The 72,089-nt window shown below is 39.9% G+C and overlaps 1 protein-coding gene across 4 annotated transcripts; it reads right to left on the reverse strand.

Moving 5' to 3' along the window:
• Positions 1 to 14,500: 14,500 nt before the first annotated feature.
• On the reverse strand, positions 14,501 to 45,599 carry LOC131218850 (protein SHORT HYPOCOTYL IN WHITE LIGHT 1-like). 4 transcript variants are annotated; one of them, XM_058213709.1, is made up of 4 exons: positions 45,406 to 45,598; positions 45,052 to 45,258; positions 24,068 to 24,133; positions 14,501 to 14,575 (listed from the first exon to the last, which is right to left on the reverse strand). In XM_058213709.1, the coding sequence occupies exons 1-4, from the start codon at positions 45,562 to 45,564 to the stop codon at positions 14,549 to 14,551; spliced, it is 459 nt and encodes a 152-aa protein (XP_058069692.1). In that variant the 5' UTR covers positions 45,565 to 45,598; the 3' UTR covers positions 14,501 to 14,548. The 4 variants fall into 4 exon arrangements, with proteins under 4 accessions (XP_058069692.1, XP_058069689.1, XP_058069691.1 ...); XM_058213706.1 differs by lacking the exon at positions 14,501 to 14,575 and adding an exon at positions 17,490 to 18,057 and having other exon boundaries at positions 45,406 to 45,597; XM_058213707.1 differs by lacking the exon at positions 14,501 to 14,575 and adding an exon at positions 17,885 to 18,057 and having other exon boundaries at positions 24,003 to 24,133; positions 45,406 to 45,599.
• Positions 45,600 to 72,089: the final 26,490 nt, after the last annotated feature.

A 72,089-nucleotide genomic window follows, 5' to 3' on the forward strand; every position in this document is an offset into this window, starting at 1 on the left:
TATTAAGCTCTTGAGTAAGGCCCATGGTGTTATATATTACGCTCTTGTGCGAGGCCATGGGTCCACTATATGTTAGGCTCTATGTGGGCCATTCCTTGGGGGCAATGTTGGTTAAATGTCCATATTGTCGAGGCCGATTGTTGATACCGGTTATTGATATTAATTATGAGTATATGACAGCATAGGATTATGATACATGCTCATACGCATCATCTTCATGTTTGTTATGAGATGTGGTTGACCATTGCATATGTCATTGGACAGGTTGTTATGAGACTCCCTGATAGGCAGAGGTTATCTCACATGAGCACATGGTATGCGCAAGATTGATGCATGACTGGATTGTATGACTCATGCATTGTGTGTTATATGCCCTAACGACATTAGGGTCGTAGCCTCCATAGGCATATCGTGGATAGCCAGATGGGACACCGAAAATCTGTTACTAACATCGGGCTATCATAGATGGCCTTGGGTGAAAATTCTTAAACCCTCTTGGTACTAGAGGATGCCCCAACGTCGAGACCGAGTGGATATATATGAGCGTATGAGGGCCGTATACCAGTAGGCCGCGTCTCCCACTGTGTCGTGGTCGGTTGGGAGGGGGTGTGGCCTTACCCACCTGAGGGAGTAGGCATAGCTAGGCTGAGTTTGACCAGCTGGTGAATGGGTCTGCTATCGATGTGCCAGGTAGATATTGGCTGACTACTGGCCAGGCGAATAGTGAGGTCTCTTCCACTTACCCAGTTGTACGCTTGATGGGGTGGCAAGCTGGTGTAGAGTGTACTAGACCCCAGTGATGATCTCAGAGAGGAACTGTACTGAATGTGGACTTATTGAGCAGGAGTTGCATACTCATTCATTTATTCATTCACTATCCACTCAGGCTGGTAGTGCGCAACTATTTGTTACGTATACCTTCGCAATGGCCAGGATTTCGGTTGGGGCGCGCAACTAACCTGAGATCAGGAGTTTACCACATTGAGTCTGACTATCCAAATTTAGGTATGGGACTGATTTAGATAGAAGTCTCTTGTGGTGGACCCCATAGCTTACAATACTACGAACCATCATCCCGATTTTACACTGTAGCTTGGTCATTTCATTCGCACTACATATTGCATATTGCATTACATCCTTGGCATATGGCATTTTGGATTGCTATGTTTCTACATTTATATGACCTATAGACTGATGGCATTCGTAGCTCTTTCAAATTGCATAATGTATTGCATCTTCGATATCTGATATCTGGTTCATTATGTTTTCGCATTACATGGCCGATTTACATTACTTTCTCAGTATATGACATTGGCTTATTATGTCTTTTCATCGCATATCTTGGATGAGGTTGATGATATTTTTATGGACTTATCAGTATTTCTGCTTACTCTGATATTGAATGGTTCATGGACTTACCAGTATTTTCGTTTACTCTGATGTTACATTCTGAGCATGCAGATACTGCCCACACACTTATACCACCCGATTGGAGTTTGATGGCTAATATGGTTGATCTTCTTCTACTATCAATCATGGAGTCGGGGAAGAATCTATTGTTGCGGTCGCCATCTTTGAGCTTTTATATATATATATATATATATATATATATATATATATATATATATATATATATATATATCCCTTTCAACACTGTATTCAAATGTTTATATTAGTGGATATGTGATGATGATGTTGTCTTTGTGATTTGGGTATACTTGTGGTTATGTTTCTTACGAGTAAAATGTACATTGAAAAATCCTCCTTATAGGATCTTAGGATCAAAATCTGGCGTATAGACGCCAGGAGCCAAGAATGGGGTACTACGGAGGCTATCAGCACCAGATTCGACGATCGAAAATTTTATGAGCCCGGTTTCCGAGTTTGGGGTGTGACATGAAGCAAGCATAATGTTTTGAAATGCAGGGGCTAAAGAACAAGATTTGTAGGTTGAAGAGGTCGTTGTATGGCCTGAAACAGTCGCGTAAGCAGTAATATAAGAAATTTGATTCTTTCATAATGAGTCAGAGATTTACTAGAAGTGAGTATGATCATTATGTCTATTATAAGATGTTGAGTAATGGGAAGTTCATTACCATGGTATTATATATTGATGATTTGTTAATCGTCAATTATAGCATGTCTAAGATCGACATACTGAAGACTCAGTTATCAGGGACATTTGAGATGAAAGATTTATGAGCTGCAGAGAGGGTTTTCGACATTAACATACATAGAAACAAGAAATGAGAAGGCTATGGTTATTTTAGACAGATTACCTTAAGAAAGTATTGGTAAAGTATGGGATGGACAAAGTAAAGTCGTTCAACGTTACACATGCGGCTCATTTTAAGCTTTCTTCTTAACAGCGTTTTAAAACAGATGAAGAAAAGAATGTTATATCTTATATGCCTTATTCGAGTGTGATTAATAGCTTGATATGCAATAGTCATTACGAGACCAAAAATTTCACATGCGGTGGGTGTTATTAGTAGATATATGTTTAACTCTTATAAGCAACACTAGGAGGCAATGAAATGACTACTTTAATATATTCGATGTACGCAAGACTACGTCTTGACATTTGAAAAAGCAAGGGATAAGTAAGTAGGCTACGTGTATTCAAATTACGATGGCAGTGTGGATAATTGAAAGCTAACTTTCGATTACTCATTTTTGTTAGCGGGTGGAGCGATCAGTCGGATGTCAAAGCTTCAATCTATGATGGCTCTTTTCACAACTGAAGCTGAGTATATGGCAGTGAAAGAAGCCTTCAAAAAATTGGTTTAGTTGAAAGGGATAATATATCAGTTGGGCTTTCAGCAGAAGGTTATGCTAGTTAATTATGATAGCGAAAGCACAATTAATTTGGTGAAGAATTCTATTTATCACTTCCGTACTAAACATATTGATGTGCATCATCACTTTTTCGATAGTTATTTGAGGAAGGAGGTGTGACTCTTGAGAAGATACACACAAGTGTAAATCTGGCTGACATGCTTACGAAGGTGATTCTTATAGAGAAGTTTAAGTTATGTGTAACTTCTCCGGACTTTGCGAAGCCATAATGAGGATGAAGTGTGCACAAGAAGTGACAATAAACCTATGATGGAAGGCATTTAAAGATGGTAATGACAAAGAAGCAATGAAGACTGAAGATTGAAGACATTGTGAAGATTGTTATCGAATGTCTTAAGTCTGTCTATAATAGTCTGTCAATACCATTGACAGACCGCTCGATCCCATCAAGAAAATTCAAAAAAATCTTAATTGTTTGTTAGACAATGTTGAAGGTTGCTACTATATTTCATCGAAGAATCTTTGATGTCATTGACTCATCTTCGGTATCCGCCGATGCCATTGAAGGCGCGCACAGTTTTACGTAAGTGTGCTATTTGTTTCCTATTTTAGTTGAATAGTGTGTGTGTGTGTGTGTGTGTGTGTGTGTGAGGTGTAATCAGAATTAGGGCAATGATTAAGAGGATTAGGGCTTTCTAATGTGTTTTAAAGGGTTCGAGGGTATACCTAAGGATTCAAGGAAATTCAAGGATTGTTCAAATTAGTAAGATTTACTATCTCTTGTAATATTGTTTTCATAGTGTATTACTTGTTATTTTTTGTCGTGATTTTTTCCTATAAGAATTTTTCTACGTAAAATTTGTATTGCCTTTTTATTGGGTTTATTTGTGCGATTGTAATTACTTTGCTTGATTTTACCATATGTGTTTCCGCCCGCCCCAACATTCCTACTCTCAGAAACTAGGTGAGGCCTATCGTGTTCTTTGTGAGGAATCTACCCCGTCCATCCTTATTTCCATATCATTTTAGGAGATGAGCCCAACAGTGAGGCAAATTGAAAACTTAAGTGGGCCACATGATTGGAAATAGCAAGGATTGAACGTTCACAATTGAAACATTCGCGAGGCCATAGAAGTTTTAGATCAGGGTAATATTTTTGTGTTTTTAGTTCATCCCAATAGGAATGACCTTACGAAGGGTTAAGATGGCATGTAAACATCATGGTGGACCTTAGAAAGGTTTCAACCCACTTTTTCCCATGGTGTGGTCCACTTAAAGTTATGGATCTACCTCATTTTGTGTCATGTCCTAACATGATGGGAGAAAAATAGATGTATAGGATGGAATTTTCACAAACATCACAATGGACAGCCTAGGAACTTCCAGCCACGTAGTGGCGCAGGCAATCCGTAAATGAATGTTTGTACAGTTTCATCATTCAAATGTTTATTAGACCATTCACATCCAAGGGAAAATAGTCAAATCATCAAAGGTTGAGATACTCCTATCTATCTATCTCTTTTTGGTCACCCACTTAAGGTGTGGCCTATCATATGAACGGCTTGGATAATCTCTTGATGTATTATAGCAAAGCTTGTAAGGAAATGGTTTCAACACACTGAGGTCATGGGTTCTAATATACATGCACAATAGCCACTCATCAAGCGATCCATGTTGTCTGAATTTCTTGTCTAATAATAAAGATTGATTTGACAATAAAAGCCGGCCTCACACGTTGGTAGAATGTATAGTGTGGACCATTGGACAATTTATTTCAGGATTTGTTGCGTTGGTAAATTCATGGTCCATATGATGGTTATATTTTCCTGATTTTCAAGACATTAAGTCTATAATGTAGGACCTATATAATGAGTGGCTTTAAACTCTTCACGTATATGTATCATTGTCATAATAAGTTAGGTGAAATGGCACTGAGCAATTTCATTTGGATAGTGATTGGATTTTTTTTCATTAATGAAAAATTACTTGTTTTAATTGAATTTTAATCCCATAATTACAAATTTGCTACAATCAAAATAAACAAAGAAAAAGATTGTCAATCAAATGCAAATGCACAAACGAGGCAAGTAAATTATAATCATTATTCTTTTTTATATAATTATAATAATAATAATTTTAAAAAAAAAAAAAAAAACCTCCAAGCAAACCATCATAGATCATCATTGCAATTTTCCCGTGTTAAATGAAACAATGTAAAAATACCATCATTTGACTTGAATGCATTTGATGTAAGATATCGTTTGGGGACTTATAAATAGAGATAAGTGGGAGATGGAATTGGAAGTAAATGGCTCGCTCAGTTGTACTTAAATGAAATGTATTTGAAATCTAAATATTTTATTTGGATGGTAGTAAATAGAAGGTAGGGAATTCAATGGAATTTTTTAATATATTCACGGGAGCATATGTGACTTTTCAAATCAACTTTAATATCTTAAATTAACATACACGCGTGTGTGTGTGTAGTATTTAATAGAATAATTATAATAAGCTCATTAAAATATATACTTTAGTTAAAAATGATGAGCCTCGGGTGGGCCATAAACATAAGAATCATAAATAGGCAACTTGCCAATATTTTTTAACTGTCCATTCAAATAGTCAACCTTTGAATGATTTGGATCATTTTATTAATGCAATGTTAGTGAGTTATTTGATAATTGAATTATTTCGGAGTATCATCATCAGGTCATGTGTATGGTGAACATGTGTGCAACAGCATGTCATGTATTTATTCTCATCCACATACACATCAAATACTATTTACCTTCATTTACTTTCATCCAAAGTAACTCTTAAGGAATTGAGTGAAGTAATTTATAACTATTATTCATTTCTATGTTTTTCTTTTATATTACAGAAAATCAAATAAGCCATTACATGTAGTGTTTGGTTTTCCAATTCATGTTTTATTTTTTGCAAATTCAAATGCATAAAATAAACTGCGTTACAAACAAAATAGTAGATTTCATACACTGATTTCATCCATCCAAACGCCAGACTGTCTGCCATTTTGAGAATCATGATGGCGAAATGCTGAGGCTGGTTTGTCCAAGCTTTGTAAATTCCATCATAGACCTGGTTGGCCTGATACTAAATCAATGCATGGGCCAGCACTCTGCCCTGATTAGGACCCAATCCATCTGGGAGACAGCTAAGGACACGTTGGGAAACCAAACACGTGTGTGAGATCCAGGCTACTCGTTAGGTGGGCCCACAATGCACGAGTACGGTTCTCACATAGACCGCAAGCACACCACATCAATCATTTTTCTCTTGTTGTGTGCCACAATGTGAACAGGTGACCCCATTTTTAGGGCCACAGAAGGTAGAAAGTAGGGGCCCAGCTGATGGACGGCCAGGATTAAAAACCCTACTCCCATAAGGGGTCTTAGTAGGGATCAATTGCTTGGCTGCGCATAGCTGCGTAGGATAGCAGTTGCAAGTTGCAAGTGATTGTGATGATTAAGTGGGGTTTGTCCTAATTCTTTTTAGTGCTTTTCTTAATTGTAGTCAAAGAGGCATTCCTTTTTGGTCAGTCCAATGCCCGGCAACAAATCTAAAAGGTTGGGACTGAGCATTTTCTGTTCATTTTGTGGTCCCCACCCAAATCCGTACCGTCCATCTGACCCATTTATCAAATCACTCCGATCTGACCGTTGGCCAAATGTTTGAAACAAAAATAGCCACTGAAATGAACGGTTTGGATTGTCCATGCAACTTGGTCCACCCATATAGTGGGCCACCCCCAACAAGATTCTGATCAATGTACCTAGCCATGCATCTAATCAAATATATGGAGGACCAGGATTTGGAGTGGTTAGGTGATGCACTGGAACTGTCCTCTTTCTTTCTGGTCATTTGGCAGGGAGACGTGTGTGGACAGGAATCCACTGCTTAGGATTATAATACCCAGCTATTTTATAGTCTGGCAACGTGTGATGCTTGATACACAGGCACTTAAAAAATATGAATGGGCCATTAATTCACTCAAATTAAGCTGCCTAAATTGTGGGGCCCACTTTAGCTACCTAAAAATCGTTATGTTGGATCAGTTGAACAGACATATTTTCTGAATTGAGCATGCTTGTTTGCTGAAATAAGACCGTTGAATATCTTTCCATTTTAATCGTCCAGTAAATGCCCATGAATCATATAGTTATTTAATCAAGTGCAATTTTTGGCCAAATGATACATTTATCTAAATTGAGCCCTATGATTTGGATAGGCCAATAGTTACTTATTATATGACGCGTGCATGATTTCTTAAATGGTCGTGTATCATCCATCCTAATATGCAATATCAAAGTTTCCACCCTCACCAAGCTTACTACGAAAGCACTTTTTCTTTTCTTTTCTTTATTTAGTTTTTTCGGCCTGTGGCATCTATTCTTCAACTTGGGAAAATAAAGTTAAGAAAATGAAAGAAAATATACAGTATAAGACTAAACTTTTTTGTTACATGCAGAGATTAAAAAAAAAGAAATACTATCTTATTACATGCAGAGATAAAAAGAGTAATAATAACACTAAATTAATTTTAATAATAAATAATTCATTTCTATATTTTCTAAACAAACTTTTAAATTTGTTTGAACATTGTTGGCAAGGTAAGACCTAAGTCTAGTTAGGCATGAGCTTATGATGAGCCATATCATATAGGCCTAAGCTTAGCCTACAATGATCATACATAGCTAGAGCTTAAGCCATAAGCCCGGCCACCCGCTTTTGTTCGAGATAGTCGTTGAGTGTACCCCATCATGTATGATAGATACATGGCAAGGATGCACTCGAGATCCTAAACAAGCTAAGCAATGGTGGGGTTAGCTCGTATATGGAGCCTGGGCCCACTCGATTATTAAATGGGCTTAAATGTTGTGTTTTGAGCTATGACCTAGCTTGTGAAAGCCCAATGGGTCAGACCTACAGAAAGATAAGGAAAGTGTGAACAGGCTACTCATATATTTAATTATTAAAGAGAGAGAGAGAGAGAGAGAGAGAGAGAGAGAGAGATTCCCCTTGAATTAAGGAGAATACTAAGACAAAAAAGGTAAAGAATTTGAGGTAGTTGAGCCCTCCATTGCTTACCCCCACATGAATGCCCACAAGCCAACATCATGTTTGGGGCCATCCACCCCTTTTGAAAGTGTCATCCATACCTCATGAGACAAACCCACCATCTCTAACACCATATCTTCTTTTCTTTGTCATGTGGCCCACCTCTCTTGCAACTCCTGTGGTTTAGGATTGTCTCATAGACATTCTCAATCTTTGCATATGTGTCCCACTAATCTTTCTTCACCCTGGATATTTCCCATGTCCCCTAACCCCAATGGTCCCCTTAGACAACATCTACTCCATATATCCATCTTGGACCAGTCTTATGTCTTATACAGAAGATTCTTCAATGGAACCTACTATTCACACCCACTATTTTTTATAGCTACACCTTTTTCTTTTCACTTTCAGTAGTCCACACTCCTTGTATGATGGGCCTTATGTTGTTGGATGGTCCATGCACCAAAGTCCCCTAGCTTGAAATATCCTAGCTGCATGTATCCATGGGAAATGTTCTTATAAGGTCACTAGGTAGAGCATGATGTGCCCCATCGTGATTTATGTGGAACATCCACCCCGTCCATCGGATGTGAACCATCCTATCAGGCCTAAAGCCCAAAATCCAACCTGATCCAAGACTTATGTGGGTCACACCGAAGGAGACTTTTTGAGGATAGGCATCAACCCATTAAACTTTCCTGATTGTTTATGGGTCCATTGAGATTTGGTTTAGACATCCAACCCATCCATTGTGTATGTTCCACTGGATGAGGGATTCAATTAAATATCAGACAATTCCAAACATTAGATGGCCCCCAAGAAGCAATTTTATAAGTTTTAGGCATATTTTACACCATTTAAGATAGTGTGGCATTCGGAATATGGTTGATTTTTGGGACATCCCATGTCTACAAGAGTAGTCACTAGATGAGCAATTTAAATGCCACATACACATCACTATGTATATCAAGTGTGTTTGGGTTTTGTGTAGGTGAGGATTGATATCCAAGCAAAACCAATTTGCACATGGACGCACATGGACTTGAGCAAGGATTGAGTCTCAGTGGGATTGGTTTATTTCTTATTTAGATGGTGAACATCCAAAATGCAGAAATGGAAGAGTCTATGATTAGTTTAAATATCAAGTAGAAATTTCAGATTCATTAGAAAATGATCACCTTATATACTATGCTAGAGAAATATATTTATAAATAAGATAATTAATACTTTAAAAATAAATTAATAATTTCTTTATAATTTCAATAGTAAAAAATACGAATTCACGGAAAACATTTTTTCCCCATAAATTCCTTGTTTGGCAACAGGATTCAAATAAAAACTAAATTATGTAGATTCAAACTAAGCACTTAACCACATGATTTCATTAATTGCTCAAATTACCTTCAAAAATGTAATAAAGTTCCTTATGCATTGGATACATGTCTAGGTTGGGTCATTTTTCTACAAATCTTACGATTTAAAATTTAGGGCCAAGACCGATGAGGTCGGGCCAACTTTGAGAGGCCGTGGACCCATTGGGGCAGTGTTTTAGGCCCAGACCCGACCCGGTGGATCAAATTTTATATACGGATCCATTCATTAATGTGTGGGGTCCATCTAGTCAATGTACCCATCTGCAGCACAATGCCTTGCTTGGTTGAATTTAAACTTTGTTGTACTTTTCATCTTAACCCTTTTTCCTTGGACCACCAAAAAGGGTTAGGAGCATCCATGGAATTCTTCATGTATGGGCCACCCAATGGGCACCTTATAACATCATACAACCATGGGCCCCACTCATTCCTATCTAGGCTACAAACTAAAAAGCTCAAATACTTGCACTTTCCACTATTAGAAATAGAAAAGGAATGGCAGATATTATTCTTCAGTAACAGTTCCCTTGAGATTTGTTTATGTGAAAATGAAGAAAAACAATTTCCCCACGAAGTTTTTCATGGCGACCGTTGAATCCTGTGTGGCCCACGTTAGTCTTGGATCTATTTCATTTGTAGGGTCATACCTTAACATGATATGGCAAAGTGGATATTTGAAGCGGACGTTGCACAATCATCCGGGTGGGCCCCAATCATGGGATGTAGGTCTGAGATTCAATCCATCAATTAAAAAGGCACCACTATATTGATGTCCCAACCTAAGAATTAGTTTTGATCCACTAGTTAGGAGGACCAAAATTTGAAATTATCTTTAAAATTTTTTAATTAATTAAGGAGGTAACTAAACATACTTAAAAGTTTTTAAAAAGTGAATTTTAGAATCAAAATTACAAATAGATATTCTTTTTGTAACTAACAAACCTTCCAACAAGAGAGATCTTTAGACAGCTCTACACTCATGTGTAGGGTTGTACACGAGTAGAGTTGCCCAGTAACTTGCTCAACTTGACTCGAAAAAGCTTGATTTGACTCGGTTCGAAACTAAGTTCGAGTTGAGTTTTTGAGCTCGAAAAAATTTCAAACCGAGTTCGAGTTTGCCCGAGTTCAACTCGACTTGGATTGAACCCAACTCAAATCGAACTCGAATCAATTCAGTTCGGTGACTCGCTTACTTTGATATTGTTGTTGTTCACCAAATGTTTGATGAAATGACTCAATGAATTGTGGCCGATAGCAAGGAAGGTACGTATATGAAACAAATGCCATTTTTTTAAAATTTTTATGTTGTTTTATAAGGTATTTGATGAAATACCTATAAATCCATTGATGTTGTTTTACATACAGCAAGATTTTGAAAGTGCAGTTCATGTGTTTGTGTAAATGCTGCACAGACGAACTCAGCTTGATCTTGGCTCAAACTCAGCTCGATCTTAGCTTGAATTGGCCTGAGCTACTGATGGAACCGATCTAAGGTGGCTAGTCAAGCTCAAGGACCGAGTCAAGCCGAGTCCAAGCTGAGGTCAATAAGTGGCCCAGCCGAGTCAAGCTATGCCAAGATCAACTCGGATTGACTCATGTACACCTCTACTCATGTGCAATTAAAAAAATGAAGAAGAATATATATTTGAAATATATATATATATATATATATATATATATATATATAGAGAGAGAGAGAGAGAGAGAGAGAGAGAGAGAGAGAGAGATTAATTAAGTGGTTAACCAAACATACCTAAAGTCTAAAAAGATGATTCTCATAATTAAAATTATAAAAAGATATTTTATTTTTTTTGGGTGCATCAATCCAATGAGTTGGACCTAAATATCAATTCCCTTTGTAGGACCCAAGGGGACTTGTGATGTGATCATGCCAGACATGGTTAGGAAGTGGTCCAATGGGGTTCTATGGACGAAAAAGGGACACATAGCTGATTTATTACAAAATACAAAACGTTTGGAAGAATGTCCTCATATTTATGGTTGATAGATTTTTTTTGATTTCATGGGACAATCTACCACTTAGATGGGACACTTGTCCTTTGACTCAACACTGACCAATCAGTACCCATTGGAGAATCAGGATAAGGTAGAGCTGTCTCATAAACAACACGTGAAAGACTCATGTATTGATCCTGACTGTCCATACACTGGCCCCTATCTAAGATATAAGTGGTTCAGGTGAGTTGACAGCTAAAGAGTAGCCTTCAATGCAACGGTAGCGAAGAAAAATGGTTAGTGTTTAAATTAGCTGAAATAAAATGATGGTTTGATTACCGGATAAGTGTTAATTTCAAAATAGTGAGCTATCCACATTGTCGCCCGTTAAACGGACCGTCCTGATCGATGCGTTTCAGCCGCCATGTGTTTTCTAGAGAGTCGGCTCTACCATATTCAGGTTCATCGCGGTCTTTCGTATCATCTCCCACCAAATGAAGCATGATGTTGTCTGAGAAATGAGATCAAATGATCCATTCATTTGGATGACGCGTGGGTTAATGCCATTGGCTGCATCTTCTCACCTAAGCTAAGTTGTGACAGGTGGCTCGTGTGATTAGACCCAGTTTGGATTATTGGCAATTGGGGATAATTCGGTGACATGGCACATGATAATAGTAGACACGTGCAAGATTAAAGCAGTCCATTAGGTGGACCGCACTATATTTTCCCTAGCTGATGGGAGGCATATGAGGTGGGATACAGTCATAGAATAAATGATTGGTAAGAAAAGAGAATTGTTTTTAGTTCCTGTTTCATGCTCTATAATCCTTCTAATGAGTTGTGTGGCATGGAATTTGGTCAGAATATCTGCACAATGGGGGCCCACCTAATGGATTGCTCAGATTTTGCACATGCTACCTCTGTCAGCACATGTAATGTCAGTAGATGAGCAGAGCTTTTCTTCATTTGTGACCATATACATCTAAATACATTGACTCCATTTGTAACCATATATCTTAATGCATTGACCTAAAGTATTAGGTAGAGGACTTCATCAACAGCCAGGATTGGAAGAAATCACACAAACAAACAGCTTAAATAAATACACACTATAGTGTGAGTGCCCATGTGGGGTGGGCGTGTGTGTTAAAAATAAAAATAAAAAATAAAAAAAAAAAACATAGCTTTTTGACAGCCGTAACCTTGCTGCTTTTTATCTATTTTGTGGATATAATATATTATTATAAGATTATTAATGAGTTCTACACTCTAGCCATTCACTCAAGAATTATTGACTCTTGAAATTTTCAATCATTTTAAAGGTCAAATTAATGTTTTAGTTAAAAATTATTATTTTTCGTATTTCTTTTCACTATCTTTAGATTTTACTGATTAGACTATGATCTAAAGTCTTTATTCTAAGAGATGTCTATAAGTTACAATAAAATTAGACATATTTATACAATTTTTAGTAATTTTTACTATCTCAAAAAACGTTTCTTACTTTTAGTCAAATTAGGTTCTGGAGTTACTTTTGATTTTAAAAGCCTATTAAATATGTTATAAATAGCACTTCATTCAATAACATCAATTTTATCTTTCCTTTTCTAGATTCTCCTTCTTTATAGATTCAAGTGATATTCTTGAGAAAAAGACTGTGATATCTTCTTCCTTTGCGGCCCTTTTATGTTAAATATTGATACTAGATACGTGGGAAATTAGCTGTTGAATTTGCAGTCATGTTTTGGTGATCCAAACCATCTATACCATGACATACATAGCTGATGATGACTGCCAAGAATATCTCCTAACTTGGAATATTCTTTCTAATGATGGCCCACAAAATAACGGTTAAGTAGATGGTACATAAGAAAAGAGTTAAATAAAAGAAGGGTTGAGATATTCCCAAATGAGATTTCTTTGGATATCACTATCCACCATGAGGCCCATCATTTAGATAGCCTGGAGCATTAGAAAATGATCCCAGGTGGGGACATGTTATAGGCTGTCAATGGACTAGGCCCAGGTCAAGCAAAATAAAAGTTTTGAGTACTGTTGACCCAGCAGTTCAAAATCTGACAGCTTAATCTATCAAGTGCTTATGTTGGGAGTGTTAGGGATGGATGGAGGGCTGTGGAGCACATTGCCAAAATGACATGTGTGCCTTGCCATATAGGCCGTTCATTAAGTTGGTACCGACTGTTAACATATGTTGACCCAAAAATAGTCGGTTCTCTCATGGGGTGGTTTGACATGAATGAGAAATGGACAGCTATAAAAATAATAATAAGTAATAAAACAACGGCCCAGTTTCGACCTAAACACGTGGTCCACCAGATACGGAAGGTAACATGACTGGTTCCTCCAAACCCCTATTTTAGGCCACACTTAAGCTATCCATGTAAACATGGGCCGGTTGTAGAGGGTGAGACCGGAAACAGAACGGGCCATACGTACCTGTGCAGTTGAGTCCATGATAGTGCGAGGGACGCACATCACAGAAATTTAGAACACGTGCAGTGCACAGTTCCATTGTATAGGGTACACGTGTCAGTAATCAGGATCATCAATTTCTTGGGCCACTGGGCCACAGCATGAATGGCCATATGTCAAAATTAAGTATCATTGGACTTCAATAGCCATCCAGCATTGGACAGTTCCCTCAAAACAAAATAATGATCCGGACTCAGTGGGCAAAACTCACGAGTGCGGATCATTGTAAGTTTGTTACAGCACATCCATACGGTGGCCCACCAGATCAACAGTTCATATTGAAAGGTGACATTTGAAGATTAAGATCGAGAGAGACAGGATACAATGTGCACATGCGCCAATGCCGCACACGTAACAGACCAGGGCCGTTCATCATGTGGTGCAGTCATGTAATTGGCCCAACTTGATTAGTAGACACCTCACTTTTGGGTATGCGAGTGTGCCATATGTTCGATATGGACAGTAAATCAACCTTTTCAACAGTGCATTTCTATTTACATCCATGGAATTGTTGCAGGGAGGCCCACAGGATGAACGGCCCAGATCCTACAAGGGGCACATGCCCCTGAAAGGCCATAAGAAATTTGAGCTGATGAAAATAAAAGCTGGCAAAAGGAAGCTCCATAGAGATATAAACACAAACTAATTCAACAACAGAAAAAAGAATCACCACCTACAACTTACCCTACAACCCTTTTATTCTTAGCATTTTGCCTTTGAAAATATACGATATTAAAACAAGAAAAAAAAAAAAAAGAGAGGAAAGAAAGAAAGGTTGCAGCATATAACCAGTTGTAGGTTAACATACCAACCGTTTTCATCCTTGCAGTAACAGCTTTAATATTTTAGGGGCAAAACTGAAAACCAAAATTCTGAAGGCATAAAAAATAAAAAGTAAGGGTTGCATCAGACAACCGGATGTAGGTGATCATGCCCGTGATGAATCAGTAAAAGGCACTTGCATAACTAAATGTTCTCATTAAGTAACCATATCGAATAACTGAATAAACAAGGATCTTCTGCTTATAAACGAGAAGAGAGTCCACATGATTAAGGACTGATAGAAGTGGTAGAGAATGCAAAAATACCATCGCTGGCAAAAACTTACTTGCCATACCCATACAAGCAAAAACGAAAATGAAATGCCAGCAATATGCTGCACCCAAGCAGACATCCACAAACAGCATTTTCTTCAATCAGTCGCCTCATTTGAAGCGCAGTTTGAAAACTCAATGACTCAGTCGGCTGAGTCGACCTGACAAGATTTTGAACTGGGTCTTTAGGAAATTTGGTTCTGGCCATGACTCGGCCTTGACTCAAGAGGCCTCATCAAGTTGACTCGATAACTCGGTGGACTTGACAAGACTCATGGTGACTCATGCAGAGTCACTTGCCCTGACAAGTTGGGATGCAACAAAATCTAAAAAGAACAGTTTCTTTTTTTTTTACACACGCGCACACACCCTCACACACTCACACTGGTGGAATTTCACCACCTATGGGTACTCGAACCCTTGACCGGGAGTTGCAACTCCTAAGAGTCTACCACCCGAGCAAGAGTAAGGACCCTAAAAAGAACAGTTGCTCCCAATGTCTGATCCTCTCACTCAACACTCCCCACCAGCAAACTGGGCATGACTTTGTTATCTAGTATCTTATTTTTTTAATAGTCATGTAATTATTTTAAATATCCACTACTACTAAAAGTTTTAATCTATATTTATTAACCATCACATCGAGTCAACCCAAACTGGATGAATATCAAGATGAGTTGAGTCGAAGACATGTTACTTTTGATGATATCATGTTGACACTTCACCCACGCATACCATTGAGCCTCATGTGGCATTCGGAAGTGTCAGCATGTTTGGCCCCCACCATGAGGGTAAACATATACAAGAATAGGACAGCCCACTCATCAGGGAAGCCACACAGGTACATTGAATGTCGACTGCGAGTTGTTTAAACCGAAGAACTGCTCATTCTTTTTGTATAGGATAAGGTGGGCCAGCCCAAGTATTACATATATTCATATTCATTGTGGGATCCACCTTATGCACATGCCAGATGCCCCCACACACTTGACAGTTTGGCATGTCTACTGCTTGCAGATGTGCACGTAGAGGGTGCCTCTGTGAGGGAGCAAACTCTGTAAGATAATCACAAACACTACTTAAAAACCCAAAGAGAAAAAGGAAAAAAAAAAAAACAAAAAACAACAAAAAAAAATAAAGAGCAAGAGGGATGATCCTAATCACATTTCCTCTAGTTTTTGACAATTATAAACCAGTGTTTCAAATGGTGCCCGTAGCGTAGTGTGGCTGTAGCGCTACGTAGCTTCTTAAATAGCGTAAATCCCCTATAGTGTAGGCTATAGGGGTTGTAGCGCACGCTACAGCTACATAGCGCGTAGCGTACGTAGCGTAAGCTACAATGTATTTTTTTACTATTTTATTTTTTATTATTATTATTTTCATGTTTTCCTTGCATCTAATGTTGGGGAATGTGACACTTGTATTGTACTTGATACTTTTTAACCTATGGGATTTTTATTTCTTTTCATAATTGTGACTTGTGGTTTCAATTAGACATTATTAATTAAAGTGCTTTCCTTAGAAAGTTGTTGATGTGATAATTATTTGATTTAGCTTATATATGTGAATTGGCTTTTGATAAATAATAACTAATAATTTGTTTGAACGTGTTTATAATTGATAAAATGAATCACCTTTTAGGCATTTATATATTTTTTTTTCTTTTTTCCATTATTTATTATATTTGTCCTATTTTTAAATTAAAAAATATAAGTATCGTGTAGCTTACACTACATGCTACGTATTTACGCTACATGCTATAGAGGGTTGAGCACTACACATCACGCTACCACTATTTAAAACACTGTTGTAAACACCTCCAACTGGGGTTTGGATTATTGCGAGTACCTCCCTCTGCTAGAGAGGTTTTAAGAAATCTGCACTGAATGACAAAAAATACCATCAACTTAGGAGTTTGTTTTGCCCGCATGTGGGGCCCACCATTATGTAGAACGGTACCCAACCCGTCCAGCAAGGTCCTCACCATAAAAATATTGAACAACACAAAAGTCAGGCTAATCCAATTATCAAGTTGGCCACACCCACACAAAACCTAGAATTTACATAGCAGTCCACTTGATGGTTGGATCAGCCTGATTTTTGGGGTTTCCCATCTTTACAGTGGACTGACCATGCTGAATGGGTTGGAAACATATACACACTATTGTAGGCCCATGTGTCTCCAACAGTCAATTTCTCACAGGTCACACAGTGCTAATAGACCGGGTGGACAAATTTGTAATGAATCTGTAACCTAGAGGGGAGGCGTTTGCAATTATCAGAAACCAATCAAGAGGTGTTTACAATTATCCAAAAAGAAAAAAGGAAGAAGAAGAAGAAGAGGGGAACTTCCAACCTAAGGGCCTGTTTGATTCAACTCCCAAATGAGAACGACAAGGGATGAGGCCCAACCTGGTCATATCTCGTGGAGGTGCTCTTCGCATCCCACAAAATGTGAATGGGCACCACCTGCAGAATCAGGCTCAAAATTGGACACACCAGCTGCACGCAGCAGGTTGGAATAAATTCCTAGAGCGTTCCAAACAGACCCCAGATCCTAAACTAGTGTTGGAAAGACCCAGTATGGACAAATTAGCATTAGGGGAAAAAATAATTCTGTTTATCGCCAACAAGAAAAATGAAACACATACAATTATCAAAAGAAAAACCAGCAACTACACGGCCCAAGTGGTAAACCAAACCACGAGAAAAGATTAAACTACTCAATTTTTGTATACAACAACAGGAAGACTCGTGTTAAAAGAGGAAACTAAGCAATTATGTATACAACAAATGGAAAAGAAAAGAAAAGAAAATGTTAGGTACCATAACAATATTCCGTACATCTCATCACGAGTGCAAAATCATACCTTTATGACTTGGCTGCTGTCCTTTCTTGTAGTTTAGACCTGATATGATCATCATAGTAGCTCTTTGGAATTTTACCACCATTTATATTCCTACATCATCAAATCCTTGCAGGGGCTGATGCTGTCAATATCTTATTGTCTTTCTCTTCTGCTGCTAAAGGATAGGAGGGAATTCCCCCCCACATCCTACTGAGCTATTACACCTTCATAGATGCAAGGGTGGATGGGACCGAATCAAGTTGCAGGCTGTGCACCAGTCCATGCACTGTTCTCATCATTGATCTTGTTTGCCATAGTATTACGGTTATGTTGGACGTAGGATATGCCGGACCAAATCACACGAATGAGTAGGATACTGACATACACTACAGTCCCGAGTGTGCATACCACCTAGAGGAGATGTGATGAACAAGTGGAAACATGTTAGATAAGTGAATGTTATCAACCCCATGAAACTACTGGACTATAGTTGTACAAATCACAAATGTGAAGCAGCAGCTGATTTGGGTGCAGAAGCAGGGAAGCATCTCTTCTAAAATGTTAACAAGTATAAACAGCTAGGATGCAGAGGTGTGCCAAGTCCGAAGCGTGATTTGGAGAACTGAGATAGACAAGCTAGGATACGGAGTGGGAGCATCAGGTCTGGAGCATGATTTGGAGAGCTGAGATAGACAAGGAGAGGATTAACAGCTAGGACGCGGAGTGGGAGCGCCAAGAACAAAGTGTGATTTGGAGAACAAGAATAGACAATGGCAAGGATTAATAGCCAGGATGGGGGAGCACCAAGTCCAAAGCGCGATTTGAAGCAGGAGCAGCTACTATTTAGAAGAATTGTGCAGCCAAGTTCTAGAAACTATACGAGGACATGTCAATGTAATCAGAGTCTTATGATCTTTTCTTTTATTTTCTTAAGTCAGTTTACAAATTAGAAGTTCGAAACCACAGTTCAAAGTTTACATAGACGTATAAAGATACACCTTGTTTAATGGCCTCACATTCGCTCAGAAGAAACTGTAAACATTGAGAAATTAGAACATCTTGACATCTCCTATTCATCTTAGCAGAATCCAAATTTAATGTACCATTTATATATAGTTTTGGGATATTTTGGTTGTTTTTCCTCCAAATGAAATTTTAGCTTTAATGGATTTAAAACTGGAATAACAACACCACTATGGATCTGAGCATGGAAGGATAGAAAAGAAAGTTTCCTCCAACACTTCTGAGAAGTGGCCACCTTCATGGTTAAAAGACTCGGCGATTCGACTTGACCTCTTCAGCCCTGGGTTGAGCCGCAAATCACCCAAGTCGGTGCTGAATTGGCCTGACTCACCCGAGTCGGGGGTGACTAGGGATATCAAACTGGATCAGGTCCAACTGAGTAAAGTCGACTTGGTCGAGTTGCATTAGACTCATCCAAGTCTCAAAACCATGGCTGCCTTCCATGCTCCAGCAAGACAGGCATGGCCTCTATGTTCACAAATTCTATTACCACTTGTCTTCATAGAAGACAATATATCTATGTTAAAGATCCTTTAGTCCATCGATTGAGAGAATGAGGCAGGCCCACGGCCCACCTAGGCCCGCAACCCATCGTAAGGCCCAAGTACATGTGCTGATTTTTTACTATTTATTTATATATTTGTAGCCTGAATATCAAGATTTGCAATTTACCATTTGTGGAAAATATGGGGCTGAATTAAAGGTGTGATTGAAGATATGGGGAGATATGATTGAAGATATATAAGCTAATTTGAAGATGTGGTTGAACATTTAGAGGATATTGATTTCCTAGATTTGTTTTTTACTATTATTAGGCTTTTACCATCTTAGGTAGATTAGATTGAAATCAATCTCTTAATTGGGGAGATTCTCATTAAAGATTCATTTATGGTCTATAAAAGGAGTAGTGGTGTAGGAGGCAGACATTCCAAAATTTTCGAAGTGCGAGTTTTCTTAAGTTTTGTAAGAAGAAGTCCGATATCCATAAAGTATCCATCCCATTCTACTCAAATATTTTTGTGGGTGTATTTTTGTCCATTTATTTGCAATTCGAGTGTAAACATATGATTGACTTGAGAATTGGGTTGTACCATTTTGGTATCAAAGTGGGTCATCTTTGAGGATTTTTTAGTCTACCTCATGTCATAATGGCATTAAAATGGGTGACATAGGAAGAGTTTGTGCAAATAGTTCAATTGATCTACGCACTTACTGAGCAAGTAGATCAACTTACACATACGGTAGGCAATCTCACTAATCAAGTGAAAGAGCTACGACGTGGAGGGAATCCGAAGACCAAAGTTGGAGAATGTGGACACGTAAGGAAAGGTTTTGATCAAGGTCCTAACCAACAATGAGCAGCCTCAACTTGTGAAAACACCAATGACTGAATCATTCAGTAGTTAGAACGTGAAAGAGAACCCAGAATAAAGGTAGACATTCCGAAATTCCATGGTCGGTTGCACGTTAACGACATCATCAATTGCTTGATAAAGGTGGAAAAGGTGTTTTAAGTACAAGGAAATTGCGGATAATCGAAAGGTGAAATTGGTAGCTATAAAGTTTTCCTTATCATGCGTAAGCATGATGGGATCATCCACAAGCAGAATGAATTCGTCAAGATAAGAAGAAAATAAATTCTTGGGAAAAGATGAAAAGGAAGCTAAAAAGGAAGTTCCTACTTGCTACTTACGCCAGTGACCTCTATTAAAGATGTCACAATCAACGTTAAATATGTCACAATCAACCTAAGAGTTCCATACATTGATATCATGGGCGAGGTTTTATAAGCATGAATACCAAAAGATTTCAAGATATCTTAATAGTTTTAACCCAATATCATAAATAAATTAGCTTTCAAAAATGTATTTCAAATGCCTAATGCATATACACTTGCATTGAAAGCCAATGAGATAATTAATTGGGGACTAGGGCGACAATTTAGCACCCCACGAAGGCCGTCATCAATGACAGGGCAACATGCTAACTTCTTGTGATAGCAACCACAAGACCTTCCATAAGCCGATGGACAATGGGCCAATGTCTAGTAATGAAGCCAAGCCCCAACCCAGGAGGAGGTGGGCATGGACGAGGAGCTAGTGCACTCAAGATGTGACAAAGCAACACTTTCTTCATGTTCTTTAAGTGTGGGACATTGCTCTTTTCACAGTCTTGAACATCAATCCACAATTAAAGTAAATTTGACCGATGAAGGAGAAAATGTTGAAGACACTCCCGATTGCATGCAAACAAAATTTAAAGTGAACAGAATATGACGAACATGCATATGAAGATGAGGTGCATGTTGAAGAAGATGTAGTGGTATGTATGGTGATAGGGGAGAGCAAGTGGTTATCCATCAGACTATGGTATCAACGCCTTGAGCGGTTGATGAAGGGCAATGATTGTGACACAATATCTTCCACGCCACTTCTAGTGGAGAGATATACGCAATTTTGGTAGATGGCGAAAGCAGTGAAACATTGTCTCACACGAAATGGTGGATAAATTAAAACTTAAAAAACATAAGCATCCGCAACCATATCAGACTCGTGGATTCAAGAAAGTGTGAGAAATTTTTGTTAACAACAAGTGCTTAGTTTCCTTTTCTATTGGATCTAAGTACATGGATGAGGTGTGGTGTGATGTGGTATGGATGCATGCCACATCTTGTTAAGGAGACCATGACTGTGGGACCAAGATATGGTGCATTTGACTCAAGTCAACACATATTCCTTTATCAAGGATAGTGTTAATATCACATTGCACTTAATGAAACATCTTCCAACACCCAAATCTAATAAAGAGGAGGGTCAAAATCACTAAGTGTGCAAAAGAGGAAAGCAAGGAAACTAGCATCATTTGTCTTGATCACTAAAGAAGACACGAAGCAGTCTGATGTCCTGCCTCCTATTCAAAAGTTCCTTCATGAATGTGAAGATGGAGCCCAAAGAATTCCTAGCTGAACTTCCTCCTATGAGGAACATTTAGCACCACATTAATTTAGCGTCAGGCTCGAATCCACCGATAGGTTACTGCGTTGCTACAAAAGGGTTTATTTTGGAAAAGCATGTCAGCATGTGTTGTTACTACACTATTAACCCATAAAAAAGATGGATCTTAGAGGATGTGCATGGACAGTCATGCAATCAACCAAATTACTATCAAGTACTGGTTTCCTATTCCTCGCTTGGACGATATGCTAGACATGTTGCACGAAGCAAAGGTCATTTCAAAGATCAACCTGAGGAGCAAATATACGTAATTGGCCCGAGATGAGTGGAAGACCGCATTTAAGACTCAATAACTGGGTTGCACCATTTTATATCAAAGCTGGTGATTGTTAGGGAACCATTGACTCTACATCATCTCCTAATGGCTTCGAAGGGGGTGACATAGTAAATGTTTGTGCAGGTAATCCAATTGATCTATGCACTCACAGAGCAAGTAAATCAACTCACGCATGCAGTAGGCAATCTCTCACTAATCAAGTGAAGGAGCTCCTGCGGTGAGGGAATCCGGAGACTGAAGTTGAAGTACGTGAACATGTAGGGGAAGGTCCCACAAAGGCCCTAACCAATAATGGGCAGCCTCGGCTTATGAAGAAACCAATGATCAAATCCTTCGATTGTTGGAACATGATAAAGAATCCAAAAATATGGTAGAAATTCCGAAAACGACAAAGAGATCCATGGAGTCAACGGAAAAGTTGACATTCGAAGTGATCAATGTATTAACGTTGGACCTACACTTGAATTCACAAATGGAACAATTGATGGATCCACTAATAATAGCAATCACATTGATAGATATGCAAATAGGTCTCAACACTTAAATTAAAGTACCTTTGCAAAAGATGATTGTGGCACAAAAAACGGGGCAAGGAATCTGTTGGCCATCTCTTTTTGAGGCATCTATTTTCTTCAGAGGTTTGGGCACATATTTTGTAGTTTTTGGGTTCTTCTTGGGTTTTTCCTTCCTCAATTGAGGACCTCTTTAGACAATGGCATAATAGTGGTCAAGAGAACTTGGGTAAGAAGAAGTGGAGGCTATTTCTCTTAGCAGGCTTGTGGGCCGTTTGGAAAGAGAGGAACTCAAGATGCTTTTGGAATTCTGACAGTAACCTAGGAAGGATGTTCCTCATTGTCAAATGCTTGGTTGCAGATTGGGTGTTGGCTTCCTGTTCTGGTGCCTCGCAGGTGTTTTTCTGTTTTGTTCTTTGTGTTCTTTCAGTTTAGCCGTCTCTTAATAAATTAATTTTTATCATTCAAGGGGGGGAGTCCATGAAGAACTTCAAAATTACAACAACGAAGTTGGCACCCACAAAAGTGCAAGTGAAAGGGACAGCATCTATAGTGGACTCCAACAAAGGTTGTATCAAGCCAACATTTAGGGTCGCACCACCGGCTTCCACCAAAGAAGAAGATTCATCATAGAGGAAGTATAAGTCCGAAGGTTGAGATTGGGTTCCAACTCAAGGACAAGTTCTTTCATAGCCGAGGAGAATTGATGCAGGCCCACAACCCATCATAGGGCCCAACATGTACAGAATTGGGAGTAATTACTTATAGATTTGGCATATAAATATCAATATTTGCTATTTACCATTTGTAGAAAATATTGGGCTGATTTAAGGGTGTGATTCAAGATATGGGGCGATATGATTGAAGACATATGGGCTAATTTGAAGATGTGATTGAAGATCTGGAGGATTATTTCCTAGATTTGCTTTTAGTATTATTTGGCTTTTACCATCTTAGGTAGATTAGATTGATTTGAAATCAATCTCTTAGTTGGGGGGAATTTTTATTGGAGATTCATTTAGGGCCTATTAAAGGAGCAATGTTGTAGGAGGGAGGCATTCCAAAATTTTCTAAGTGTGAGTTTTCTTTAGTTTTGTAAGAAAAAAAAAAATTTAATATTAGTTTCGTAAGAAAAAAAATTAATTTCTCAATATTCTTGTGAGTGTACGCTTGTCCATTTCTTTACATTTGGGTATAGAGATCTCATTGACTCAATAACCGGGTTGCACTAGAGAACATGAGTTTTCACAATTGAGTTCGTAGGAAACTTCTGAACAATAAACAAAAGGTTGCATAAGGTTTTCACATATTTGGAGATTATACAGATGCACTTGACTGTGGCATTCAAACAGAATATTCTGCAGGATATAATTCTGAATCCACGAACTCGACCTTAAGGAATCAGTGGCACTCAAACAAGAACCTAAAAGACGGAAACTGTTCAAGAAATTGTAATTAATATATATATATATATATATATATATATATATATATATATATATATATATATCTCTGAGAGATCTCCTGTACCTTCTACACGAATACGAACCGTGTCTATGCATGCATGGGTGAATTTTCAATGAAGAACACGCTACCTCAAGGAATGCCTTCACAACCCATAGACATGCCAATGTTAGGACCCCATTAACTGAAAACCGCACCTGTACACAGTCAGGAAAGGATGATCGTAAGGACAAATGAATAAATCTGTTACTTCAGTTGGAGTTTCAATTAGCAGAAAGTATGACTTGTAGAACAAAAATAAATAAAATAAAGACAAGCCCACTAATTTGTAATCTAAGAGATTATATAGATGCAATTTGATTTCGATTTGAATATAGAAATTGGTCAACCAATTGGAGTTATCCAAGAAGCTCTATAGGAGATCGGCAGACTGCACAGAGGAAAATAGGTAAACATGTTGTGGTAGTTTTGTTCCCTTTTCCCATGATTAACTGGTAAGGGAACTACAGGTCAGATTCCCCATCTACGGAAGATATTAGTAGGCCTTCTGTTCTGTAAGGGGACCCTGCACTTGCTTTTCTACTAGATCCCATGCATGGTTAAATCCCATCATAATGTCATAAAAACCAATGGCTGAAACCATAGTGGCTGGCTGTTACATTGATCAATTTATTTTTTAGAAGTTATTTCTTTAATTTATAATGGGCATCACAAACTGAGGTTTGGTAATATAGTAGCTGTCATCAATTAATATTTCTGAACACGCACATGCAAGCACGCATGTGCCCGCCAGCCTGAACACACATGCCTGCCCCCAGACACAAGCGCACTCACATATGCTTGCAGGCACACCAACCACATACGTCATCTAAGCCTCATGTTGTTCTATCATTCCACCCTATCAAGGACCATATCTTTGGTTAAACCATAGTTCTTCAAAAAAATCTTTCTACATCCACCCACGTCTTTTGGGTCTTCCCTTTGCCCTTTTATAGCCTTCAACTTGAACCCACTCCAAAATTAACACAGTTCTTGCCCTCCAATACACATGGCCAAACCATCTATGTCTACTTTCCCTAATCTTATTACCTATTGGGACTACTTCTAACTTTCCCTCAAACAAGTTCATTCACAATTCAACCCATCTCGCCATCCTCATTTCAGCTTACACTCAACATCCTCATTTCAGCTACCTCCCACCCACGTCTTTTGGGCCTCATCCTTGCCCTTTTATAACCTTCAACTTGAACTAACTCGCTCCTAACCAATGTAGCCCTTGGCCTCCAATACACATGGCCGAACCATCTAAGTCTAGTTCCCTCATCTTATTACCTATTGGAACCACTCTTAACTTCCCACGAATGAATTCATCTACAATTCTATCCTTTCTCATCTTGCCATTCATCCATCTCAACATCCTAATTTCAGCTACATTCATTATGTGAACGTGTTGTTCCTTGAATGCCCAATATTTTGTCCCATAAAGCATGATTAGTCTTATAGCCATCCCATAAAATCTCCTAATTGATTCGATTAGTATGAGTTGGTCACATAAAACTCCAGAATTTCCACTGCCTCCACTCAGTTTCAATTCTATGAGTAACATCCTTCTCAATTTCTTTGTTCTCATGAATTGTTCAAAAGTAGTTATTGTAGGGTAATTCTTGGCCATCAGTCTTGAATAATTCCTCATTTCCACTCTTATTGCACTAAAAATGCATTTCATATACTATATTTGATTCTGGGTAATTTTAAAACCTTTAGAGTCTAAAGCATCCCGCTATAGTTTTAGCTTTGCATCTACCCCCTCCCTCGTCTCATCAATCAAAACTATGTCATTTGCAAACAACATACACCACAGCCCACAAGCACTGTTCAGAGCATTAGTATCAACATGTATCGATGACTTGGGGTATGGAAACATTTATCGATGTGGTTGATAGTATCACAGATCACGGGTAAAATATTGCTCTCTACGGGAATCATTGGGGAAACGTTGGGAAAAGGTAGTATTTTTTAGTGAAACTTCAGGAGATGTTAAAAAACACATGTTGACACACTTAGGTCTCAAAATATTATAAAAACAACTATACATAATAGGTTTCCATTTTATAGGGGCCAATACAGGCAATGTCAAACAAAGCAATGCAATGATCTAGTCAGAGACAATATTTAAAAGTTCTAATAGGAGACGTAGCAAGGACACATTCCTTAGTCCACTGAATATGCTTCCCAATGACCACCATAAGATAGATCGAGTACTTAAAGTCCCAATCAATATCATATACCTTTCCCTGTCAATCTGACACATAGGGTTGTCCATGGGCTGGACTGGCCTGTTGGGCTTTCAGGCTTGGCCCACTTCAGACCTAGCTTGGGTTGAAATGCTAGGCCCGAAGGCCGTGTCCGAGCCTAAAAGCATGTTTATTAATTGGTTCGAGTTTTGGCTGTTTATTAGAGCCCGACAGCTGACCTGGCTGGCCCATTCAAGGTTTCAATGGCATTTTTGTCAATATCGTATATGATTGGCCACACCTAGTGAACAACCCAAATATTGCACGAAAGAGGGTAGCCAGCTTGAGCTAGAGCTAGAGTAGGGCCCAGGCCATGCATAACCATCATGTTTGGAGCTCAGGCCTATTTGTTTTGGTCCATCACGAGTCTGGGCTAGGCTCAAGCCTAGGTTTTACTTTATGGGCCAGGCTTGGACAGACCTTGGCCTGGGCTGAACCCAGTCGGTTGACAAGCCTGCTTACACATGACACCAACCACCCCAAGCATCCTAAGCACTCAAGCCAGTCATTCAACACAATGATGCCATCCAACATTTCTCTCTTCTTGATGACAGCTCCTCAGATTTTTTTTTTTTTTTTTTTACCGGAGGGTAACACTCAGATTGAGAAGTGAGAAATGATATGACTAATCACCTCTTAGATCTTGTCATAAGGATCTTTGCAAGGATTTTATATGCACTTTCGACGAGATTTATCAATTTAAAATCTTTGATTTACATTGCTGCTCCAATTTTTGAAACAAGCTCATTATGATCATCGTAGTTTTCTTTTAGGGCATGTTTGGATACATAGAATCCAAGGCAAAAGAAAGGAGGAGGAGAAAACAATATTTATCTAATGATGATTTCCATGAGAATTAATGAAACATGGATTCCACTTTTTAGTAGATAGCAAGTGGCAATCTCATATTCCTAATTCCTCTCACAATTCACCTAGTTTCTGATGTAGAGCGGGTCGCGGACAGTTTCATGACCAAGATGGATCAGAAAAGGCCCGGTCGACGACAGAAGTGATATGGACTGTCGGACATTAGATCGGGCGTATCTCACAATCCGAAATGAGTTATTGGGCGTAAAATATATGATTTTGGGGTAGAACGAGCTACTTTAGCCAACCAACCCAGCTACACTGGGTTGCGCAAGCCGGATTTGCGAAATACCCCCGGATCAACGGTCGTTTCCCTAGTTTAATTCCATTTTTACTATAAATAGTAAGTTTTAGTTTGACTATAACTCTTCATCCATTGGGCTTTAGGAGTTGTGTCCAACATGAAAAGTGCTTAGAATAATTAGGAGAACGGTTTGGTGAAGCCAAATAGGACACTAACTATTTTTGGCCGAAAACCTTGCGCACTAGTAGACATCACAACCGTCTATAAATAGTAAGTTTGCTATTTATAGTAAGTGGCGAATTTTAGGAGTTTTAGTTGTAGTTTGTTTCTGATTTCTCTCTCATTGCTTGGTATCCCTATTTAAAGGGTTGTGAACTCGTTTATTTCATTAATCAATCAATTTCGAATTTTATAGAATTTATTTTTTATTTTGCTTGCTTTCTTTCTCGTGGATTCGAGAAGCCACTGTGATGAGTCCAGAGAAGTTTCGTGGATTCGGGAGAGTTATCCTCTTGAGGAAGACGGTGCTCGACCTCATCACGTTCATCCCTGCGTCAATTGGTATCAATGCGAGGATTCCCCTCGGGCCGATGGCAAACAACGAAGGTATGAGCCAAAATCCTGTGGACAGTGATCCAGGGATTCGTGATCTTGCAGAAGGAATGAAAGCTTTCCACCGGGAGAGTCAGTTGACCATGCAAGGGCTGCAGGCAACCCTCGACTGTCTTGCGGATGCGCTACTTCCGCCCCGAGCCCTAGGCGGTGCTCCGCCACCTATGATTGTTCCACCACCCGTAGTTGTTGTACAACACAACCCCGATTTCCGTAGAGCACTACCAGTGGCAAACCTTAGGGCTACACCAGATAATTCAAGTTCTAGCGACGAGGACCTTAATGAAGGTTTTGCCCGATGACCAATCCATGAAGGCGATCATCTAGATCGTGCTGAAAGGGACTATCGAGGTAAGGCTGAACTTCCTACTTTTAATGGTTTATTGCACATAGAAGATTTCCTCGATTGGCTAGCCGAAGTAGAGAGATATTTTGATTATATGAACGTGTCAAATCATAAAAAGGTTAAATTGGTAGCGTTTAAATTAAAATCTGATGCTTCTGCATGGTGGGAGCAATTACAACTCTCACGAACCCACCAGAACAAGGTGCCCATCTCATCATGGCCACGAATGAGACGTCTTCTTCAATCATGATTTCTCTCCAGTGATTATGAGTAGATGTTATTCCATCAATACCAGAATTGCCGACAAGGAAATTGAACTGTCACAGATTACACTGAAGAATTTCAGCAGTTGGCAACACGAAACGATCTGTCAGAATCTAAGTCACAGAAGGTGGCACGATTTATAGATGGGTTGCGACCGACAATTCAGGACCGAGTTCAGATGTACCCAGTCAGGAAGCAGTTCAATTGGCAGGTAAGGTAGAAACGCAGCTTGCGAGGGTTCCTGCTCAGCCTTATCCTTTAACTCGACCCCCCACGACAGGTCCCACACAAGATCCAGTACTGGCATGAGGAAAAGAACCGGTAGGAGAACATCCTCAACCTCCTGCAACCGCAAGCTATGATACGGGGAACAACTCATTCAGACCTCAACGTGCAGCACCCACAACAGCGGGCCCGAGTAGGATTCTAAATCCTTATGCTCGGCCAAGGTCGAACAATTGTTACCGCTGTGGCCAACCGGGCCACTTATCAAAACAACTGTCCTCAACATCCCACGGCACACTTGACCACAAACGAAGGGGGCACTGAATGTGAGGTCGCAGAAGAAGACCCTGACTTTGATGAACATGAACAAGCCACTGAGGATATAACAAATGACGATGAAGTGACGGAAGAGGATCGTGGCGAATCTCTACTTGTGAAGCGATTACTATATACCCCACAGAATAAATTACTTCCACAACGACACAATATATTCCGTTCGCGGTGCACTGTCAACGGAAAGGTCTGTGATGTGATCATAGACAGTGGTAGTAGCGAGAACATCGTCTCAAGAGTAATGGTGGACAAGTTGCAACTACCAACGACAAAACATTCTTCCCCGTACTCAATTGGTTAGATAAAAAGGTGAACGAGATCAAGGTAACTGAACAATGCACTATCTTGTTTTCAATTGGAAAAAATTATAAGGATCAAATACTTTGTGACATGGTCGATATGGAAGCATACCATATGTTACTCGGTCGGCCCTGTCAGTCGGACCGTGATGTGACCCATCAAGGACAAGACAATGTCTATATATTCGTCAATGATAGTCGAAAAATAATCATTGCCCCTATGGCACCAGAGAACCACCCTGAAGCCTCTAAAGTGGAGGAGAGTTCCCTCTTGACCATTCGGGATTTCATGGAGGAATACAAGGAAACTGGCGAGGCATATGCCATAGTGATGAAGGGTGAGGAATCGGAACCCTCAAATATTCCTCCAAGATTAAGACTATTGCTAAACGAATTCAAAGAAGTTTGGCCTAAAGATTTACCTGATGGATTGCCCTCCATGAGGAACATTCAACATCATATAAACCTCGTCCCTGAGGCTAATCTGCCCAACTGCCCTCATTATCAGATGAGTCTGAAGGAGTAAGATACTTCAGGAGCAAGTGGAGGAATTGATCCGTAAAGGTCTCTTGAGAGAAAGCATGAACCCATGTGTCGTACCAGCGTTATTAAAGCCAAAAAAAATATGGAAGCTGGCACATGTGTGTCGACAGCAGGGCAATCAACAAAATTACCATCAAATATCGGTTCTCAATCCCGCGGTTGGACGACATGCTCAATATGCTAAAGGGGGCTAAGGTGTTCTCTAAACTAGACATGAGGAGCGGGTACCATTAGATTCGTATCCGATCCGGTGATGAATGGAAAATGGCATTTAAGACCAAGGAAGGGTTGTATGAGCGGTTGCTCATGCCCTTCGGTCTATCGAACATACCAAGTACTTTTATGCGTTCGATGAATCAAGTTCTAAAATCATTCACTAGCTGATTTGTGGTAGTATATTTTGATGACATACTGATATATAGCCAGGATGAGACGAAGCACAGGAAACATCTCAGGCAGGTGCTACAGGTCCTATAAATTAACAAGTTGTACCTCAACTTGAAAAAGTGTAGCGTTTTTAACGGACAGCCTGTTGTTTCTAGGATTTGTTATAACGTCCACAGGCATCCGTATGGAAAACGAAAAGGTACGAGCCATTAAGGAATGACTGATCCCGACAAACATTCATAAGGTGAGGAGTTTTCACGGGTTGGCGACCTTCTATCGTCAATTCGTGCAAAATTTTAGCACAATAGTCGCACCTATTACAGATTGCATGAAAAAAACACCGTTTCAGTGGACCGATGAAGTTGACAAGAGCTTTCATGAGATCAACCATCATTTGTCCATAACACTGGTCTTGGTGCTTCCTAATTTCGGCAAGCTGTTTGAGGTTGAGTGCGATGCTTCATACGTCGGAATTGGGGGAGTATTATCACAAGAAGGCAAGCTGGTAGCCTTCTACAGCAAGAAGCTCAGCGAGCCCGAAAAAAGTAGTCGACATATATAAGACCCGTGTCCTAATCCGTACCGTTCTGTTGGCTTCCGCGGTCCTTTCGATCGAATTCCGGCAATCCTCGACCCGTATTCGATGTTTGCGCACTATCCTAAACCGGGTCCCGCATACCGAAGTCGGTTCGAACCGAAACTTGTATCTTAGCGACCGCGTCGTCGCCGCGGTTCTAACATCGCAACTCGCGCACCGAACCGATACCCAGGTCAGAAGATGTGGGCCCATGTTCATTTCGAGAAAAAACGCTGCGCGTTGCAAACTTCGAAGGAATCTCTACGACATGTCCCATCAATCAATCAATCAAGTCAAGTCACTCTATACCCCTAAGTACAACAACCCACCCCTCTTTTTCCACAAGTCAACCCTCTCTCTCCCTACCCATTCCTTTTTTTCCAAAATTCAAATACAACCATACCTCTTTTACAAAATTTTCAAACAAACTCATCACTCCATCACCTCTTATCATTCCCATTACCTCACTCTCTCTCATTTCTCAAATCTCCCAAGTAACCCCAAAACTTCATACGTCTAAACATTCTCTCCCAAGCCTAGTGTGGCCCACCCTCTCATCCCTCATCCCCACCATCAAAACCCCATCAACCTCCATCAAAGATGAAGGCGAGGAGCTTAGGAGCCTAAGGGAGCAAGGAAAAGGCCTAAAGGTGGGTGATCCTCCATTAATTTCAATTTTTAAGGGCCTACTTGTTATGGGACCCATTTGATGTATGTGTTGTATCCATGAGGGGCCCACAGTGGCGGGGTCTCTCTCTCTCTCTCTCTCTCTCTCTCTCTCTCTCTCTGAATGGTGATGATGATGAAGGGGTGAGTGTGGCCCACCATGAATCACATATTTCATGTGGGACCCATCGGATGAGTGTGTTGGATCTACGCCATCCAGCCCATTAGCGGGCCCGAATGGAAGGAAAACACAAGTATCAGGTGAGCCACGGACATGTGGGACCCACCATGATGCCCTGTTTATCCATGCGTGTAAACAGCAGTGCGTGTACTGACATGGGAGTGTACTAACGAGCTAACATGGAGTGCGTGTACTGACATGGGAGTGTACTAACGAGCTAACAAAAAAAAAAAGAAGGAAATGGTGGGCCACTCATGCAGGCCCCACCTTGATGTATGTACTCAATCCAAGCCGTCCATCCTTTCCTTCAGATCATTTTAGGCGATGAGCCGAAAAATGAACTCAATCCGAGTTTCTGGTGGGCCATAGCATAGCAAACAAAGTTTTCTACCGTTGAAATACACCCTGATGTTGCCAAGGTGTCCCGTATCGGTATCGGTTGGCGTAACGGTGCCCTCCGAAACTGATACGGATACGGGGGCGTAACGGTGATACGGGGGTGTAACGGCCCGTAACGGTGCAATTTTTTTTTTTTGCCAAAAAAAATATGAAAAAATATGGATTAAATCCGAAATATTCTAAGCATTCCAAATATGCATTCATTTATAAATTGGAACATGTTTATAGTGGTGTAACGGTCCACTCTTTGGTAAGAAGTTGTATCGAACTGTCTGATTAATTTTTTAACCAGGTAATTTGAATTTGACTACAAAATTCATATATTTAATTTTTTAAATATGTAATTTATATACTTAACAACTTGATATCATTTCTCCCAATAGTTCTTTAAAAAAATGAAAGTAAATTTAGGTAGATGGCGTTGCCAATTTGAGGCTGACTTGGAGGACCAATCTATTCTCCAAATCAGCCTCAAATTCATGCCATTTATTGTGATTATCCCACTTATAAATTGGTGGACATTTATTGGATAGTAAATCATAAAAAAAAAAAAAAAAAACAAAAGGTCCTATTTTAAAAAATAAAAGTTCACAAATTAATAATTAAAACTATTCAAATAATTTGATTTTGGCATTGTGAGTTAGCAATTGCAGTCCATAATTTAATTGTCAAATTTCAAGTTAATATATGTCTCGTGTACAATTTTTTAAAGCTTGAATTATGAGGGACTCGGATGTAAAGTGCAGCACACGTGTCAAAGTTTTTTGGGCCTAACCCGTGATGAATGTGTTATATCTACACCATCCATCTATTTTGCCAAATAATTTTAGGGCATGAGCCCAAAAATGAGGTACATCCAAAGCTCAGGTAGATTGCACCATAAGAAACAACAATAATTAAACGTTCACCGTTAAAAATTTATTAGGGGCTAGAAAAGTTTTAGATCAAGTTGATACGTGTGTTTTCCCTTCATCCACGTCAATGTGACCCAATTAACAGGTTAAATTGAAAATAAACATTACAGTGGACTTTAAGTAATTTTTAATGGTGAGCCTTCTATAACCATTATTTTCTACGGTGTGGTCCACCTGAGATTTGGATATTATTAATTTTTTGAATCCAGACTTAAAATGACGTGGCAAAATGGATGGACGATATGGGTAAAATATATACATTACGGTGGCCCAATAAACATTACCGTGCGCCCTACGAATTAATTGTGAAAATCATTATCTCTGCTGCTATTTTTGGCGTGGTCCACATGATCTCTGGATATAATTTATTTTTTGGCTGGTGCTCTCAAATGATCTCTGAAAATAGATGAACGGTGTAGATGTGATAAATACATCACCGTGGAGCCGATATAACTTTGATCTCCTTTGAACCGTTCGAACAACTCGGAGCTCGAGGAGTGTCAGCGCTCGTCTTTGCGTGACACGTACCCACCGCTGCTGGAAATTTTAAAAAAAAAAGGAGAGAGAGGGAAACGAAAAGAAAAAACAGAGGGAAAGAAAGAAAAGAAAAAAAGAGGGAAAGGGGGAAAGAAGAGATTGAGAGAGAGAGGAAGAAGAAGAAGAACAGGAAGGAGAGAGAGTGAGAGAGAGAGAGGAAGAAGAAGAAGAACAGGAAGAAGCCGCGAGAAGCCGCAGCCGCAGCCGCAGCTGCTCGAGAAGAAGAAGAAGAAGAAGAAGAAGAAGAAAGAGAAGAAGAAGAAGAAGAGAAGAAAGCAAAAAAAGGTAAGGTTTTTTTTTTTTGTTTTTTTGTTTTTCGGTTGACGCTGCATGTGATTATTGTATGCACTTGTATGATACTGTGATCGTTGCCGTTACGGTCACAGAAATCCGTAACGGCCGTTTCGACCCCGTATCGCGTAACGGGTCCCACCGTTACCGTTACGTATCGGCCGTTACGGCCGATACGTAACCGATTTGGGATACCCTGGATGTTGCTGTACACCAAAACCCTTCGAATATTGGGCTTGATGGGTTGGTAATGAGCCACAGGAGCCGACGGTCGAGTCGGATCTACTTGAAGTGGGCCCCACCTATGAAAAACCGTGAGAAAACGGTTTACCAAAAAAAAAAAAAAAATGCATGCAGCAGCGCTTGCTACTGCAGTGTCAGCAGGACGCTGCCGCTCATGCGGCCATGGACGTGAAGGGGGCCAGGGAGATGGGTCCCACTTGTAGGCCCCACCATGATGTGTGTGGGACATCCACTCCGTGCATTTGGTAGGTCTCTTTTAGGACAGTGGGCCCCCCAAACATCAGCCTCATGAGAAGCTCAAGTGGCCCACATTACAGGAAACAGTTGGATGGGACGTCTGCCATTGAAACTCTTTTTGGGGCAGGAGTTTTGGATCAATATGAAATTTGTTTTTCCTCCTCAACCCAAGTCCACGTAACCTCATCAACCGGTTCGGTGGAAAATAAACAGCACAGTGGGCCCCTGGTCCACGTGACCTTATGAACAGTTTGGATGTCATATAAATTGGATGGGACGTCTGCCATTGAAACTCTTTTTGGGGCAGGAGTTTTGGATCAATATGAAATTTGTTTTTCCTCCTCAACCCAGGTCCACATGACCTCATCAACCGGTTGGGTGGAAAATAAACAGCACGGTGGGCCCCTGGTCCACGTGACCTTATGAACAGTTTGGATGTCATATAAACAGCACGGTGGGCCCCAGGTCCACGTGACCTTATGAACAGTTTGGATGTCATATAAACAGCACGGTGGGCCCCAGGTCCACGTGACCTTATGAACAGTTTGGGTGGCAATTAAACATTTCGGTGGGCCCCAGGCCCACCCCAGGTCCACATGACCTTATCAACTGGTTGGGTGGAAAACAAACATTATGGTGGGCCCCAGGTACGTGTGGCCTTATCAATAGATTGGGTGGAAAATAAACATTTCGGTGGGCCCCCATGTCTGTGTGATCTTATCCACAGTTTGGGTGGAAAATAGACATTGTGGTGGGCCCCACATGGGACCCACTAATGTATGTATTGTACCCACACCTCTCATCAATGGGGACCCCCACCATGAGGTATGTGATTTATTTATGTTGTCCATCCCTACGGGACCTACCATGATGCATGTGTTGCATCCCAACCGTCCAACCATTTTGAAAGCCCGTCTCACGGCTTGAGACTAAAAATGAGACAGATATAGGATCAAGTGGACCACCCAGTACAAAGGCAGTGGGGATTGAGCTTCTACCATTGAAATACTTTTGTAGTCACAAAAGTTTGGATTGTTAGGAAATTGTTTTTCCCTTAATCCAAGTTTGTGTGGCCCCATGACCAGATTGGATAGAAAATAAATGCTATGGTGGGCCTTAAGAATTTTAATGGTGGAAATCATTATCACCACTGTTATTTGGAGCGTGGTCCAGTTAATCTTTTGATATGATTCATGATATATATATATATGAGGCCCATGTGACTAGGCCCATCTTGATGTAATTGTGGCCCATTTCGAGGCCCACTTTGATATATATGAGGCCCATGGGTCGAGGCCCAATAGGATGTACATAAGGCCCATTGTAGTGTGATTCCCCATGGTTTATGGGTTGACCTTTATAGCAGGCTATGCCTTGGGAGCAATGATGGTTTAATGTCCACATTGTAAGGATGATGTTGGTTAAATGTCCGCATTGTCACTCTCCCTAGGGCCCATTGATAGGCCCATACCTGTAGTGCGTAGGCCATCTAGGCCCATCTTTGTTTTGAGCAGAGCCCATCACCACATAATATGCTCAGTATAGATCCATAATTCATGATCATACGCATCATACGTATACCTGATATGAGAAGTGATTGATCATAGCATATGCCTTCGGGCAGATCTTTTATGGGCTCCCTGATAGGCGGAGTTGCCCTACATGAGCGCACGGTACGCGCAGGATTGTTGCATGTCTGGTAGTGTGATTCATGCACTTGCATTTGTGTGGTTGTTGTATGCCCTAGCAACATTAGGGCCATAGCCTCCACAGACACATCGTGGGTGGCTAAATTGGATACCGAAAATATTGTTACTAAGCATCGGGGCGCCATAGATGTCCCTGGGTGAAAATCCCTAAACCCGATGGTACCAGAGGATGACTCCAACGTCGAGACCGAGTGGATATATGAGCGCACGAGGGCCGAATACCAGGAGGCCGCGTCTCCCACTGTGTCGTGGTCGGTTGGAAAGGGGTGTGGCCTTACTCACCCGAGAGTAGGGGGCAATACTAGGCTGAGTTTGACCAGCTCGTGAATGGGTCCTCTATCGACGTGTCAGATAGGTATTGGCAGAATATTGGCCAGGCAGATAGTGAGGTTTCTTACGCTCACTTGGACTGTGCAGCTAGGAGAGCGGCAGTGCCATTTGGAGTGTACTGAACCCCAGTGAATATCCAAAATGAGAACTGTACTGATATATATGATGAGGATTGGAATGCTTGACTTGCATTATGCATCGCATGGCCTTGCTATGGCCGATAGCATTCATGTTCTGCACTGCATAGCCTTGGTACGACTGATTGCATTCATATACCCATCAGCATGACTCCGCATTACTCTGACCTTATATTCTGAGCACGCTGATATTGCGCACACACTTACACCACCCTCTAAGCTTTCTATAAGCTTATGCACGATTGATGCGTGCAGGTGACGCCAGGATGCAGCCATAGTCTGCCGCAGTTGGAGCGTGCAACCGAGCTTCTGGAGTTTTTGTTACTTTCACTATATTGTATTTCCCTTTCATACGCATTGTACTCAAAGTTTTTTATCATAGTGAATTTTGTGATGGTGTTCTTGTGGTTATTGTTCATGGGTTATGCTTATACTGAACTTGAAATCATCCTTGTAGGATCCCAGGATTGGAACCTGGTGTATAGATGCCGGGAGCCGAGAATGGGGTACTACGGAGGTTGTCGGCGCCGGATTCGGCGATCGGGAATTTTGTGAGCCCGGTTTTCGAGTTTGGGGCGTGACAACATATGAGCTTGAGTTGTACCCAGTTGTTCAGGCGCTGCGACGTTGGCGACATTATCTGATTCAAAGAGAGTTTGTTCTATACACTGACCATCAAGCATTAAAGTTTATTAATCGTCAGAGTAACGGGAATCGTGTGCATGCTAGATGGGTTTCATTTTTACAGGAATTCACGTTCGTTCTGAAGCACAAGTCAGGGCAGCAGAACAAGGTGACTGATGCACTTAGCCATCGTGCATCGCTACTTGTTACGATGAGCAACGAGGTGGTCGGCTTCGACTATCTTAAGGAGTTGTATGCCGAGGACGAGGACTTCAAAGATTCTTAGATTAAGTGCCAAGAAGTTCACCCAATGACGTTCATATACAGGACATTTTCCTCTTCAAAAGGAATCAATTATGCATCCCCCAAAGTTCTCTGAGAGAGCAGGTTATTCAAGAGTTACATGGAGGTGGCCTCGATGGACACCTTGTGCGAGACAAGACGCGAGCTCCTGCGGAAGAGCGGTATTACTGGCCGCAATTGGTATATGATGTGGGAAAAGTCGTACAACGTTGTCATGTTTGTCAGACCTCTAAGGGGCAATATCAGAATACGGGCCTCTACACCCCATTATCTGTGCCTGACGGTCCTTAGGAGGATTTATCTATGGATTTCATGCTTAGTCTCCCACGAACATAATGCGGCATAGATTCAGTGTTCGTGATGGTAGATCGTTTCTTCAAGATAGCGCATTTTATCCCATGCAAAAAGACCATCGATGCACCACACGTGACGAATTTATTTTTCAGGGAGGTCGTACGGCTACACAGGGTCCCCAAGACCATTACTTCTGATCGTGACACGAAGTTCATTAGCCACTTTTGGCAGACTTTGTGAACTCGATTCGATACACGACTCCAATTCAGCAACGCCTACCATCCACAGACTAATGGGCAAACCGAGGTTGTGAATCACACATTAGGAAACCTCCTTCGCTGCATTTCAGGAGAAAAACCGAAGCAGTGGAATTTAACCTTGTCTCAAGCAAAGTTTGCATTCATGGTGAACCGCTCGACAGAGAAATCACCGTTCCAAATTATCTACGGACGAGTGCCTCGCCACACACTTGACTTGGTCCCTCTGCCCAAGCTCCCAGGCACAAGCATTGCAGCAGAACATGTGGCGACAGGATCATGGGCATCCATGCGGAGGTGCAAACCAAGCTACATGCCTCGAACGAGAAATACAAGGAACAAACAAACAAGCATCAGCAACAAAAAGTGTTTGAGGTGGGCGATCGCGTTATGGTCCATCTACGCAAAGAGATTTCCGACTGGGACGTACAACAAGTTGAAGAATAAGAAGATTAGACTCATACCAATCATCCCAAAGATCAATGACAGCGCTTATGTTGTTGATCTTCCAGATGACATGGCGATCTCACGGACTTTCAACATTGCGGACCTAACGAGTATCATGAACCAGAACAGGACGAGTTCTTTTGAAGTGGAGGGGATTAATGCAAAGCGGGTCGCAAACAGTTTCATGGCTAAGATGGATCAGAAAAGGCCCGGTCGACAACAGAAGTGATACGGACCGTTAGACCTTAGATCGAGCGTATCTCGCAATCTGGAATGAGTTATTGGGCGTAAAATATATGATTTTAGGGTAGAACGAGCTACTTTAGCCAACCAACCTAGCTACGCCGGGTTGCGCAAGCCGGATTTGCGAAATACCCCCGGATCGACGGCCGTTTCCCTAGTTTAATTCCGTTTTTACTATAAATTGTAAGTTTTAGTTTGATTATAACTCTTCATCCGTTGGGCTTTAAGAGTAGTTTCCAACATGAAAAATGCTTAGAATAATTACGAGAACGGTTTGGTGAAGCCAAATAGTAGACATCACGACTGTCTATAAATAGTAACTTTACTATTTATAGTAAGTTACGAATTTTAGGAGTTTTAGTTGTAGTTTGTTTCTGATTTCTCTCCCATTGCTTGGTATCCCTGTTTAAAGGGTTGTGAACTCGTTTATTTCATTAATCAATCAATTTCGAATTTTATAAATTTATTTTCTATTTTGCTTGCTTTCTTTCTCGTGGATTCAAGAAGCCTCTATGAGGAGTCCAGAGACGTTCCATGGATTCGGGACAGTTATCCTCTTGAGGAAGACGGTGCTCAACCTCATCACGTTCATCCCTACGTCAGTTTCTTGCACCAAGAATCCAAAATATGGGAAAGTGTAATGATTGCTTAGTGAAATCCACCCTTTTCTTTATTATCCAACCAACACAAATCATCACATCAAACAAAAACCCTTTTCCTTTTCCATTGTTTGGGATGGAATTCATGGTTTCTAAGCATGACCTTAAAACCAAAAAGATATTAAAAGATTAGGACAGTTCAAGTTTAATACAATATGTATTTAAAGCTTAATTTAACATGCCTATTGAAGTTGTTTTCCTCAATCCAGCCCCGGTTTGTTAGGACAAGCCTCGATGATGATGATGATGATTATGACTAGAGGAGTTTTTCCTCAACAAAGCACAGAAAATTGATGCATGATATGATTGAAGTTGTTATAAATTGTTCCTTGAATGCCCAATATTTTGTCCCATAAAGCATGATTAGTCCTATAGCCATCCTATAAAATCTCCTAATTGATTTGATTAGTATGAGTTGGTCACATAAAACTCTAGAATTTCCACTTCCTCCACTCAGTTTCAATTCTATGAGTAACATCCTTCTCAATTTCTTTGTTCTCATGAATTGTTCATAAGTAGCTATTGTAGGGTAATTCTGGGCCATCAGTCTTGAATAATTCCTCATTTCCACTCTTATTGTACTAAAAATGCATTTCATATACTCTATTTTTCTCTGGCTAATTTTAAAACCTTTAGAGTCTAAAGCATCCCGCTATAGTTTTAGCTTTGCATCTACCCCCTCCCTCGTCTCATCAATCAAAATTATGTCATTTGCAAACAACATACACCACAGCCCACAAGCAGTGTTCAGAGCGTTAGTATCAACATGTATCGATGACTTGGGGTATGGAAACATTTATCGATGTGGTTGATAGTATCACAGATCACGGGTAAAATATTGCTCTCTACGGGAATCATTGGGGAAACGTTGGGAAAAGGTAGTATTTTTTAGTGAAACTTCAGGAGATGTTAAAAGAAACATGTTTACACACTTGGGTCTCAAAATATTATAAAAACAACTATACATGATAGGTTTCCATTTTATAGGGGCCAATACAGGCAATGTCAAACAAAGCAATGCAATGATCTAGACAGAAACAACATTTAAAAGTGCTAATAGGAGACGTAGCAAGGACACATTCCTTAGTCCACTAAATATGCTTCCCAATGACCACCATATGATAGATCGAGTACTTAAGGAAGTCCCAATCAATATCATATACATTTCCCTGTCAATCTGACACATAGGGTTGTCCATGGGCTAGACTAGCCTGTTGGGCTTTCAGGCTTGGCCCACTTCAGACCTAGCTTGGGTTGAGATACTCGGCCCGAAGGCCGTGTCCGAGCCTAAAAGCATGTTTATTAATTGGTTCAAGTTTTGGCTATTTATTAGATCCCGACAGCTGACCTGGCTGGCCCATTCAAGGTTTCAATAGCATTTTTGTCAATATCGTATATGATTGGCCACACCTAATGAACAACCCAAATATTGCACAAAAGAGGGTAGCCAGCTTGAGCTTGAGCTAGAGTAGGGCCCAGGCCATGCATAACCATCACGTTTGGAGCTCAGGCCTATTTGTTTTGGTCCATCACGAGTCTGGGCTAGGCTCGAGCCTAGGTTTTACTTTATGGGCCAGGCTTGGACAGACCTTGGCCTGGGCTAAACCCAGTCGGTTGACAAGCCTGCTTACACATGACACCAACCACCCCAAGCATCCTAAGCACTCAAGCCAGTCATTCATCACAATAATGCCATCCAACATTTGTCTCTTCTTGATGACTGCTCCTTAGATTTTTTTATTTTATTTTTTTCCGGAGGGTAACACTCGGATTGAGAAGTGAGAAATGATATGACCAATCACCTCTTGGATCTTGTCATAAGGATCTTTGCAAGGATTTTATATGCACTTTCGACGAGATTTATCAATTTAAAATCTTTGATTTACATTGTTGCTCCAATTTTTGAAACAAGCTCCTTATGATCATCGTAGTTTTCTTTTAGGGCGTGTTTGGATACATGGAATCCAAGGCAAAAGAAAGGAGAAGAAGAAAACAATATTTATCTAATGATGATTTCCATGAGAATTAATGAAACATGGATTCCACTTTTTAGTAGATAGCAAGTGGCAATCTCATATTCCTAATTCCTCTCACAATTCACCTAGTTTCTTGCACCAGGAATCCAAACTATGGGAAAGTGTAATGATTGCTTGGTGAAATCCACCCTTTTCTTTGTTATCCAACCAACACAAATCGTCACATCAAACAAAAACCCTTTTCCTTTTCCATTGTTTGGGATGGAATCCATGGTTTCTAAGCATGACCTTAAATCCAAAAAGATATTCAAAGATTAGGATAGTTAAAGTTTAATACAATATGTATTTAAAGCTTAATTTAACATTCCTATTGAAGTTTTTTTACTCAATCCAGCCCCAGTTTGTTAGGACAAGCCTTGATGATGATGATGATTATGACTGGAGTAGTTTTTCCTCAACAAAGCATAGAAAATTGATGCATGATATGATCCCAAATGTTATAAAATAGTTTTTAAAAAAAAAAAAAAAAAATGGAGAAAGTCGCAGTCCGCATCCACTCAACATTTAGTTTGTATTGCCAACCCGATGTATTGAATATTTGGGATACATTCAATACTTCATTTTATTTTGCACACCTTCTTTGTGGTGGGATTACAAGCTGTTAATGAACATGAGTGTGGGCCATACAACTGTTTAGCCCACCTAGTCTTGGAGTTTGTTTTTATTTATGTGTTTAGTCTTATTTCTTAATGTATATTTTGGGAGGGGGGTACGTTTTTAACCCTATTCTCTACACTTCTCATTCTCTTCTCTAAAACACTTTTTCTTCCTTTTTTATTCTATATTAATCTACATGGTATGAGAGAACATTTACATCTGATCTAATCCATCTTCTGCTCATCTTCTATCTAAAAAAACTCTCATCTTTTTCTTATTCTTTGTCCTTCCCATCCCTCTTGTGCTGCAAGTTCTTTAAGAAATTTAGGATTTTTTTCATTCTTTTGGTATGCCGGGTATGTGCAATGGTCCATGTGTGAGAGGGGGAATGTCATGTTCATGATCATCACCTCTCGTGTTTGGTTCGAACATTTGGACGTGTGGGCTAATTGTTCTTGTCAGATGTCGTGTTCGTGATCACTACCTCTTACGTTCGGTCAAAATGTGAGGACATGTGGGTTGGATTGTTCTTGTTAAGTGCAATGTGCACATTGTGTGAAGCATGCAAGTGGGAGTTCTCCTATCATGAAAGATCAACCCATATTCGTGTAAGCATTGTGGTATTCATCTTAACCTTTCATTCTAATGGAGATGAAGAATGATCCAAAATCTGGATTTATAAATCCATCAAATTTTCTAGTTCCAAATAACATCTATAAAATTAAATGAAGCAATTATCTCCAACAGTCTAAATCTATTTAAGTGTTTTTAATGGCAAAAGGCAAATGGAAATATTTGACTATGGATAGCTAGATGAGAGAGATAGAATATATATGATCACTGGATCCAAAAATATTTAAAAAAATGCTCAAATTATGATGTGATTGTGGAATAGTATGGAAACATTTGTAAGTGCTAATGTAATATTTTTTGATACTGCAAATGAGGTTTGGGATGCATTACAAAAGATGTACTCGCCTAACAAAAAACATTTCTCATACGTACGAATTGTTTTTAGAGATTTGCTTATTCCAACAAGGAGATGAGTCTCCTGGTGAATATTATTCAAAACTGAAAGGAACATGAGATGAATTGAATATGTATCGTCCTCTTATTAGTGATCTAGAAAAACAATGTCAACAACGTGAGTACTTCTTTGTGGCTAAGTTCATATCTAGTTTAAAACCTAAATATGAGCCAGTACGTGCACAAATCTTAGATGGCAAGCATGTGTCATCGCTGCATGAAGTATATGCTTGCCTCCAACATGTATCCTTTGGCTCTATCAGTGGAGTCAATAACAACTCTACTTTGGAGTCATTTATTAGACAAGGCAAATATGGTGATCATGGTGGCAGAGGTGATCAAGGTGGTCGTGGTAAGGTGGGAGGAGGTCATGGTAGAAGCTGTCGACCTAGGAAGTACACCCATTGTGGGCTTACAAATCGCTCCATTGAGAAGTGTTGGGATCTCCATGGGAAGCCAACTTGGGCTAATTAGACATCTTATATTGGAGAGAGCAACGGACCTCATTTTGCGAGTACTACCTCTACAGCTCAACAACCACATATATCTAGAGAGACATTATACTTACCCACGATAAATATTCCAAGATGTTGAAAAACCAACCTATGTCTACTGTTACTCCTGCTCCTACAGCCACATTCATAAAATCAGGTATTACATGTTTTGGGTCCAAGTCCACTATTCTATGGGTCATTGACTCTTGGGCATCCTACCATACAAGTGAATCCAATGCATTTTCCTCTATTGATACAATTTTCACAAGTTCATCATCTATAATAAAAGGTTGAGCTTGTGCTCCAAACTACAATTAATGGAGAAAAAATATCATCTACCACATAACCCGTAGCAGAATGGATTTTCTCTACGACCCTTATTTTGAGGTGTGGGTGGCCAGCAACATTACCAAATCAACGTGTGTGCCATAGCAAGGACACAATGAGTAGCCATTGAAGACGATTCAATTAGTGGCGAGTCAAAGAAGCCAATAATATTTCTAGCGACAACAACTATGATGTCTCTCACTATGGCTCCGATATCAATTTGATGCAACCAAATGGCCACACAAACCAATTGATCAAGATTTGAAAATTTCACCTATTGAAATTGTCTTGATTAATGATCTAGGCCAAATCAACAGTCTCGTGATCAGTTGGATGGGATCAACAGTCAACTTAGATTGTGGGGCCTATGGGATTAATCATATGGTCATGAATTTCATAGGTTTTATTTATTAAATTAGTCTTTAGGGTGAGAATGAGTCATAATTTAGTTAATAAATTATCTTTTGTTTTTCCGTCACTTACTTGGCAAATTACTTTTAGGGTACCAAACGGTGTCCAAATGACACAAAATTGATCCATTTGATAGCCTATTGAGTAAGCTCTCAAATAAGCCCAAGATCATGCAATTTTGGGGCCATTTGGGTAAGCAATGGCCGGCCCATTTATATAAGGCTCATATGGTAGTGATGGGATTTATGGATAGTTTAGTCATTTTTCTATTATTAAGGCTTCCCTTTTTTTGTTTTAAGCCTGTATGAGGCTATGTTATGGAGGTTCTATATATATATATATATATATATATATATATATATATCAGTTTTTATGTTCTTTCTTTGGTTCTAATCAGTAGGAGATTTGGAGAAGGGTTTTTCACGGTCTCTAGCATTCAGCTAGAGGATTGTTGGGTTCTTCCCCACATTCTCTTTCTTATTTTCTTCGATTAAGTACAAGGAAAACACAGTCGACTCTAAATCACTATTAAGGCTTCTATAGCGACAGTTTCTAACAATTCCCAGGCCAAGAATTGAACAAATATGCCTCTTTAAAAGGGGAGAAATTTCTGCAATCTTTTAAAGCTCAAACCAAACCCTAGTAAAAACCTCTATTTGTTACAATTCCGCATGAAATCGGATCAAATCATCAAATATTTGAAATCTACAGCTCTGGAACTGAATTATGCATGCCAATTACAGGATGGGGAGAGTATCTGACCAGGCTCGGCGAGATCAAGACTGGGAGGACTGATCGTACAGCCTTGCGGGCCCGCCTAGATATCTTCCGGAACATGTTCTGGAAGAAGCGGACGAGAAGATCCAAGCTCCGATCATCGTCGTCGTCTTCATCGGAATCGTCATCGTCATCGTCGACGTCGAAACCGCTGGCGCCCCAGTCGCGGGGCCCGGCGATCAGGTTGCCTTCCTGGGCACAATTTCAGATGCAGAATTTCAATGCCATTTTCTCTCTGCAAATCAAAAGCAGAGAATGCTATTTCTCATTTTATAGAGAGGGAAAGGACAGAGAAGGGATTTCTTCAAAAGAAAAGGGAGAAAATTGTCAGAAATTTACCTGAGTGTAGTTAGAGATTCTTCTAGAAGATCGGAGGGGAGAAGGGAAATGAGAAGCGTTGGAATGGACGGTTAAGATGATGATCGGAGACGTGGATTTTGTCGGGATTCGTGAAGAAATGCGAGGGAGAGGAGAAAGCGCTACTGCCTTTGCTGCCATGGGTGGAGAAAGAGTCGAGAGAAAGCTGGAAGGGAAGGACGAAGGATTCTATTTATACATCAGAAAGAGGCTGTGTGGGGCCCACCTTGATGTTTCATGACATCTAATCCGTCCATCATGTGGGCCCTCATGTTCTTGGCGCCTAAAGATTGGACCGATCCAATACTGGGCTACACCGTGTAAGAACATGCCTAGAAAACCTACGTAATCACGTGGTGTGGCCCACCTGATCAATGGAATGGCATAATTTTTGCATCGTCCATTCATCCTGGTGGGACTGGTCTTTTGAATGGGTTCGATCTTATATAAAAATGTACAGTGAGCCCCAAAAAATTCTGAAATGTTTTCAATGGTGCTTTCCACATACCAAATGTTCGATGTGGTGTGCCCCACATGAGTCTTGGATCGGATTTATTTTTAAGAAACAATAATAAAATGATGTTTCACAAATGATTGACGGATTAGATATTATTTAGACATCATGCTAGGCCCCACACATCTCTGTGTAGTTTAAGATTAACCTACGGCTGCAAGTTCTGTACTGGATCCGGCCTCCATAGGAAGAGAATTTTACAACTGTGGACCCCACCTTTTATCAAGTGGTTTTATGAAGCAATACAAACTTAAGTTACCAACTTAGACTAGCACGTGTGGACAACAAATTTGAGGATGAAACTACCCCTCCCTTTCACTGCTGTTGCTTTTACTCTCCCTTTCCACTGCTGCTTTCACTGCCGTTGCTTTCACTTCTTTTCCTCACTTCGTTTTCGGTAAGAAAGACAAAAAAAAAAAACTATTTTCTAGGCCCCCTTATTTATCAGCATTTTGTCTTCTTCTGAAAATAGTCGGTCCAATGAAGAAAGCATGCACCACAGGTATATTTTAAACTCAATTGGACTCACATTGAATGTATGTAGTATATCCATGTCATCCATCCGTTTCTCCATCTAGTTTAAGGGGTTGAGCCCCAAATTGAAGCATATCAAAAGATCAAGTGGATCATACCACGGGAAACAGTGGGGATAATGATTTCCACCATTGAAACCATAATAGGCCCAACATTGATGTTTGTTTGTTATCAAATCTGTGAGCCCTAAGAAATGATCAACAGTAGAAGTTCAATTCAAAATTTTCATGTGGTGTGATCTATTTGAACATTAAATACGTTTAGATTTTTGGGCTCAAGCCATCAAATTATCTGTTAAGTTTGTCCCGCTGATTTTCTAGTTTGCCCCGCTGAATTTCATGATTCCCCTGCTGATTTTCTAGTTTGCCCTACTGATTTTCTAGTTTGTCTCACTCAATTTCATGTTTGCCCTGCTCAATTTCATGTTTGCCCCGCTGATTTTCTAGTTTGCGCTGATTTTCTAGTTTCCCTCACTCAATTTCATGTTTGCCTCGCTAATTTTCTAGTTTGCCCCGCTCAATTTCATGCTTGCCCCACTGATTTTCTAGTTTGCCCCACTCAATTTCATGTTTGCCCCGCTGATTTTCTAGTTTACCTTGTTGATTTTTTAGTTTCCCCCGCTTAATTTTATGTTTGCCCTGCTGATTTTTCAGTTTGTCTTGCTGAATTTCTAGTTTGCCCCACTGATTTTCTAGTTTGCCCCGCTGATTTTCTAATTTGTCCCGCTAACTTTCTAATTTGCCCCGCTGATATTTTAGTTTGCCCCGCTAAATTTCTAGTTTGCCCCGCTGATTTTCTAGTTTGCCCTGCTCAATTTCATGCTTCCCCCGCTGAAATTCAAGTTTACCCCGCTCAATTTCATGTTTTCCCCATTGAATTTCATGTTTCCCTCGATTAATTTTTTAGTTTGCCCCGCTCAATGTTTTCTCAAAGCGATCGTTTTTAATATATTGAAATGGACAATTCCATCGTTTATAGTTGAAAAGAAGAGTCACAAAAGGTTTTTCAATCCAGAAGAGGTCTCTATCCTCATTTTCTTTTGAATAAAGGGAAGGGTCTTCTTTTGTGGATGCCTCTTATTCCTGTTTAGTCCCCATCGTTTCAAAAGTCGTTTCTATTTCCACGTATGTTTCTTCCACACTTTTCCCCCCTTTCTTCCGTTTCTGAGGTTTGTATCAGATTCTTAGTGACAATAGGCAAACGATATTCTGCCTAAACAGTAGACACAGGTGATAAATAAAAAAATACTAAAGATTCGAGGCATAGACTTTCTCAATTCTGACATAAGGTACTTATTAGATTGAATAGGTATATTAGATCTAATTGAATTATTTTGCCGTATCCAAAATAATACGAATCCAACCCATTTCATGAAGAAAATGTGACCAATTAACCAACCAACAAAACTACTTGTTACAAATAATATCTTGTTGTTACATCGAAACATATAAATGTTCACTAATCTGGCTAACGTTGAACTTGGTAAAATGCAATGGTTGAATAATTGAAAAATGAGATTATTCAGGAATACACATTGAATGTTGAGATTACGTATTGAATTTGTGATAGTTTGCCTCATTAAATATCTAGCTTGCCCCACTCAATATCCAGTTTGCCCCGCTCAATTTGCAGTTTGCCCCGCTCAAATTCTAGTTTGTCTCGCTTATGTTAATAGTTTGTCTTGCACAATTTTCGGTATTTCCCCGCTTAATTTCTATCCTTGTTTCATATGAAGCTTGTTCAAATTAATGAAATGCTACATTGTTTTCAATTATGTCTGGTTTTGTACACTATGTTTATCTTGTGAATTTTTTATTTGATATGTTTTTCAATTTATCTTTGTAGGTGACGAATATTCTACCGTAATCTCCAATCGAACATCTAGGTGTACACTGACATGGTGGTTTGACAAGGTGATAGGTGGAGTGGAGAAGCACGATAGTCGACTAAATTTGTTTAGGCAATCTCATTTCTCGTTTCTATTGCATGTTACATCCTTTAGATTTATAGGGGCTTTATTTCACCTTCTTTTTCTAAGATACAAAGGTGATCTAATATTTGAGATCAGGGGAAGACGATTGCAGTTTACCGAGATGGACTTCGCCCTCATTACGGGTCTTAGGACTGGAGATTTTACTATACCGAAAAATCGTTGCACCACAAGTACATTAAGAGACAAATATTTCAAAGAATATCTAGTATTAAAGAAACACCTAATGGACGTATTTAAGAGATTAGTTGACACCAATAAGCATAAGGATATCGTGAAGGTTGCCCTACTTTTGTGGAGTGCTTTCTTAAAGAAACCGAACGGAAAACCATGTGTAACATGGATTATATTCACCTGGTAGACTCGCTAGATGATTTCTATAGCTATCCCTGGGATAGTTTGGGATACTATACAATGTCGCAAGGAATCGAATCTGTCATTGCCGCATCAAGTTCCCCTCGGTACACTATATGTGGTTGCGTCTTTCCTCTACATGTAAGAACACCTTTTATTTTCTATTTGTTTTCCCTCTATAGTCAATTTTGAATTTTTAACCTAGTGCAATTTCATTCTAACAGGTATAGGCAGTAGAGATATTACCGGCCCTACAAGAGTGTGTTGTTTCGTATGTTCTCCATCAAATTCCACGCTTCATTCAATATCGAGGCTGGAAGGGTTGGAGGTACAACATAATACATATTATTTTCGAGAGTAGAGCTATAAGTTTATATATATCTCCGGCATTTATTTTGCTTAACTTGACGTATACGCTTTTTTTATTTACCATTACTCTTTGTTCTTTTGCAGACATCAGTAGTAATGAAATTAGAATCGACGCTACGAGAATGAGAAACAAATGTCGTTCGCTCGGTGCGTGACAGTTTCCAGGTGAGATGTTATGAAAAATGAACTATCTTTTTTCTGCCATTGTAAAGTTATCCTTCCTCTTACATATTCATCTATACATTTTGTAGCTCACTGAGACTCAGGAAGATGATGAGGAAGGTAATGAGATTGATCATGAGGATGATGACGAGCCAGGTGATAACGATGAGAAAGGCATGGAGGGAGAGGGACTGAGGGGGAGTATTATGAAGAATGTTATTTTTATAGAGGAATTTCGAATAGAGAGGGAAGAGTTGAAGAAGGAGAGAGAGGAATTGAAGAATGAGAAGGGCAAATTGAGAAAAGAGAGGGAAGAGATGAGAAGGAAAGAAACAAGGTTTGATGAGAGAGAGACATTACTGAAAGAGAAAGAAGCATTGAAGAAGGAGAGAGATGAGTTGAATGAGAGAGCACAATTGAAGAGGGAGAAGGATTTGTTTTTTGAGGATAAGGAAAAGTTAGCGAATGAGAGGGAGGAGTTTAATAAGGAGAAAGAATGTAGTCATGCACAGAGGGGACGTTTTGTGATGGAGGAGGAGGGTGAAGAGTTGAGGAAGAGAGGGAAAGTAAATGATATTGAAGAAAAAGAACTTGGACATGGGGATCTGGATGTGCAATCGTATAGTAATGTCAAAGGTAATGTATTGGATGCATCCACTTCTCATCCCGTTTATCAAAGGAGAACTAAAAGGCTACCGAAGCCATCATATTGCAAGGTTTCTCCGTACTTGTCTCTGTCTGCATTCAATACAACCCCTAGGGCGGTTCCCAAGCCTGAGCAAGTAATAACTTTTGCTACTTCTCCGATACCATTTCCTTTACAGATGGATCCATTCAGGATACTATCCGCACAGAAGGTGAAAGAGGCAAAAGGACTGGTATGAAGCAAACAAGGACATGTCAACAAGGAAATGGTTCAGTACGATATGGATGAATGATGCATGGATTGATAGCGAGGTAAGCATTACTAATTTATTCTCTATATGCATTGATTGACATATAATTAATTGTTATATTAATCTATGGCTAAATTGTACTATCCTATTGATTAGACTATCGACATATACATCGAGTTCCTTGAGAAAAGGCATAAAGACCTTTCAAAGCATATCCTCAGGATTGCAAGTTCTGTCCTACATATTCTACGGTAACTGTTTAATTCAGCAATCCTTCATTTGTTTTCCTTTTTTATTTTCTTACATGTATTGAACTTTAATCATGTTTGTAACAGCAAAGCCTTGAGGAGTGTTTGCCAGTTTTGATCGCATACTGGGCCTACAAATTGGCGTCAGAACGGGTCTCGCTAATAGGCCAGCTCACCACAACCTACGCAATTGCCAAGCAGTGAGATAAACCATACGCCAAAGCGATTTGATGTTATGAACGGGTAATACACTCGTCACAGAACATCATCTCTGACTGTTATGTGTTCTATCATGTTTTGACTAATATATTATTTTTTGAATCATGGATAAGTGTATGCGCCCATAAATCATGAAAATTCACATTGGTTTTTTCCGGTCATCTATTCTATAGTAAGAGAAACCGTTGTTGTGGATAGCTTATGCACAAATCTAATATCGAAGTAGAAGCAAAAGATGAAGAAGATGACTGATGCACTCCCCACTCTTCTATGCCACTGGAGAAGCACTGCGCTTGAAGGGAAGAAGCGAACCGTCAGAGTCGATGAATCTGCACCGAAGCAGGACAACGGTTATGACTGTGGCATATTCGTAATGAAATTCATCGACATTTTGTGTAGCGGTCTCACCTTGGCGGGAACAGACATGCAAAAATTCACCGCCGATTGGAGGAAGTCAATAGCATATGATTACTTGTCTCTAGTTTGTAGATGATATTTGTCCAGGGCATGGGAGGAATTTTGGAGAGATGTTATATTATATACGTAGTATTAATTTCATTGTTGAATATACATTGTACATTGTTGTCCCACTCATGTACCATTTCATGTTATATACATTGTATTATATACATCATTGAATATATATTATACAAGGCTTATAGTAATCTTGGAGTGCAGAAAATTTTCAAGTCTGTGCATTTCAGTCCGAGTTCTTTCTCTAATCACAATAGCCTTGGGAGCGTAGATTCGATGGATGGGTTGACTGCAAAAGGGCCGATTAAAACTATATTGGGTTATCTTGCTGGTCATGAAATCATTATGCCAGCAAGATAACCCAATATGGTTTTAATCAGCCATTTTGCAATTAACCCATCCCTCGGATCAACCCTCACGAGGCTATCGTGATTAGAGAAATAACTCAAACTGAAATTTTCATACTTGGAAATTTTCTGAGAATACAAGATTACTGTAAACCTCGTAGAATTTACTTAGAAATTTTCTTCAGCTGTAGGTCATCCGGTATAAATAGCTTATCCTTCTCTACTGACCGAACATAAAATACGAACTCAATGGTTGTTTTTCAGCCTATGAATCTTGTGTATATGCAGGAAAGCAACAGAAGTGGTTAATGCTTTTGATCATTCAATGTCTAACTACTATACATTTTTCAGCCTCGTCTGCTACTATATATCAGAACTAAGGTCATTAATGGCAATTTTATGTTTGCTCCGCTCAATTTCATGTCTGCCCTGTTGAATTTCATGTTTGCCCACTAATTTCATGTTTGCCCCGCTCAATTCCATGTTTGCCCCGCTCAATTCCATGTTTGCCCTGCTCAATTCCATGTTTGCCCCGCTCAATTTCATACTTGCCCCGCTCAACTTTCAGTTTGGCCCGCTCAATTAGAGATATACACTGCTATACGGTGGATAGCTGTTTACGGAAGAGAGAGAGAAAGAATGACGCAGCAGGGATTGGTCGAAGAAGAAGAAGATTTGCATACGGTGTTTACAAGCGTGACGGTCAGATTCAGAGACGCGTGACGGTCAGATTCAGAGACGAGTTCTGTGGGTCTAATCACGAGGTATGTGTTATATCCAAACCGTCCATCCATTTGGCAATATTTTATTAAGGCTTAAGACAAAAATAAGATAGATGAACTATTAAGTGGACCACACTACGGAAAGCCGCAGGGGTTTGAACGTCTACCACTGAAACCCTTGTTGGGTTCACAGAAGTTCTGGATCAACATGAAATTTGTTTTTCCACTTCATTCAGGTCTTTGTGACCTTATGAATAGATTGGATGGAAAATAAACATTATGGTGGACCTACAAATTGTTTAACGGTGAAAATCATCATCTCTGCTGCTATTTATGGTGTGGTCCAGATGATCTTTGGATCTGATTCATTTTTTTGGATAATGCCCTAAAATGATCTCTAAAAATAGATGAACGGTATAGATATAATAAATACATCACTGTGGGGCCATGTAACTTTGATCTCCTTTGAACCGTTCGTACAACACGGAGCTCAATGACCGTCAGTGCTCGTCTTCGCACAACACGTACCCAAAGCTATTATATAGCTGGCGTGAGCTAAGAACATAGGCAGTACTTGCGTACTGAGTTACTCGTACGCTCTTATCGTACTGAGTAAACTCGGTTGGGCCCACCGCGAATGCATGTAGTTCATCCACGCCGTCCATTCGTTTTTCCAGATTATTTTATGGGTTCAACCCAAAATTGATGTATATACAAAGCTCAAGTGGACCATACCACTAGAAAAAGTGGAAGTATTGATTTCAACCGTTGGAAATTTTTTAAGGCCCTCAATGATGTTTATTTGTCATCCAACCTGTTCATAAGATCACAAAGACATGGATGAAGGGAAAACACATATATCAGCTTGATCTAAACCCTATATTGTCCCCAAGAATTTTTCAACGGTCGATGTTCAATTCACACTGTTTCTGGTGGTGTGGTCCATTTGAGGTTTGTACTTTGGGATAATGCCCTCAAATTACATTTCAAAAGAGATAGACGGAGTGGATACAATGCATGAATGTCACTAGGGCCCACTGAGTTTACTCAGTACGCTTACTGTACAGACTAGGCAATCTGCTTGCCGTCATGAAGTAAAGCTTCTTCAGGAAGCTTTTGCGGTGAGATTTTTTATTCCATTTGGTAAACTACGTGGGACCGTTTTAAATCTTTTTTTAGTTTATCCACACCGTCCATCAGTTTTTTCAGATCATTTGAGTGGTTGACGCTAAATTTCCACACCATTGAAAAAATGGACGATCGAACCTCGCCCAATCGGATCCGACTCAGTTTTTCTGACCGAGTCGGAATCGGATTGGTTCAGACTACTAGGGATTCGGATCTGTTTGAGTTAGATGACTCAAATCCGGTACTGGATCTGTTCGAGTTCGGGTCAAGCCATGCGGACTTCGATTAGGGTCGGGTTGGACCGAATCCGATCCGACTCGGTCCGTTGCCCAGCTCTAAAAGAGGCAAATGACTGATATGAAGCAAACAAGGATATGCTAGCAAGGAAATGGTTCAGTACGATATGGATAAAGGATGCGTGAGTTGATAGCGAAGTAAGCATTACTAATTTATTCTCTATATGCATTGATTGACATATAATTAATTGTTATATTAATTTATGACTAAATCATATTATTCTATTAATTAGGCTATCGACACATACATCGAGTTCCTTGAAAAAAAGCATAACGACCTTTCAATAGCATATCCTCAGGATTGCAAGTTCTGTCCTACATATTCTACGGTAACTGTTTAATTCAGCAATCCTTCATTTGTTTTCCTTTTTTATTTTCTTACATGTATTGAACTTTAATCATGTTTGTAACAGCAAAGCCTTGAGGAGTGTTTGCCAGTTTTGATCACATACCGGGCCTCCAAATCGGCGTTAGAACGGGCCTCTCTAATAAGTGAGCTGACCACGGCCTACACAATTGCTAAGTAGCGAGATAAACCACATGACAAAGCGATTTGGTGTTACAAACGGGTAATACACTCGTCATAGAACATCATCTCTGACTGTTATGTGTTCTATCATGTTTTGACTAATATATTATTTTTTGAATCATGGATAAGTGTATGCGCCCATAAATCATGAAAATTCACATTGGTTTTTTCCGGTCATCTATTCTATAGTAAGAGAAACCGTTGTTGTGGATAGCTTATGCACAAATCTAATATCGAAGTAGAAGCAAAAGATGAAGAAGATGACTGATGCACTCCCCACTCTTCTATGCCACTGGAGAAGCACTGCGCTTGAAGGGAAGAAGCGGACCGTCAGAGTCGATGAATCTGCACCGAAGCAGGACAACGGTTATGACTGTGGCATATTCGTAATGAAATTCATAGACATTTCATGTAGTGGTCTCACCTTAGTAGGAATAGACATGGAAAAATTCACTGCCGATTAGAGGAAGTCAATAGCATATGATTGGTTGTCTCTAGTCTGTAGATGATATTTGTCCAGGGCATGGGAGGAATATTGGAGAGATGTTGTATTATATACATTGTATTAATTTCATTGTTGAATATACATTATACATTGTTGTCCCACTCATGTACCATTTCATGTTATATACATTGTATTATATACATCGTTGAATATATATTATACGAGGTTTACAGTAATCTTGGAGTGTAGAAAATTTTCAAGTCTGTGCATTTCAGTCCGAGTTCCTTCTCTAATTAAGATAGCCTTGGGAAGGTAGATCTGAGGGATGGGTTGACTGCAAAAGGGCTGATAAAAACTATATTGGGTTATCTTACTAGTCCTGAAATCATTATACCAGCAAGATAACGCAATGTAGTTTTAATCAGCCCTTTTGCAATCAACTCATCCCTCGGATTAACCCTCTCAAGGCTATTGTGATTAGAGAAATAACTCAGACTGAAATGCACATACTTGGAAATTTTCTGAGAATACAAGATTACTGTAAACCTCGTAGAATTTACTTAGAAATTTTCTTCAGCTGTAGGTCATCCGGTATAAATAGCTTGTCCTTCTCTACTGACCGAACATAAAATACGAACTCAATGGTTGTTTTTCAGCCTATGAATCTTGTGTATATGCAGGAAAGCAACAGAAGTGGTTAATGCTTTTGATCATTCAATGTCTAACTACTATACATTTTTCAGCCTCGTCTGCTACTATATATCAGAACTAAGGTCATTAATGGCAATTTTATGTTTGCTCCGCTCAATTTCATGTCTGCCCTGTTGAATTTCATGTTTGCCCACTCAATTCCATGTTTGCCCCGCTCAATTCCATGTTTGCCCCGCTGAATTTCATATTTGCCCTGCTCAATTCCATGTTTGCCCCGCTCAATTTCATACTTGCCCCGCTCAACTTTCAGTTTGGCCCGCTCAATTCCACGTTTGCCCCGCTCAATTTCATGTTCGCTCTGCTCAATTTCATGTTTGCCCCGCTAAATTTCATGTTTGCCTCGCTGAATTTCATACTTGCCCCGCTCAACTTTCAGTTTGCCCTGCTCGATTCCATGTTTGCCCTGCTCGATTTCATGTTTGCCCCGCTGGATTCCATGTCCACCCCGCTCAATTCCATACTTGGCCCGCTCAATTCCATGTTTGCCCCGCTCAATTCAATAACTGCTTCTTTGCAATCCGAATTGGAGCTGCTTGAAGTGAATCAAATGCGCCTCTTAAATGTTTGTCATTGTTTATCAATTTTCATTGTTTAGATTGTTGTTTCCTGATGCATGGTGTGCTGTGATGAATGGTTCAACTTTCTTTTTGGGACAGATTTTGCTATCGCATCCCGATGTGTCATTCACTTACCTTTGAGTTTCAGGGAAGATGAAAAAGAGACAGGTGGAATGGTAAGTACATAAACAAATAGTTGAGTGCATATTGTGATTAACTTGTGTTGGTGTAAGGTATTTGGTGCTTAGGGCCTGTTTGGATACCCCAAAATGAGTTACTTTGTATAACTACAGCACTGGTTCAGTAGCTTATTCGAGATAAGTAAGCTCGGTTTAAGATCAATTATGAGTAACTTTTTTCCTTGAAGTTACTTAATCACTTCAGCTTATATCAAGTTAAGTACAATCTAAACTCCCCCGTATTGACACTATTTTCCCAAATTTTATTTCATATTATTAAGAAGTTGGTAACATCGAAACATGAAATTCAGGAAAACCACTTGTCATAAGGTTTGACTGTGAAATAGGCTAAAATGTTCATCTGTCAGGGCTCAAGTATGCTGCAGCAACTAGCCACTCATGTGCATAAGCTACCTATGCATTCATGCCAATCAGCTCACTCAAATTAGGGCCCTTATCGTGGATGGAGGATGGCCCTAAAATTAGCCTAAATTTCTAAAAGATTGAAAAAAAAAAAACTAAAATTACTCAAAAAAATAAATAAATTTGCCTTCGATATTATCTATATACGGTCAATATTATTGATTGTAAGTTATCGATAATATCGACAATGGATCGATATTATTGTTAACTTACCATTTGTGTCCAATGAGGTTGATGGAAAAAGTCATATCAACATGTATCGAAAACACTTCAATAATATTGAACCTAAATATATCGACATATCGATAATCGATCAATAATATCGAATTTGCATACAAACTGTCTAGCAATCAACACTGAAAATTGCATTATTTAACGATATATCGACATATTGTCGATAATATCGAGTCAACACATTGCACTATACTAAAAAAATTTGCCTTCGATATTATATATATGTTCACTCCCTAAGTATAGGGTTGTGATGTAGTAATAAACTCGGTGAGACCGAGGTTGAATTCACAAGGACTGAAACCTGTACGTAACCTGAAACTAAGTAGAACTAGAACTAGACTAAGACGAAATCTAAATCGAATAAATTTAAGGAATAATGGTGAAATATTTATCTAAAATTTAAAGAATTCAGAGGTAGGAAACTAGGGTGCCAAGGATCCACTTGCAGAGATCAGGGAGATCTACGGTCGATTCATGAACGCAACTAGAATTAGAGTCTCATCTTCATCCAGTTGGAAGATACAACCTAAAAATCAAATCTAAATGTCTTTTGATCTAGTTTTCAAGAGATAAGACGGATATAAATTAGAATGGATTCCATCACCAAACCATGCCCATGAGACAAAGCAAACAACATAATTAAATTAATCCACAACCAATCAGATAGATGTATGAATGTTAGGAAGGGTTCTGTCACCCAACCATACCCAGGAGACGATGGTGAACAACAGGGCTTCCTGACTTCATAATCATAAAAAAAAAGAGAAGGAAATACTCAAAGCCATCGCAGATCTATTGTAATTATAGTCACAACAAACCATTAAAAACTAGAGAAATTCCTTCAAATAAAACTAACATCAAATTCAGTCCAAACATGAATCAAAGCCATAAAATCAGTCCCATCACTCCACAAGCTTCACCTATTAGCCCTAGCTAAGAGGTTAGCTAACCACGACATGTTAACTAATTCTCAAAAAAAAAAAAAAAAAAAAAAAAAAAAACTAAAACAGAAAAACTAGAAAAAAAACTCTTTCTTGCACTCACGTCCACAATCGGATGCCCCCCTTTTCTCTTTCTGTCGGATGCCCCCCTTTTCTCTTTCTTTCTTCCCTTTATAAAAGCAGGGGGTCGGTGGCTTTATAAAAGCAGGGGGTTGGTGGCAACTTGCGTGCGTAGCCTTTACGCACAGCAGAAAGTCAGTGGAGTTTTACTCCCCTGTTCCTGTGATTGTTTAAAAGAATAACGTCCCTTGGGACAATTTTGAGTGGCCTACACGATGGACGGTCTGGATTACCCATCCGATCATAACCACGCTCATGCAATCGTCTGCAAAACTCGGACAGCGTCGGACACGAACAGAGCCTGCGTAATTGTTACGCTATGATGATGGTGGGGTCCATGTTCGATGATGTAAAATAAATCCACTCCGTCTACTCGTTGCAGCTCGAAAAACCAGGTGGGATTGAATGGTTTCGGATCAAATTCGGTGTGGCCCACGGATTTTTTCGTTGCACCGTCGATTTTCCGTTTTAAAGGCTAAAATCAGCTCTCCATTGTATTTCGGGATTCCGCCACCTAGGAAATGGTCACGCCTACGTTCTGGAGTGAATGAATGGTTCAGATCATCAAATCAGATGATTAGTGGGCCCCACAACTGAAAAACGGACGGACAGGTGCGTCCGCAGGACGTTTGGCGCAGAGAATCTGGGTTGAGTCGGTCAGCGCATGCTGACTGACTTTGTGAGATGTAGTGCACGACCAATGCACTTGTGCACCGTGCACACGGGTCTCACGTGCGGTCCATCATGATGTGTATAGAAAATCCGCTCCAACCATTCATTGTGCCACCCCATTTAAGTGGTTAAGACCAAAATTGAAGCATGTCCAGATATCTGGTGGGCCCCAATTCACTGATTTATAGGTTGATCTATTCGTTGGGCCACTTCCAGAGAAATCCAATGGTTGAAAATTTACTTTTATAGTTAATTTATGGTCCTTAAGCTATATACGAAGTTTCGAGCTGAACGGATGGTTGGAACCCTATGATCTTGCATTCTGGACCAATTTCGGGCCACTTGAGCTTTAGTTTCTCGATTTTCTCGAATATCTGGTGTGTAAATCCGTCGAACTTGATCCCTTGGGGTCTGTCTTTTGCCTTGGTGAATTCTGAGGGTTAAATTCATGCTTTTAATACCGTGTTGCAATCCAAGCCTGTAAATTCACCTTGTAGTACAAACACGATTAAAATAGGCCATTAATCAGTATCATGTTCTTAAACCCAGGTAATAACTGGGGTCTAAAATGCAATATTTGACCCTCAACACTATATATGGTTGATATTATCGATTGTAAGTTAAAAATAATATCGACAGTGCATTGATATTATCGATAACTTACCATTTATGTCTAGTGAGGTTGATGGAAAAAGTCATATCGACATGTATCGAAAATACTTCAATAATATCGAACCTAAATATCTCAATATATCGATGAACGATCGATAATATCGAATTTGCATAGAAACTGTCCAGCAAGCAACACGGAAAATTTGCATTATTTAACGATATATCGATAGTGTCTCGATAATATCGATATATTCAACTCTCGATATATCGAGAGTTTCTCGATAATATTGACTCTTGCCTTTGAAATGTCCAACAGCCAAATGTAAAAAAACTAAAATTTCTCGATATATCGATAATCGATCCATAATATCAAAATTTGAAAATCGATATATCAAGTACTGATTGATAATATCGAATTAGCACACTATCTGTCCAGCGGCGAACCCTGAAATTTCCAAATTTTCTCAATATATCGTGGATTTCTTGATAATATCCACGTGTAAAACTCGATATATTGAGATTCGGTCGACAATATCGAATGATCTATCAATTTACATCAACCTTTCGTATTGTGCATTTATTGTTTTCACCAAACCCTTCATTACTTCGTGCATTTCCCTCTTCTTCTCCACTTTGCATTGCTTCTTCACTAAAGTCATCATCTCAAGCCTTCTTTGAAGCCATTAAGAGTATTGGAGGCGATCTTCCAAGCCCTTCCTCACAGTAATCGACATTGTTTGGGTAAGTTTCTCACTATAAATCCATGATTCTTGATGAGCATCAATAGTGGTTGTGAATTTGGATATCATGGGTTTGAGCTACGAATAGTTTTGAGCAGATGGACAAAGATTTTACCTTTCTTCTTTCTTTACTTTATATTATATGGTGGGGTGGGGATTTTTCAATGTGAATGTATGGTGTTTATGAAGAGAGTAAGCCGGTACGGTGTGTGTACAGGCTTCTATAGTTCTCCTGGGTGATTTTGATTGTATTGTTATGGAAAATGGGTGATTTGTCTTGTTTTTGTAGACGATGGAAGTGTATTGCATTGCAATGAATAAGAAATTGGAGTTTCTTGTCATACTTTCCCAATGAACCCACCATTTGTTTAGGCTAGGGCATTCGCAGAGCGGGACCCATCTGATGGACAGCTCTGATATAGCAACCATGTACCATGTTGATATGTGTAGTGTCCACTCTCTGAATTTTGGGGAGGAGGAACTTGTATATATGATTGTGAAATCTTATGAACTGGTATATACGAATGACAAATAATTGGTATATATCAGTTCTTTGTTCAATGATAACTCACTTATAGCTCATATTTTCTCTTTCATTTGAGATAAATCAACATTTTATCAACCACATTATTTAGATAAATCCTAGCCATAAAATGCTATGTTCTCATTTCATTTGTCTGATACAGGGCCTAACATCTCAACAGTCATAATGTCGAAGGATAAAGGGAAAAGGGCTACGGGGGAGAGTCCTCGAGGGGAGATCGTACTAAACTCCGATCAAGACGTAAATCGGAACGGCTAGAGGAACCAACTTCCCCAACTAAATTGCCGGCTCAACGAGCTCGTACTCAACAGAGTGCTCCCACTCAGGCTCATCGTCCACCTATCCAACCAGAACAGTTGATCCCACGGGTTCTTCCTCCTCCTGAGAACATATGTGACAAATTTCGTCTCTGAAAAATGTCGATCGAGAGTGCATCCGACTATTTGGGATACTGCAAAATTTGGAGAAAGTAGGGTGGAGTAAAATCCTAGATTTTGGAGGGACGGTTAGAAATGAACAAGTAATCAGATTTCTATCACACCGTCACTCGCCAGTGTTAGACCCTGCTCTTTTGTGGTCACCATTGGAGAGACCTCCACTACCATTGATCTTGGGGTAATTGCATCGATTATAGGGGTTACAACTATGAATCGAGGATTAACTGATCATGACCTTGATTCCGTAGATGTACGGATAGAAATCACCAAGTATTTTTGTGCAGGAAAGAATGTGCCGTGGCATCAGGGTAATGCACTAAGAGCAACGAACTTGGAAGACAAGTACAAGGTGCTCCACAATATCTTCTGCCTGAATGTTTATCTGAGGGACTCAAATAAGTCTGACATAACTCAGTATATGTTAGATATTCTATACAATATCTGTCAGGGTATTCCCTTGTGTCTTCCCAGCATCAATGTTCACTGCATTGCTGACTGCATATCGAGCACGAGAAGCACGGCTATTCCATTCTCATACATATTATGTTTACTCTCCTGCCATGTTGGCCTGATGCCCACCACTGACCGACCCAGACCCGTTTGTATGTTTATACAAAACAATATTAAGCACATGAAACGGGCGTCGAAAGGGGCATCAACATCAACAGCGTGTAGTGAAGGTTTTGAGGGAGAGATAGAAGCAAAGGCAGCGAAGACAGAGGCAGTGGAAACAAAGGCTGCAGAGACAGATGTCGCTGAGACAGAGGCAGCCGACACTGACTATCCTACAGAGGGAGAGCAACGTGAGATGTCACGACGCTTATATAGTCATACCAATCAGCGGATGCCATACCATGACCCCAGGGAATCCATTCTTATGTGCATGGATGAGCACGACAGACGACTTACGCGACTGGAGCGACTTTTTGAAGCTATGAAGAATGGTTTGGAGCAGGTGGAGCAGAAGATTGACATCCTTATCGCCAAAATCACCTGTCGGCGTGATGATGTCACTCCACTGGATGGGGGTCCGTCTAGCTAGCTTGTGCTTAGTCATGACTATTCGCTTGCGCATCAAATATCTTTTTGGGATGCCAAGCCTATCGAGTCTTATTTTCGAACTGTTTCCTTAGATAGTGGCGTGAATATTATTTTGATTTTTGTAGCAGACTGATGATTTTACTACCCAAACTTGGGGTGGTTATTTTGATTACAATATGTGGTTTTATGATGATATTTAGTTATGCTCTTCATGTTATGTTGCATGTTCTCATTTATCCCAATTCAAGTTGTGCTTGATGGTATCTTGATGATATCGGTAGCATGCATTTTATTACTTTCTTGTAAGTCAGTCTTTTTTTCCTTATATGTGACAAAAATCTTCTTTACCAGCCGATTTACTTTCCATTTGCTTGCTTTCATTGGATGAATAGGTTCGTTAAATATGGATTCTTTTGTTTTTCCAATCCTTGTTGTCATTGTTGTTTTTGTTTTTGTTTATTTATTTTTTTTTATAAATCTTTTGCTCTTTGTTGTTTTTTTTGTTTGTTATTTTTTAAGTTTTTAACATTTGATTAGAAAATTTGAATAGGATGGATATAACATTAGGTATTTGGACTCAGATCATTAGTTACTTGCATGGCTTATGTGATTTCAATTTATTGATTGTGTATCTAATATTTAGAATACTACAACAGTTCTCCTTGGAGCAGTTGTCACTCTTTGTTCCTCACATTATATCAATCTTATTGAAGCATTAAACTTAAATGCTGGTACTCAGTTTCGTGTTTGATATGTGTGGCTAAACCTAACTTTCAAGAGATGTAGAGGATCTGATGTAGAGGGTCTAATGATTGCTTCCTACTTTAGCATCTCCGCCTTGAGATTGAAATTGAGCAGGGCAAACATGAAATTCAGTGAGGCAAATTGAAAATTGAGCGGGGCAAACATGAAATTCAATGGGGCAAACATGAAATTCAATGGGGCAAACATGAAATTTGAGCGGGGCAAACACTGAAATTTAACGCGATAAACTAGGAATTCAGCAAGGCAGACTACAAATTGAGCGGTTTAAAATTGTTGGTTGTTTCCAAGCATGTCAAGTAGGATGAGGATTTTTCATCGTCCATGTTGGTTGGTTTAAAATTGGAGGTTGATTCCAAGCATGTCAAGTAGGCATCATCTCAAACACCCCCGAATCCAAGGGGTTTCTCTTCTATGTAAGTGAAGTTTTTGTCTATCAAGTGTGTTTCTGATTTTGCTCATTTTAGGATTTAGAGCAATTGCCAAGCATTGAGTTCCATGTGCATTTTCGATGAGCATAGTGGGACAAACTGAAAATACAGTAGGACAAAGTAGAAAGTTCATTTCATCATCTACCAAAATTACAAAGTATGTTATATATCAGAACACTAAATAAATTACAAAGTATGCTATTTTTCAGGTATAGGAAACTTGCACTTCTGGTGATTATGCCCTGTATGTTTGCATCGCCCACACTTACTGTTTCCAATTTCTTTTCACACGATGGAATTCTAAGCCTTTTGGGTCTTCCAGCTGACCTCCTCTGTCTTGGGGGTTTAATCTGCGCACAATACTCCTTGAAGGCTATTGAAATTTCTTCCCACTCGCTCTTGTCACGTATTGGGTATACCAATTCGCTATATGTGGCTAGGTAATTTTGCGTCATGTAGAATGAGGAGCAGTATGAGTAATGAGGAAGATTGTAGTTTATACATGTTGACAGGACATGCATATAAGGGTACCCCTTCACACCAAACTCGTGAAATGTATACGAAAACTCACTGAGGTTGACTGTATCATTATAATCTCCCACAACATAGTACTCATCTCGAAAAATAGGATAATAGCGAACATCTCGCGCCTTCTGCACAAGATCCTTTAACTGTTGCTCCGCCCATGGTGTCAACGGACCTACAAATGATGCCGAAGATTCTCTTCTCTTGTAAAATATTTTCTGTATCTTAAATCTTACCGCCTCTATCAATTTAGTAACGGGGTATTCACGTGCTTCTTTGAAGAGGGCATTAACACACTCGGATATATTTGTAATAACCAAGTTGAATCTTTTTCCTACAAAGTGTAAAGATGCTCATCTCTCGTAGCTGATTTTTGTCAACCATGCATGTAGTGGGGGGTTGGCCATTTCGATATCATGCATTAATTTTTTGAATTCAGCCCTCCTACATGTCTTCATTGCCTGCCAGTAGTACATCTCCAACGACTTGTCTTTAAAAGTGTCCACCAAGTTTCTATAGATATAGTACCTCTTTCAGTAAACTTTTATGTCGGTCGGATATAATCATAAGACCCTCTAGAGACCCTAACGCATCGTTAAGGTAGGTAAGGAACCAATTTCAACTGCTACTGTTCTCCGATTCCCCGATGCCAAACGCAACTGGAAATATATGATTGTCCCCATTTAAGGCCGTGATGACGAATAGAACACCCTTGTATTTGCCCTTTAAGTGTGTCTCGTCAATGACTAATACCTTCCATAATAATTTTTGAAAACTTCTAACGCATTGTCCGAGCGCAACAAAACATCTCTCGAACTTGAAAGTGTTTTGGTTAACAAGCACGACAGTCACTGTCTCTGGGTTGACCGTCCTCAACTTGTGCAAATACAAGGGGAATTGATTGTAGGAGTCTTCATAACACCCCATCACCTGATTAATTGCAAGCTCCCTGGCTGCCCATGCCTTCCTATAACTGATAACAATATTATACTTCTCTTACATGATGAAGATAATATCACGTGGCCCCAACCCAAGGCGTTGTTCAACGTGGCCAACCACCAGATCACACGCTAACTTACTACTTGCTTACCGGTGATCACTCTTCATCCATGACAATCCGCAGGTGTGTTTTGACGTAGAAGTTCGTATCTTGAATATCTCTGTATCATTCAGCCGAGAGGCATGAACCCTTCACTTGTATGTATGTTTGAAGCACACCACGGTAAATCTCCTAGAATTTGAGTACAATACCCTACACTGGAATTTATTGCGGATTGCAAATTGGCTCAATACATACTGGCATCGACTCTTATCCTTAAATGTTTGCCCAACGGCTATATCGATCGGTTCACAAAACGAATTCATATATTCCAGCATTTCTACATTAGTGAATGCAGCATCATTAAACGCCATGGGAACTTGACAAGTGACGAAGTTTGATGTTTCGGGAAGCTCTGGAAGTGGGGTGTCGCTTTTATGTCTGATGTATCTTCGGGTGGTGGATGATGACGGCAGATCTACTGTTGTTGTTAAAGGGGGTACCATGTAATCATAAATAAGGTCAAGGTCATGTGCATCGCTGACTTGGCTACTCATAAACTTTGATGTTTGTGGCAGCTCGAGCAGTTGATCATTTGTTCCTCCTACTTGTAATGGACTTGGCTTATATTCAAATTCCACGCCATGCTCCTCAGCTACACTGTCCATGTGTGTTGTCAGATTAATGTGTTGGATTGTCTCGATGACTAAAGGGATGAATTTTTTAAAATGCTCTAACTGTGTTGCTAGGAATTCTCTAACGTTATCGTCGTCTTCGATTAGTGTTGGAGGGATTGATTTATTGGAGCAAGGATACAATATTTTCATCCCAATATCACAATCTGTTGGTCTACTCTTAATAATCCTATACATTCTGGATAGAAGCTCCTCGTACGTAGTATTAACATGTAGCGAAATAGTTTTCATACTTCCACTCATGTACGTCCATCGCTTGTTTTCACATTCTAACTCTCCGCCATAACAACAGATGATTCTCGTAGCCATTATCTGAAAACTAATACAATGACAAAATATCATTAAATCATTAAACAACGGAAGCTTGCCATAAGACAAAACTCAATTAAATAATAGAAGACCGAAAACTCGATTTCCTTCATAGATGAGAATGATACAAAGCTTAAGGAAATAAAGGGTAAGTAACGCGTTAAAATTTCAAGTAAACAACCAGTGCTTATATGTATTAGGCCTTCTATGAATGATTTCATGTGGTATTTTATTAAATTAACTAACAAAACTCAATTAAATAATAGAAGACCGAAAACTCGATTTCCCTCATAGATGAGAATGATACAAAGCTTAAGGAAATAAAGGGTAAGTAACACGTTAAAATTTCAAGTAAACAACCAACGCTTATATGTATTAGGCCTTCTATGAATGATTTCATGTGGTATTTTATTAAATTAACTAAGCCTAACACATGCGCATCAACTTGCATTAAATTGACCTTAGCTAGCATCAAATAACTCCCTCATGAAATTCATTGAGCTAGCATCAAATAAACAACTAGAGCTCATACGGATTAGGCCTTCAATGATACGAATGATATCATGTGGTGCTCGTTTAATTTTGTGACACTATCTATCATGACATTGAGCGAGGCAAGCATGGAAGCTGATCAATGCAAACTAGGAATTGATCGAGGGAAGTATTAAATTTTAGAAGGGCAATATAGAAACTGACCAAGGCAAGCATTAAAATTGAGCGGGGCAAATTAGAAAATTGAGTGGGGTTGTAACACCCCGAACTTTTCAATACCCGAGTATTGAAAGTACTCGGGTGTTACCCTTTTAAAACTCGAGACCCGTCAACCTAATGACTTAACTTAACACGCACAGGTTAGGATTTCCTAAGCAGCATTGAGACAATCTACCGCAACTCTGAAGATTCAACTTACACTCCACCCCAATCAAAGAGGTAAGCGGGACTGAATCACTTAAACTCAATCAGTTTCTAAGACATATGTGTTAGCAGTACTCTGGAAAAGTCAACCTACGGAAGTCAGAAGATAACCAATGAAGCACCCCTGTGTCTCAGACGGGCATTTAACCGTTGAAAGCAAGTATCAAACTCTCTTGACCATTGGATCACGTCATTCGGGCCAAATTCAGCCCTGAAAGGCATGATGCGGCCCACCTGGGCCTCAGCCCCGCCCCAAAATAAGCTGGGGCCTTTTATAACTGAACCCCAAGACAGTTGATCAGAACAGATCGAACACCAGAGCCTTGATATTCCCCAAAGCTAGTGCACATCCACCCCAAACTCTAGTGCACGATGTGCACTGAATAAATGCTTGAGGTCAAACCATGGTTGACCGAACCAAATTACAAAAATTCTCAGGAACATTTCCGCCAAATGCCCTCTTTGAAAACAAGGACCTTTGAGCTCCAAAGTGGGCCACCTTGGCCACTTTCCGAATAATCCGGACCGTCCATTCTATTGGTGGGGTCCACCCTAACAAAACCATATAAGGATGGGGCCCCCCGAAAACAAACAAAAGAAATCACTGCTAGCCGTCTATTCCCCTTATCATGGACAACTGGATCCGTGAGGCGTGCTCGGACTGTTGGCGTGAAGAGGTGAACTGCGCCGTTTTACCTGGGAGGTTATAGGCATGCGCACGCCATCCCAGAGGATCTCTCTCAAACCAAAAACGGTTAGGCAGAGAGGAATTGCACGCCGAATTTGCCATTCGAGGAAATCAGGGCCTAACAACGGCGGCCATGATGTAGGGATTCGCAGAACCCATCCCAGCCACTGGACCTTCCCCCTCCCTGCCTATAAATGGGGAGCCCAGCTCTCACAGACTCCACACAAGAAGAGAGGTAAGAAAGAGAGGAAGAAGAAACAAGAGAGGGTGAGAGAGTGAGTGGTGGTTGTGTGCGTGACGGATCTAGCCCGAGTCAGGCCCGAAGAAGCCAGGTAAAAACCTTTCCTCCACCCTTCTGGAAACTCTAAAATGATCCCAAAACGAAGCTCCACCCCACCTTGCCCACACCGCGTTCAGCCTCCTAAAATAGGCTCTGCTTATGGCTAAAAACAGTTATTTCCCGTTATGAAGATAGGCTAAAAACAAAGCCTCTGATGGACCCTAAAGACGACCTGAAAATGGCCCTGGGACGGCCAACATCTGGACTGAGATCAAACCTCCATCAGGGTCGTTCATCATGCTGAAACAGGGCCAGAACCAGCCATGCTTTGGGTCGTGGGATGAGCCGAGAACCAGCCCATAATCAGGCCATGCAACGGCTAAAAGACGGCCGAAAAACAGTCCTTAGGATGGCTCGTAAACCAGGCCTAATAGGAAGTTGAAACTGCTGATCATGCAGCATGGAACCATCTGAAAACTCAGCCAAAGGGAGAGCTAAAAACGGCCTGAGCACGTTGGAAGAAGAAGTAGAAAATAGGCTCTGGGCCTCACCAAACTGCATGTGGGCCTTGCCAAATGCAGGTGGGCCTTACCAAAGACTAAGGGGCTGAATTGGTTCTGGGGCCTTGCTCACGTGCAGGTGGCCCGCACCCTGCATCAGCAGGTGGACCCCACCTCACTACAGTTGGTGGGTCGTGTATATGGCCCCACTTTGATGACGTGGCACATCCAGGCCGTCCAGCAAAGGACGTCAGGCTTGGACGTTTTTAATATGTAGATATCTGTATGGATATACTTAATATTATATTATGCATGCATGTAACCGTGGGACCCACTGAGATCTTGTGTTTCATCGACACCGTCCACCCATTTTGGGTTCAGACCGTCCATCCATTTCAACGGCCCAGAACACCACTGCATGCATAAAAGAATATATATATATATATATATATATATATATATATATATATATATATATATATATATATATATATATATATATATATATATATAATGCATGCATATGTATTTTATAATAATAAATGCTCTTATATTATAAGATAAAGCTATGCATATAGCCTGTGGGTCCCACATGTGTGGACCCACCTATTGTGTAATAACTGAAGTACTCTCCAATACGTGTAAGCATAATAAAATATTATATGGGCCCCACGTGCCATGCTGTACTCAGTAGTCAGCATGTGGAACCCACGTAGAAATAATGTTTAAATGCATGTGATATATAATATTTAAACACACATTAGATGCTTGTGATCTATAGTATTTAAATATATAGTGGATACATGTGAGGTTGATATAATATTATATATACTTGATGTATGAGGTGGCCCCATGTGGGACCCACCTGATACTTATGTCAAATCCAAACCGTCCAAGATCTGGACGTAGGACCACCATGGGGTGTGTCTTCTTCACGACGTCCAGCTGGGGACGGTGGGGCCCATTGCGACACATGTGTGTCCACACTATCCACCCAAACTGCGTCGCCACCACTATGGACCCCCACCTTGGAGGGCTTGTTCTAATTCTGGCCATCCATCTGCCTAAAATCCTGACCGCCCATCAATGAACTCCAGCTGGACATGAACACCCTGAACCATAGCTCAACTGGTAGAGTAAGTGAAGACACATGCTTCCAGTGCTTGAGGCCTCGGCGTCGATCGCTAGTGGGGATGGCTAATGGAGAATCGGACCCGCTACCCCTCTGCGCTCTATCAACCCCATCCTGATGTAGGAGTCCTATCCAAGCCATCCACCCGTCTGGTGGATTTATCCTAAAAGACTGAGGAGAAAAATAAGACGAACCCCCCTTACCAAGTGGGCCCACCTCATGATGTGTAGCACCATCCATGAGACTTCACTATGATACATCTGTTAATCCAAGACATAGGAATACCTGACAAACGTAAACTATAATTTTTAGGAGAATCTTTGAGTAACCCCGGACCTCAAGAAGACTCAGGTCGAGTTCGAGAACACAACCATACAGGTGATGATTCTTCCCCTTGAGCTTTCCATTTTCCCATTAGCTTAAGTTATAGTTTTTATTTTAACTTGTAATTATTATTTTCATTTCATAGTCACATGTGTTAATTGTTGGAATTAAATTGATATATTAAATGCTAAATCTTTATCCTGCATATTTATTCATTATGAGGAATATTTGTGGATTGCTTGTGGAACTTAAACTAGTGCACCAGTGGGAAACCCCCACCTATATGTGTACACCCATACTTGGGATGTAACTCGACTGGTTGTGATAGTAATGGACCTTCGGCTTAGTGGTTATTGAATGATGATTTAAAGTAACCATTGATGTGGGCCTACCATCCACGGTTGTTGTATCCAACGGTTTTCAAGGATGGTCTTTTATTGCATGATTTTGATACTCGCCCTATGTGGCTTATTTTGATATTTGCCTTATGTGTCTTGCTTTGATATCGTCGTATGTGTCCTTGTCCTGGTATTTTCCCTATATGGGTTCGATGTTTTTATACTATGCAACCATGCGATGGCAAGCCCCATATGTTGTAATATGATTGACCACTAGTCGACAGTTTTCCATTAAACATCCTAAGGTGGTAGCCTTATGAGCAGGGGATGGTGGTAATGGGACACTATGCCCGAGCTGTTGGCCTACGCTAGGCTCTGATCTCCCCATAGTGACCTTAAGCTTACATAAACTGGCTAATTGTAACTGAACTAATAACGGTTTGGCTAATCATGCATCCATAGCATGTTGGTGATAACAGGTGACTAATCTGGATGCTGTAGCACGTGCCCTTAGGATCTTCGCGGTATCGTTTCACTAGCTCCCAAACCACCGACTATCGACCCCCGTCCGACTGGATGATTTTTTCAGGTCGATGATTTGCATGGGTGACGAGCCCAAGTCCAGCTGGATGTGCATCCCCAGGCCGATGTGCATTCATGCATCCATGCATTTAAAAAGATTGCATCATGTATTGTTTTGATTGCCTTATTGTTTTATAACTATGCTTACCTAATGCGGCGGTGTGTAATCTTGAGGGGAATTCACACTGAGCCGGCCACTCATCCATCAAATATACAACCGTACAAGTAGTGCAGGTGGCCCCGTATATTAGTGAGGAGCAGGCTATGGTTGACAAGGGTGCATGATTCTATTTGCTAATGGTTGTTACAGGATTTCATAGTTCAAGATTGTTGTAATTTATCTTGTTTCACATGTAATATTATGTCATTTTGTATTCGTAAGAATGAGGACATTGGTTTGTATAAGTCATTATGGGTAACCACTTGTATATTCTAAATGAAAATTGAAACTTCCCTTTTAGCTTACTTGTCCATTCTACGCTCATCTGCTTACTCTGATAAAGAGAAAAAAAATACGTGAATTTGACCATCCTTTAAGGTTAACACTCGGGTTTTTGGGAAACGAGTCATATACTCGGGTCCTAAAAACACGGGGCGTTACAGGGGCAAACATGAAATTGAGTGGGGCAAACTAGAAATTGAGCGGGGGAAAACATGAAATTCAGTAGGGCAAACATGAAAATTAAGAGAGGCAAACTAGAAAATTCAGCGAAGAAATCTGAAAAATCAGCGGGGCAAACTAGAAATTGAATGGGGCAAACTGAAACTTGAGCAGGACAAACTATACATTCAGCTATGCAAGCAAATATTAAATCGAGCGAGCGTAGCATGATATTGAGCTGGGCAAACGATAAATCGAGTGAGCATAGCATGAATTAAGCTGGGCAAACGATATTTCGAGCGAGCATAGCATGATATTGAGCTGGGCAAACATTAAATCGAGCGAGTGTGGCATGATATTGAGCGGGGCAAATATTATATCGAGCAAGCATAACATGATATCGAGCTGGGCAACCGATATTTTGAGTGAGCATAACATGATATTGAGCCGGGCAAACATTAAATTGAGCGAGTGTAGCATGATATTGAGCGGGGCAAACATTAAATCGAGCGAGCATAGCATGATATTGAGCGGGGCAAACAATATTTCTAATGAGCATAACATGATATTGAGCTGGGCAAACATTAAATCGAGCGAGCATAGCAAGATATTGAGCGGGGCAAACATTAAATCGAGTAAGCATAACATGATATTGAGCTGGGCAAACGATATTTCGAGCGAGCATAACATGATATTGAGCAGGGCAAACATTAAATCAAGCGGGCATAGCATGATATTAAGCGGGGCAAACATTAAATTGAGCGAGCATAACATGATATTGAGCTTGGCAAACATTAAATTGAGCGATCCTAGCATGAAATATATTGAGGCAAATATTAAATTGACCTTATCTACCATGAAATTAAGCTGGGCAAACATTAAATTAAGTGATCCAAGCATGAAATTTATCAAGGCAAACATTAAATTTACCTTATCTACCATGAAATTAAGCTGGGCAAAAATTAAATTGAGTGATTCAAGGATGAAATTTATCGAGGCAAACATTAAATTGACCTTATCTACCATGAAATTAAGCTGGGCAAACATTAAATTGAGCGATCCTAACATGAAATTTATCGAGGCAAATATTAAATTGACCTTATCTAC

The sequence above is a fragment of the Magnolia sinica genome, chromosome 11 (assembly GCF_029962835.1).
Source record: "Magnolia sinica isolate HGM2019 chromosome 11, MsV1, whole genome shotgun sequence".
NCBI classification, from domain to species: domain Eukaryota; kingdom Viridiplantae; phylum Streptophyta; class Magnoliopsida; order Magnoliales; family Magnoliaceae; genus Magnolia; species Magnolia sinica.

Coding starts and splice junctions, on each gene's coding strand:
- LOC131218850 (XM_058213706.1), bottom strand. CDS start 45,564: ATGGCAGCAAAGGCAGTAGCGCTTTCTCCTCTCCCTCGCATTTCTTCA. Junction 24,134..45,051: donor TCTTGATCTCGCCGAGCCTG/GTCAGATACTCT, acceptor GACTGTGTACAG/GTGCGGTTTTCAGTTAATGG. Junction 18,058..24,067: donor TTGTGAAGGCATTCCTTGAG/GTAGCGTGTTCT, acceptor CATCTCCTCTAG/GTGGTATGCACACTCGGGAC.